Source organism: Giraffa tippelskirchi, chromosome 7 (assembly GCF_054371585.1).
Source record: "Giraffa tippelskirchi isolate mGirTip1 chromosome 7, T2T-mGirTip1v1.2.pri, whole genome shotgun sequence".
NCBI lineage: Eukaryota > Metazoa > Chordata > Mammalia > Artiodactyla > Giraffidae > Giraffa > Giraffa tippelskirchi.
The window spans coordinates 62,851,739-62,918,262 of record NC_137281.1 but is presented as its reverse complement, the minus strand read 5'-3'; positions in this window follow the sequence as shown (position 1 = coordinate 62,918,262).

The window sequence follows — 66,524 nt, the reverse complement described above, 5'->3', positions numbered from 1 at the left end:
GTTAGGGTTAGGGTTACGGTGTCTGGTGTCGGGATAGGGTTAGGGTTAGGGACAGGGATAGGGATAGGTTTAGGGTTAGGGTTAGGGTTAGGGTTAGGGATAGGGTTAGGTTTAGGGTTAGGGTTAAGGTTAGGTATAGGGTTAGTGTTTAGGTGTTGTTTTAGGGTTAGGGTGTCTCATGGCGTGTTGTGGTTAGGGTTAGGGTGTCAGATTAGGGTGTCGGATTAGGGCCAGGGTTAGGGGTAGGGTGTCCGGTTAGTGTTAAGGTTAGTGTTAGGGTTAGGGTTAAGTTTAGGGTTAGTGTTACAAATTGGGATAGGGTTAGGGTTAGGGTTACGGTGTCTGGATAGGGTTAGGGTTAGTGTGTCACGTTAGGGTTAGGGTAAGGGTTAGGGTTAGTGTTACGGATAGAGATAGGGTTACGGTTAGTTTTGGGGTTTCGGTTAGGGTGTCGGTTTAGGGCTTGGGTTAGGGTTAGGGTGTCGGGTTAGTTTGTTGGGTTTGGGTGTCGGATTAGGGGTTAGCGTGTCTGGTTTTGGGTTAGGGTTTGGGTTAGGGTTAGGGTTAGGGTTACAAATAGGGATAGGGCTAGGGTTAGGGATAGGGTTTTGATTAGGGTTAGGATTAGGGTTAGTGTTCGGTTAGGGTTAGGTTGTCGCGTTATTGTTATGGTTAGGGTGTCGTGTTATGATGTCCTGTTATCGTTAGCGTTAGGGTTACTGTTAGGATATTGGGTTAGGCTTAGGGGTAGGGTTAGGGTGTCGGATTATGGTTAGGGTTACGCTTAGGGTGTCGGGTTAGGTTTAAGTTTTGGTTGTCGTTTTAGGGTTAGGGTTAGTGTTCGGTGTAGGGTTTGGTGTCATGTTAGTTTTGTTGTAGGTGTGTCTGGTGTCGGGGTAGAGTTAGGGTTAGTGTGTCGGGTTAGGGTTAGGGTTAGAGTGTCGGGTTAAGTTTAGGGTGTCTGGTTAGGGCTTGTTTTAGGGTTAGGGTTAGGGTGCCGTGTTAGGTTTAGTGTTAGGGTTAGTGTTAGGATATCGGGCTAGGGTTAGGGTTAGGGTTACTGTGTCTGGTGTCGGGATAGGGTTAGGGTTAGGGATAGGGATAGGGATAGGTTTAGGGTTAGGGTTAGGGTTACGGTTAGGGATAGGGTTAGGTTTAGGGTTAGGGTTAAGGTTAGGTATAGGGTTAGTGTTTAGGTGTTGTTTTAGGGTTAGGGTGTCTCATGGCGTGTTGGGGTTAGGGTTAGGGTGTCAGATTAGGGTGTCGGATTAGGGCCAGGGTTAGGGGTAGGGTGTCCGGTTAGTGTTAAGGTTAGTGTTAGGGTTAGGGTTAAGTTTAGGGTTAGTGTTACAAATTGGGATAGGGTTAGGGTTACGGTGTCTGGTGTCTGGATAGGGTTAGGGTTAGTGTGTCACGTTAGGGTTAGGGTAAGGGTTAGGGTTAGTGTTACGGATAGAGATAGGGTTACGGTTAGTTTTGGGGTTTCGGTTAGGGTGTCGGTTTAGGGCTTGGGTTAGGGTTAGGGTGTCGGGTTAGTTTGTCGGGTTTGGGTGTCGGGTTAGGGGTTAGGGTGTCTGGTTTCGGGTTAGGGTTAGGGTTAGGTTTAGGGTTAGGGCGTCTGCTGTCAGGTTAGGGTTAGGGTTTCGGGTAAGTGTTAGGGTTAGGTTTTGGGTGTTGGGTTAGGTTTAGGGTTAGGGTTAGGGTTACGGTTAGGCTTAACATGTTGGGTTAGGTTTAGGTTTATTGTGTCGTGTTAGGGTTAGGGTTAGGGTTAGTGTTAGTGTTTCGGAAAGGGATAGCATTAGGGTTAGGGTTAGGGTTAGGTTAGGGTTAGGCTTAGGCTTAGGCTTAGGCTTAGGCTTAGTATTTGAGTGTCGGGTTAGCGTTAGGATTACGGTTAGGGTTAGGTTTAGGGATAGGGTTAGGGTAGGGATAGTTTTAGGGTTAGGGTTAGGGTTAGAGTGTCGGGTTAGGGTTAGGGATAGGGTTAGGGTTAGGGTTATGGTTAAGTTAGGATTAGGGTTAGGGTTAGGGTTAGAGTGTCGGGTTAGCGTTAGGGTTAGGATTTGAGTTAGGGTTACGTTTAGGGACAGGTTTAGGGTTAGCGTTAGGGTTAGGGTTAGTGTTAGGTTTAGGGTTAGGGTTAGGGTTAGGGTTCGGGATAGTTTTAGGGTTAGCGTTAGGGTTAGGTTTAGCGTTAGGTTTAGGGTTAGGGTTAGGGTTAGGGTTCGGGATAGGGTTAGGGTAAGGGTTACAGTGATGTTAGGGTTAGGTTTAGGGTTAGGGTTAGGGAAGGGTTAGTGTTAGGGATAGGTTTAGGGTTGGTTTTAGGGCTAGGGTTAGGGTTACATTTAGGGTTAGGGTTCGGGTGGTGGGATAGGGCTTGTGTCAGCCTTAGGGATTCGGGTTAAGGTGTCGGGATAGCGTGTCATGTTAAGGTTAGGGTGACAGGTAAGGCTTAGGGTGAAGGCTGGGTTAGGATTTGGGTGTCGAGTTAGGATTAGGGTTAGGTTGACTGGTGTCGGGTTAGGGTTAGCTTTAGGGTGTCAGGTTATGGTGTCGGGTTAGGGGTAGGGTGTCGCGTGAGTGTTAGGGTGTCAAGTTACGGTTACGGCTAGGGTTTGGGTTACGGTGGGGTTAGGGTTATGGTTAAGCTTAGGGTTTGGGTGTCAGGTCCGGGTGTCAGGTAAGGGTCAGGGTTAGGTTTAGTCTGTCGGGTTAAGGTGTCGGGTTAGGGCTTGGGTTAGCGTTAGGGTGTCGTGTTAGGGTTAGGGTATCGCGTTAGGGATAGGGTTTGGGTTAGGCTTACAGTTAGGGTTAGGGTTAAGGTTAGGATACCGGGTTAGAGTTAGAGTTAGGGTTAGGGTTATGGTTAGGGTGTCTGGTTTCGGTTTAGTGTTAGGGTGTCGTTTTAGGGTTAGGGTTAAGCTTAGGGTTTGGGTGTCAGGTCAGGGTGTCAGGTAAGGGTCAGGGTTAGGTTTAGGCTGTCGGGTTAAGGTGTCGGGTTAGGGCTTGGGTTAGCGTTAGGGTGTCGTGTTAGGGTTAGGGTATCGCGTTAAGGATAGGGTTTGGGTTAGGCTTACAGTTAGGGTTAGGGTTAAGGTTAGGATACCGGGTTAGAGTTAGAGTTAGGGTTAGGGTTATGGTTAGGGTGTCTGGTTTCGGTTTAGTGTTAGGGTGTCGTTTTAGGGTTAGGGTTACGGTTAGGGATAGGGTGTCAGGTTAGGGTTTGGGTTAGGGTTAGGTTGTCGTGTTAGGGTTAGGGTTAGGTTTAGGGTGTCACGTTAGGGTTAGGGTAAGGGTGTCGTGTTAGGTTTAGCGTGTCGGGTTAGGGTGTCGGGTTAGGGTGTTGAATTAACATGTCGTGTTATGTATGGTGTCGGGTTACCGTTAGGGTGTTGGGTTAGGCTTAGGCTTAGGGTGTCGGGTTAGGGTTAGGGTGTCAGATTAGGGTGTAGAGTTGGGGTCAGTGTTAGGGTTAGGGTGTCTGGTTTGTGTTAGGGTCATGGTTATGGTTATGGTTATGGTGAGGGTTACAGCTTGGGTTAGGTTTAGGATGTCCGGTTAGCGTGTCGGGTTAGGGTTAGGGTGTCAGGTAAGGGTTGGGGTTAGGGTTTAGGTGTCGGTTATGTTTTCGGGGTGTCAGGTTAGCATGTCAGATTAGCGTTAGTGTGTCGTGTAAGGCTCAGGGTGAGGGTTAGGGTTTCGGGTTTCTCTGTCGGGTTAGGGTTAATGTTAGGGTGTCTGGTGTCGTGTTAGGGTTAGGGTTAGGGTTTGGGTGTCAGGTTATTGTTAGGGATAGAGTGTCTGGTGTTCGGTTAGGGTTAAGGTTAGGGATATGGTTAGGGTAAGGGTTAGGGTTAGGGTGTCGTGTAAGTCTTAGTGTGAGGGTTAGAGTTAGGGATGCCTATCGGGTTAAGTTTAGCGATAGAGTGTCTGGTGTCTTGTTAGGGTTAGGGTTAGGATTAGGGTGTCACGTTAGCATTAGGATTTGGATAAGTGTGTCGGTTTAGGGATAGGTGTCGAGTTAGGCTTAGGGTTAGGGTTAGGGTTAGGGTTTGGTTGTCAGGTTAGGGTTAGGGATAGGGTGTCTGGTGTCAGGTTAGGGTTAGGGTTAGGGTTAGGGTTACAAATAGGGATAGGGTTAGGGTTAGGGATAGGGTTTTGATTAGGGTTAGGATTAGGGTTAGTGTTCGGTTAGGGTTAAGTTGTCGCGTTATTGTTATGGTTAGGGTGTCGCGTTATGATGTCGTGTTATCATTAGCGTTAGGGTCACTGTTAGGATATTGGGTTAGGCTTAGGGGTAGGGTTAGGGTGTCGGATTATGGTTAGGGTTACGCTTAGGGTGTCGGGTTAGATTTAAGTCTTGGGTGTCGTTTTAGGGTTAGGGTTAGTGTTCGGTGTAGGGTTTGGGTGTCATGTTAGATTTGTTGTTAGTGTGTCTGGTGTCGGGGTAGAGTTAGGGTTAGTGTGTCGGGTTAGGGTTAGGGTTAGAGTGTCGGGTTAGGTATAGGGTGTCTGGTTAGGGCTTGTTTTAGGGTTAGGGTTAGGGTGCCGTGTTAGATTTAGGGTTAGGGTTAGGGTTAGGGTGTTGGGTTAGTTTGTCGGGTTAGTGTGTCGGGTTAGCGTGTCGGGTTAGGGTTAGGGTTTCGTGTAAGGCTTAGGTTGAAGGTTAGGATTAGGGTTATGGTGTTGCGTTAGGGGTAGGGTTACGTTGAGGGTGTCGGTTTAGGATTATGGTGTCGAGTTAGGGTTTAGGTTAGGGTTAGGTTAAAGATAGGGATAGGTTTAGGGTTAGATTTAGGGTTAGGGTTAGAGTGTCACGTTAGTGTTAGGGTTAGGGATAGGTTTAGCGTTAGGTTTAGGGTTAGGGTTAGGGTTTGAGTGTTTTGTTAGGGTTAGGGATAGGGTGTCTGGTTCAGGTTAGGGTTAGGGTGTCTATTGTGTGTTAGGGTGTCAAGTTATGGTTAGGGCTAGGGTTAGGGTTACGGTTAGGTTTAGGGATAGGTTTAGGGTTAGGGTTAGGGTTTGGGTGTCTGGTTAGTGTTAGTGTTAGGGTTAGGGTTAAGTTAAGGAATAGTGTGTCAGTTTAGGGTGTCATGTAAGGGTTAGGGTTAGGGTTAGGGTGTGGTGTTAGGGTGTCGGGTTAGGGCTTGGGTTAGGGTTAGAGTGTCGTGTTACAGTTAGATATAGTGTTAGGGTGTCACGTTAGGGTTAGGGTTAGGGTGTCGTGTTAGGTTTAGTGTTAGGGTTAGTGTTAGGATATCGGGCTAGGGTTAGGGTTAGGGTTACGGTGTCTGGTGTCCGGATAGGGTTAGGGTTAGGGATAGGGATAGGTTTAGGGTTAGGGTTAGGGTTAGGGTAAGGGATAGGGTTAGGTTTAGGGTTAGGGTTAAGGTTAGGTATAGGGTTAGTGTTTAGGTGTTGTTTTAGGGTTAGGGTGTCTCATGGCGTGTTGGGGTTAGGGTTAGGGTGTCAGATTAGGGTGTCGGATTAGGGCCAGGGTTAGGGGTAGGGTGTCCGGTTAGTGTTAAGGTTAGTGTTAGGGTTAGGGTTAAGTTTAGGGTTAGTGTTACAAATTGGGATAGGGTTAGGGTTACGGTGTCTGGTGTCTGGATAGGGTTAGGGTTAGTGTGTCACGTTAGGTTTAGGGTAAGGGTTAGGGTTAGTGTTACGGATAGAGATAGGGTTACGGTTAGTTTTGGGGTTTCGGTTAGGGTGTCGGTTTAGGTCTTGGGTTAGGGTTAGGGTGTCGGGTTAGTTTGTCGGGTTAGGGTGTCGGGTTAGGGGTTAGCGTGTCTGGTTTTGGGTTAGGGTTTGGGTTAGGGTTAGGGTTAGGGTTACAAATAGGGATAGGGCTAGGGTTAGGGATAGGGTTTTGATTAGGGTTAGGATTAGGGTTAGTGTTCGGTTAGGGTTAGGTTGTCGCGTTATTGTTATGGTTAGGGTGTCGTGTTATGATGTCCTGTTATCGTTAGCGTTAGGGTTACTGTTAGGATATTGGGTTAGGCTTAGGGGTAGGGTTAGGGTGTCGGATTATGGTTAGGGTTACGCTTAGGGTGTCGGGTTAGGTTTAAGTCTTGGTTGTCGTTTTAGGGTTAGGGTTAGTGTTCAGTGTAGGGTTTGGGTGTCATGTTAGTTTTGTTGTAGGTGTGTCTGGTGTCGGGGTAGAGTTAGGGTTAGTGTGTCGGGTTAGGGTTAGGGTTAGAGTGTCGGGTTAGGTTTAGGGTGTCTGGTTAGGGCTTGTTTTAGGGTTAGGGTTAGGGTGCCGTGTTAGGTTTAGTGTTAGGGTTAGTGTTAGGATATCGGGCTAGGTTTAGGGTTAGGGTTACGGTGTCTGGTGTCGGGATAGGGTTAGGGTTAGGGATAGGGATAGGGATAGGTTTAGGGTTAGGGTTAGGGTTAGGGTTAGGGATAGGGTTAGGTTTAGGGTTAGGGTTAAGGTTAGGTATAGGGTTAGTGTTTAGCTGTTGTTTTAGGGTTAGGGTGTCTCATGGCGTGTTGGGGTTAGGGTTAGGGTGTCAGATTAGGGTGTCGGATTAGGGCCAGGGTTAGGGGTAGGGTGTCCGGTTAGTGTTAAGGTTAGTGTTAGGGTTAGGGTTAAGTTTAGGGTTAGTGTTACAAATTGGGATAGGGTTAGGGTTACGGTGTCTGGTGTCTGGATAGGGTTAGGGTTAGTGTGTCACGTTAGGGTTAGGGTAAGGGTTAGGGTTAGTGTTACGGATAGAGATAGGGTTACGGTTAGTTTTGGGGTTTCGGTTAGGGTGTCGGTTTAGGGCTTGGGTTAGGGTTAGGGTGTCGGGTTAGTTTGTCGGGTTTGGGTGTCGGGTTAGGGGTTAGGGTGTCTGGTTTCGGGTTAGGGTTAGGGTTAGGGTTAGGGTTAGGGCGTCTGCTGTCAGGTTAGGGTTAGGGTTTCGGGTAAGTGTTAGGGTTAGGTTTTGGGTGTTGGGTTAGGGTTAGGGTTAGGGTTAGGGTTACGGTTAGGCTTAACATGTTGGGTTAGGTTTAGGTTTATTGTGTCGTGTTAGGGTTAGGGTTAGGGTTAGTGTTAGTGTTTCGGAAAGGGATAGCATTAGGGTTAGGGTTAGGGTTAGTGTTAGGTTTAGGGTGTTACCGTTAGGGTTAGGGTTAGGGTTAGGTTAGGGTTAGGGTTAGGCTTAGGCTTAGGCTTAGGCTTAGGCTTAGGCTTAGTATTTGAGTGTCGGGTTAGCGTTAGGATTACGGTTAGGGTTAGGTTTAGGGATAGGGTTAGGGTAGGGATAGTTTTAGGGTTAGGGTTAGGGTTAGAGTGTCGGGTTAGGGTTAGGGTTAGGGATAGGGTTAGGGTTAGGGTTATGGTTAAGTTAGGATTAGGGTTAGGGTTAGGGTTAGAGTGTCGGGTTAGCGTTAGGGTTAGGGTTTGAGTTAGGGTTACGTTTAGGGACAGGTTTAGGGTTAGCGTTAGGGTTAGGGTTACCGTTAGGTTTTGGGTTAGGGTTAGGGTTAGGTTTCGGGATAGTTTTAGGGTTAGCGTTAGGGTTAGGTTTAGCGTTAGGTTTAGGGTTAGGGTTAGGGTTAGGGTTCGGGATAGGGTTAGGGTAAGGGTTACAGTGATGTTAGGGTTAGGTTTAGGGTTAGGGTTAGGGTTAGGGAAGGGTTAGTGTTAGGGATAGGGTTAGGGTTGGTTTTAGGGCTGGGTTAGGGTTACAGTTAGGGTTAGGGTTCGGGTGGTGGGATAGGGCTTGTGTCAGCCTTAGGGATTCGGGTTAGGGTGTCGGGATAGCGTGTCGTGTTAAGGTTAGGGTGACAGGTAAGGCTTAGGGTGAGGGCTGGGTTAGGATTTGGGTGTCAAGTTAGGATTAGGGTTAGGTTGACTGGTGTCGGGTTAGGGTTAGCTTTAGGGTGTCAGGTTATGGTGTCGGGTTAGGGGTAGGATGTCGCGTGAGTGTTAGGGTGTCAAGTTACGGTTACGGCTAGGGTTTGGGTTACGGTGGGGTTAGGGTTATGGTTAAGCTTAGGGTTTGGGTGTCAGGTCAGGGTGTCAGGTAAGGGTCAGGGTTAGGTTTAGGCTGTCGGGTTAAGGTGTCGGGTTAGGGCTTGGGTTAGCGTTAGGGTGTCGTGTTAGGGTTAGGGTATCGCGTTAGGGATAGGGTTTGGGTTAGGCTTACAGTTAGGGGTAGGGTTAAGGTTAGGATACCGGGTTAGAGTTAGAGTTAGGGTTAGGGTTATGGTTAGGGTGTCTGGTTTCGGTGTAGTGTTAGGGTGTCGTTTTAGGGTTAGGGTTACGGTTAGGGAGAGGGTGTCAGGTTAGAGTTTGGGTTAGGGTTAGGTTGTCGTGTTAGGGTTAGGGTTAGGTTTAGGGTGTCACGTTAGGGTTAGGGTAAGGGTGTCGTGTTAGGTTTAGCGTGTTGGGTTAGGGTGTCGGGTTAGGGTGTTGAATTAGCATGTCGTGTTATGTATGGTGTCGGGTTGCGGTTAGGGTGTTGGGTTAGGGTTAGGCTTAGGGTGTCGGGTTAGGGTTAGGGTGTCAGATTAGGGTGTCGGGTTGGGGTCAGTGTTAGGGTTAGGGTATCTGGTTATTGTTAGGGTCATGGTTATGGTTATGGTTATGGTGAGGGTTACAGCTTGGGTTAGGGTTAGGATGTCCGGTTAGCGTGTCGGGTTAGGGTTAGGGTGTCAGGTAAGGGTTGGGGTTAGGGTTTAGGTGTCGGGTTATTTTCGGGGTGTCAGGTTAGCATGTCAGATTAGCGTTAGTGTGTCGTGTAAGGCTCAGGGTGAGGGTTAGGGTTTCGGGTTTCTCTGTCGGGTTAGGGTTAATGTTAGGGTGTCTGGTGTCGCGTTAGGGTTAGGGTTAGGGTTTGGGTGTCAGGTTATTGTTAGGGATAGAGTGTCTGGTGTTCGGTTAGGGTTAAGGTTAGGGATATGGTTAGGGTAAGGGTTAGGGTTAGGGTGTCGTGTAAGTCTTAGGGTGAGGGTTAGAGTTAGGGATGCCTGTCGGGTTAAGTTTAGCGATAGAGTGTCTGGTGTCTTGTTAGGGTTAGGGTTAGGATTAGGGTGTCACGTTAGCATTAGGATTTGGATAAGTGTGTCGGTTTAGGGATAGGTGTCGAGTTAGGCTTAGGGTTAGGGTTAGGGTTTGGTTGTCAGGTTAGGGTTAGGGATAGGGTGTCTGGTGTCAGGTTAGGGTTAGGGTTAGGGTTAGGGTTACAAATAGGGATAGGGTTAGGGTTAGGGATAGGGTTTTGATTAGGGTTAGGATTAGGGTTAGTGTTCGGTTAGGGTTAGGTTGTCGCGTTATTGTTATGGTTAGGGTGTCGTGTTATGATGTCGTGTTAGCGTTAGCGTTAGGGTTACTGTTAGGATATTGGGTTAGGCTTAGGGGTAGGGTTAGGGTGTCAGATTATGGTTAGGGTTACGCTGAGGGTGTCGGGTTAGATTTAAGTCTTGGGTGTCGTTTTAGGGTTAGGGTTAGTGTTCGGTGTAGGGTTTGGGTGTCATGTTAGATTTGTTGTTAGTGTGTCTGGTGTCGGAGTAGAGTTAGGGTTAGTGTGTCGGGTGAGGGTTAGGGTTAGAGTGTCGGGTTAGGTTTCGGGTGTCTGGTTAGGGCTTGGTTTAGGGTTAGGGTTAGGGTGCCGTGTTAGATTTAGGGTTAGGGTTAGGGTTAGGGTGTTGGGTTAGTTTGTCGGGTTAGTGTGTCGGGTTAGCGTGTCGGGTTAGGGTTAGGGTTTCGTGTAAGGCTTAGGTTGAAGGTTAGGATTAGGGTTATGGTGTTGCGTTAGGGGTAGGGTTACGTTGAGGGTGTCGGTTTAGGGTTATGGTGTCGAGTTAGGGTTTAGGTTAGGGTTAGGTTAAAGATAGGGATAGGTTTAGGGTTATATTTAGGGTTAGGGTTAGAGTGTCACGTTAGTGTTAGTGTTAGGGATAGGTTTAGCGTTAGGTTTAGGGTTAGGGTTAGGGTTTGAGTGTTTTGTTAGGGTTAGGGATAGGGTGTCTGGTGTCAGGTTAGGGTTAGGGTGTCTATTGAGTGTTAGGGTGTCAAGTTACGGTTAGGGCTAGGGTTAGGGTTACGTTTAGGTTTAGGGTTAGGTTTAGGGTTAGGGTTAGGGTTTGGGTGTCTGGTTAGGGTTAGTGTTAGTGTTAGGGTTAAGTTTAGGAATAGTGTGTCAGTTTAGGGTGTCATGTAAGGGTTAGGGTTAGGGTTAGGGTGTGGTGTTAGGGTGTCGGGTTAGGGCTTGGGTTAGGGTTAGAGTGTCGTGTTACAGTTAGATATAGTGTTAGGGTGTCACGTTAGGGTTAGGGTTAGGGTGTCGTGTTAGGTTTAGTGTTAGGGTTAGTGTTAGGATATCGGGCTAGGGTTAGGGTTAGGGTTACGGTGTCTGGTGTCGGGATAGGGTTAGGGTTAGGGATAGGGATAGGGATAGGTTTAGGGTTAGGGTTAGGGTTACGGTTAGGGATAGGGTTAGGTTTAGGGTTAGGGTTAAGGTTAGGTATAGGGTTAGTGTTTAGGTGTTGTTTTAGGATTAGGGTGTCTCATGGCGTGTTGGGGTTAGGGTTTGGGTGTCAGATTATGGTGTCGGATTAGGGCCAGGGTTAGGGGTAGGGTGTCCGGTTAGTGTTAATGTTAGTGTTAGGGTTAGGGTTAAGTTTAGGGTTAGTGTTACAAATTGGGATAGGGTTAGGGTTACGGTGTCTGGTGTCTGGATAGGGTTAGGGTTAGTGTGTCACGTTAGGGTTAGGGTAAGGGTTAGGGTTAGTGTTACGGATAGAGATAGGGTTACGGTTAGTTTGGGGGTTTCGGTTAGGGTGTCGGTTTAGGTCTTGGGTTAGGGTTAGGGTGTCGGGTTAGTTTGTCGGGTTTGGGTGTCGGGTTAGGGGTTAGCGTGTCTGGTTTTGGGTTAGGGTTTGGGTTAGGGTTAGGGTTAGGGTTACAAATAGGGATAGGGTTAGGGTTAGGGATAGGGTTTTGATTAGGGTTAGGATTAGGGTTAGTGTTCGGTTAGGGTTAGGTTGTCGTGTTATTGTTATGGTTAGGGTGTCGTGTTATGATGTCCTGTTATCGTTAGCGTTAGGGTTACTGTTAGGATATTGGGTTAGGCTTAGGGGTAGGGTTAGGGTGTCGGATTATGGTTAGGGTTACGCTTAGGGTGTCGGGTTAGGTTTAAGTCTTGGTTGTCGTTTTAGGGTTAGGGTTAGTGTTCGGTGTAGGGTTTGGGTGTCATGTTAGTTTTGTTGTAGGTGTGTCTGGTGTCGGGGTAGAGTTAGGGTTAGTGTGTCGGGTTAGGGTTAGGGTTAGAGTGTCGGGTTAGGTTTAGGGTGTCTGGTTAGGGCTTGTTTTAGGGTTAGGGTTAGGGTGCCGTGTTAGGTTTAGTGTTAGGGTTAGTGTTAGGATATCGGGCTAGGGTTAGGGTTAGGGTTACGGTGTCTGGTGTCGGGATAGGGTTAGGGTTAGGGATAGGGATAGGGATAGGTTTAGGGTTAGGGTTAGGGTTAGGGTTAGGGATAGGGTTAGGTTTAGCGTTAGGGTTAAGGTTAGGTATAGGGTTAGTGTTTAGGTGTTGTTTTAGGGTTAGGGTGTCTCATGGCGTGTTGGGGTTAGGGTTAGGGTGTCAGATTAGGGTGTCGGATTAGGGCCAGGGTTAGGGGTAGGGTGTCCGGTTAGTGTTAAGGTTAGTGTTAGGGTTAGGGTTAAGTTTAGGGTTAGTGTTACAAATTGGGATAGGGTTAGGGTTAGGGTTACGGTGTCTGGATAGGGTTAGGGTTAGTGTGTCACGTTAGGGTTAGGGTAAGGGTTAGGGTTAGTGTTACAGATAGAGATAGGGTTACGGTTAGTTTTGGGGTTTCGGTTAGGGTGTCGGTTTAGGGCTTGGGTTAGGGTTAGGGTGTCGGGTTAGTTTGTCGGGTTTGGGTGTCGGGTTAGGGGTTAGGGTGTCTGGTTTCGGGTTAGGGTTAGGGTTAGGTTTAGGGTTAGGGCGTCTGCTGTCAGGTTAGGGTTAGGGTTTCGGGTAAGTGTTAGGGTTAGGTTTTGGGTGTTGGGTTAGGGTTAGGGTTAGGGTTAGGGTTACGGTTAGGCTTAACATGTTGGGTTAGGTTTAGGTTTATTGTGTCGTGTTATGGTTAGGGTTAGGGTTAGTGTTAGTGTTTCGGAAAGGGATAGCGTTAGGGTTAGGGTTAGGGTTAGTGTTAGGTTTAGGGTGTTACCGTTAGGGTTAGGGTTAGGGTTAGGTTAGGGTTAGGCTTAGGCTTAGGCTTAGGCTTAGGCTTAGGCTTAGGCTTAGTATTTGAGTGTCGGGTTAGCGTTAGGATTACGGTTAGGGTTAGGTTTAGGGATAGGGTTAGGGTAGGGATAGTTTTAGGGTTAGGGTTATGGTTAGGGATAGGGTTAGGGTTAGGGTTATGGTTAAGTTAGGATTAGGGTTAGGGTTAGGGTTAGAGTGTCGGGTTAGCGTTAGGGTTAGGGTTTGAGTTAGGGTTACGTTTAGGGACAGGTTTAGGGTTAGCGTTAGGGTTAGGGTTAGCGTTAGGTTTAGGGTTAGGGTTAGGGTTAGGGTTCGGGATAGTTTTAGGGTTAGCGTTAGGGTTAGGTTTAGCGTTAGGTTTAGGGTTAGGGTTAGGGTTAGGGTTCGGGATAGGGTTAGGGTAAGGGTTACAGTGATGTTAGGGTTAGGTTTAGGGTTAGGGTTAGGGAAGGGTTAGTGTTAGGGATAGGTTTAGGGTTGGTTTTAGGGCTAGGGTTAGGGTTACAGTTAGGGTTAGGGTTCGGGTGGTGGGATAGGGCTTGTGTCAGCCTTAGGAATTCGGGTTAAGGTGTCGGGATAGCGTGTCGTGTTAAGGTTAGGGTGACAGGTAAGGCTTAGGGTGAAGGCTGGGTTAGGATTTGGGTGTCGAGTTAGGATTAGGGTTAGGTTGACTGGTGTCGGGTTAGGGTTAGCTTTAGGGTGTCAGGTTATGGTGTCGGGTTAGGGGTAGGGTGTGGCGTGAGTGTTAGGGTGTCAAGTTACGGTTACGGCTAGGGTTTGGGTTACGGTGGGGTTAGGGTTATGGTTAAGCTTAGGGTTTGGGTGTCAGGTCCGGGTGTCAGGTAAGGGTCAGGGTTAGGTTTAGGCTGTCGGGTTAAGGTGTCGGGTTAGGGCTTGGGTTAGCGTTAGGGTGTCGTGTTAGGGTTAGGGTATCGCGTTAGGGATAGGGTTTGGGTTAGGCTTACATTTAGGGTTAGGGATAAGGTTAGGATACCGGGTTAGAGTTAGAGTTAGGGTTAGGGTTATGGTTAGGGTGTCTGGTTTCGGTTTAGTGTTAGGGTGTCGTTTTAGGGTTAGGGTTACGGCTAGGGATAGGGTGTCAGGTTAGGGTTTGGGTTAGGGTTAGGTTTAGGGTGTCACGTTCGGGTTAGGGTAAGGGTGTCGTGTTAGGTTTAGCGTGTCGGGTTAGGGTGTCGGGTTAGGGTGTTGAATTAGCATGTCGTGTTATGTATGGTGTCGGGTTGCGGTTAGGGTGTTGGGTTAGGGTTAGGCTTAGGGTGTCGGGTTAGGGTTAGGGTGTCAGATTAGGGTGTCGGGTTGGGGTCAGTGTTAGGGTTAGGGTATCTGGTTAGTGTTAGGGTCATGGTTATGGTTATGGTTATGGTGAGGGTTACAGCTTGGGTTAGGGTTAGGATGTCCGGTTAGCGTGTCGGGTTAGGGTTAGGGTGTCAGGTAAGGGTTGGGGTTAGGGTTTAGGTGTCGGTTTATTTTCGGGGTGTCAGGTTAGCATGTCAGATTAGCGTTAGTGTGTCGTGTAAGGCTCAGGGTGAGGGTTAGGGTTTCGGGTTTCTCTGTCGGGTTAGGGTTAATGTTAGGGTGTCTGGTGTCGCGTTAGGGTTAGGGTTAGGGTTTGGGTGTCAGGTTATTGTTAGGGATAGAGTGTCTGGTGTTCGGTTAGGGTTAAGGTTAGGGATATGGTTAGGGTAAGGGTTAGGGTTAGGGTGTCGTGTAAGTCTTAGGGTGAGGGTTAGAGTTAGGGATGCCTGTCGGGTTAAGTTTAGCGATAGAGTGTCTGGTGTCTTGTTAGGGTTAGGGTTAGGATTAGGGTGTCACGTTAGCATTAGGATTTGGATAAGTGTGTCGGTTTAGGGATAGGTGTCGAGTTAGGCTTAGGGTTAGGGTTAGGGTTTGGTTGTCAGGTTAGGGTTAGGGATAGGGTGTCTGGTGTCAGGTTAGGGTTAGGGTTAGGGTTAGGGTTACAAATAGGGATAGGGTTAGGGTTAGGGATAGGGTTTTGATTAGGGTTAGGATTAGGGTTAGTGTTCGGTTAGGGTTAGGTTGTCGCGTTATTGTTATGGTTAGGGTGTCGTGTTATGATGTCGTGTTAGCGTTAGCGTTAGGGTTACTGTTAGGATATTGGGTTAGGCTTAGGGGTAGGGTTAGGGTGTCGGATTATGGTTAGGGTTATGCTGAGGGTGTCGGGTTAGATTTAAGTCTTGGGTGTCGTTTTAGGGTTAGGGTTAGTGTTCGGTGTAGGGTTTGGGTGTCATGTTAGATTTGTTGTTAGTGTGTCTGGTGTCGGGGTAGAGTTAGGGTTAGTGTGTCGGGTTAGGGTTAGGGTTAGAGTGTCGGGTTAGGTTTAGGGTGTCTGGTTAGGGCTTGGTTTAGGGTTAGGGTTAGGGTGCCGTGTTAGATTTAGGGTTAGGGTTAGGGTTAGGGTGTTGGGTTAGTTTGTCGGGTTAGTGTGTCGGGTTAGCGTGTCGGGTTAGGGTTAGGGTTTCGTGTAAGGCTTAGGTTGAAGGTTAGGATTAGGGTTATGGTGTTGCGTTAGGGGTAGGGTTACGTTGAGGGTGTCGGTTTAGGGTTATGGTGTCGAGTTAGGGTTTAGGTTAGGGTTAGGTTAAAAATAGGGATAGGTTTAGGGTTAGATTTAGGGTTAGGGTTAGAGTGTCACGTTAGTGTTAGGGTTAGGGATAGGTTTAGCGTTAGGTTTAGGGTTAGGGTTAGGGTTTGAGTGTTTTGTTAGGGTTAGGGATAGGGTGTCTGGTGTCAGGTTAGGGTTAGGGTGTCTATTGAGTGTTAGGGTGTCAAGTTACGGTTAGGGCTAGGGTTAGGGTTACGGTTAGGTTTAGGGTTAGGTTTAGGTTTAGGGTTAGGGTTTGGGTGTCTGGTTAGGGTTAGTGTTAGGGTTAGGGTTAAGTTTAGGAATAGTGTGTCAGTTTAGGGTGTCATGTAAGGGTTAGGGTTAGGGTTAGGGTGTGGTGTTAGGGTGTCGGGTTAGGGCTTGGGTTAGGGTTAGAGTGTCGTGTTACAGTTAGATATAGTGTTAGGGTGTCACGTTAGGGTTAGGGTTAGGGTGTCGTGTTAGGTTTAGTGTTAGGGTTAGTGTTAGGATATCGGGCTAGGGTTAGGGTTAGGGTTACGGTGTCTGGTGTCGGGATAGGGTTAGGGTTAGGGACAGGGATAGGGATAGGTTTAGGGTTAGGGTTAGGGTTAGGGTTAGGGATAGGGTTAGGTTTAGGGTTAGGGTTAAGGTTAGGTATAGGGTTAGTGTTTAGGTGTTGTTTTAGGGTTAGGGTGTCTCATGGCGTGTTGTGGTTAGGGTTAGGGTGTCAGATTAGGGTGTCGGATTAGGGCCAGGGTTAGGGGTAGGGTGTCCGGTTAGTGTTAAGGTTAGTGTTAGGGTTAGGGTTAAGTTTAGGGTTAGTGTTACAAATTGGGATAGGGTTAGGGTTAGGGTTACGGTGTCTGGATAGGGTTAGGGTTAGTGTGTCACGTTAGGGTTAGGGTAAGGGTTAGGGTTAGTGTTACGGATAGAGATAGGGTTACGGTTAGTTTTGGGGTTTCGGTTAGGGTGTCGGTTTAGGGCTTGGGTTAGGGTTAGGGTGTCGGGTTAGTTTGTTGGGTTTGGGTGTCGGATTAGGGGTTAGCGTGTCTGGTTTTGGGTTAGGGTTTGGGTTAGGGTTAGGGTTAGGGTTACAAATAGGGATAGGGCTAGGGTTAGGGATAGGGTTTTGATTAGGGTTAGGATTAGGGTTAGTGTTCGGTTAGGGTTAGGTTGTCGCGTTATTGTTATGGTTAGGGTGTCGTGTTATGATGTCCTGTTATCGTTAGCGTTAGGGTTACTGTTAGGATATTGGGTTAGGCTTAGGGGTAGGGTTAGGGTGTCGGATTATGGTTAGGGTTACGCTTAGGGTGTCGGGTTAGGTTTAAGTTTTGGTTGTCGTTTTAGGGTTAGGGTTAGTGTTCGGTGTAGGGTTTGGTGTCATGTTAGTTTTGTTGTAGGTGTGTCTGGTGTCGGGGTAGAGTTAGGGTTAGTGTGTCGGGTTAGGGTTAGGGTTAGAGTGTCGGGTTAAGTTTAGGGTGTCTGGTTAGGGCTTGTTTTAGGGTTAGGGTTAGGGTGCCGTGTTAGGTTTAGTGTTAGGGTTAGTGTTAGGATATCGGGCTAGGGTTAGGGTTAGGGTTACTGTGTCTGGTGTCGGGATAGGGTTAGGGTTAGGGATAGGGATAGGGATAGGTTTAGGGTTAGGGTTAGGGTTACGGTTAGGGATAGGGTTAGGTTTAGGGTTAGGGTTAAGGTTAGGTATAGGGTTAGTGTTTAGGTGTTGTTTTAGGGTTAGGGTGTCTCATGGCGTGTTGGGGTTAGGGTTAGGGTGTCAGATTAGGGTGTCGGATTAGGGCCAGGGTTAGGGGTAGGGTGTCCGGTTAGTGTTAAGGTTAGTGTTAGGGTTAGGGTTAAGTTTAGGGTTAGTGTTACAAATTGGGATAGGGTTAGGGTTACGGTGTCTGGTGTCTGGATAGGGTTAGGGTTAGTGTGTCACGTTAGGGTTAGGGTAAGGGTTAGGGTTAGTGTTACGGATAGAGATAGGGTTACGGTTAGTTTTGGGCTTTCGGTTAGGGTGTCGGTTTAAGGCTTGGGTTAGGGTTAGGGTGTCGGGTTAGTTTGTCGGGTTTGGGTGTCGGGTTAGGGGTTAGGGTGTCTGGTTTCGGGTTAGGGTTAGGGTTAGGGTTAGGTTTAGGGTTAGGGCGTCTGCTGTCAGGTTAGGGTTAGGGTTTCGGGTAAGTGTTAGGGTTAGGTTTTGGGTGTTGGGTTAGGTTTAGGGTTAGGGTTAGGGTTACGGTTAGGCTTAACATGTTGGGTTAGGTTTAGGTTTATTGTGTTGTGTTAGGGTTAGGGTTAGGGTTAGTGTTAGTGTTTCGGAAAGGGATAGCGTTAGGGTTAGGGTTAGGGTTAGTGTTAGGTTTAGGGTGTTACCGTTAGGGTTAAGGTTAGGGTTAGGTTAGGGTTAGGCTTAGGCTTAGGCTTAGGCTTAGGCTTAGGCTTAGGCTTAGTATTTGAGTGTCGGGTTAGCGTTAGGATTACGGTTAGGGTTAGGTTTAGGGATAGGGTTAGGGTAGGGATAGTTTTAGGGTTAGGGTTAGGGTTAGAGTGTCGGGTTAGGGTTAGGGTTAGGGATAGGGTTAGGGTTAGGGTTATGGTTAAGTTAGGATTAGGGTTAGGGTTAGGGTTAGAGTGTCGGGTTAGCGTTAGGGTTAGGGTTTGAGTTAGGGTTACGTTTAGGGACAGGTTTAGGGTTAGCGTTAGGGTTAGGGTTAGCGTTAGGTTTAGGGTTAGGGTTAGGGTTAGGGTTCGGGATAGTTTTAGGGTTAGCGTTAGGGTTAGGTTTAGCGTTAGGTTTAGGGTTAGGGTTAGGGTTAGGGTTCGGGATAGGGTTAGGGTAAGGGTTACAGTGATGTTAGGGTTAGGTTTAGGGTTAGGGTTAGGGAAGGGTTAGTGTTAGGGATAGGTTTAGGGTTGGTTTTAGGGCTAGGGTTAGGGTTACAGTTAGGGTTAGGGTTCGGGTGGTGGGATAGGGCTTGTGTCAGCCTTAGGAATTCGGGTTAAGGTGTCGGGATAGCGTGTCGTGTTAAGGTTAGGGTGACAGGTAAGGCTTAGGGTGAAGGCTGGGTTAGGATTTGGGTGTCGAGTTAGGATTAGGGTTAGGTTGACTGGTGTCGGGTTAGGGTTAGCTTTAGGGTGTCAGGTTATGGTGTCGGGTTAGGGGTAGGGTGTGGCGTGAGTGTTAGGGTGTCAAGTTACGGTTACGGCTAGGGTTTGGGTTACGGTGGGGTTAGGGTTATGGTTAAGCTTAGGGTTTGGGTGTCAGGTCCGGGTGTCAGGTAAGGGTCAGGGTTAGGTTTAGGCTGTCGGGTTAAGGTGTCGGGTTAGGGCTTGGGTTAGCGTTAGGGTGTCGTGTTAGGGTTAGGGTATCGCGTTAGGGATAGGGTTTGGGTTAGGCTTACAGTTAGGGTTAGGGATAAGGTTAGGATACCGGGTTAGAGTTAGAGTTAGGGTTAGGGTTATGGTTAGGGTGTCTGGTTTCGGTTTAGTGTTAGGGTGTCGTTTTAGGGTTAGGGTTACGGCTAGGGATAGGGTGTCAGGTTAGGGTTTGGGTTAGGGTTAGGTTTAGGGTGTCACGTTCGGGTTAGGGTAAGGGTGTCGTGTTAGGTTTAGCGTGTCGGGTTAGGGTGTCGGGTTAGGGTGTTGAATTAGCATGTCGTGTTATGTATGGTGTCGGGTTGCGGTTAGGGTGTTGGGTTAGGGTTAGGCTTAGGGTGTCGGGTTAGGGTTAGGGTGTCAGATTAGGGTGTCGGGTTGGGGTCAGTGTTAGGGTTAGGGTATCTGGTTAGAGTTAGGGTCATGGTTATGGTTATGGTTATGGTGAGGGTTACAGCTTGGGTTAGGGTTAGGATGTCCGGTTAGCGTGTCGGGTTAGGGTTAGGGTGTCAGGTAAGGGTTGGGGTTAGGGTTTAGGTGTCGGTTTATTTTCGGGGTGTCAGGTTAGCATGTCAGATTAGCGTTAGTGTGTCGTGTAAGGCTCAGGGTGAGGGTTAGGGTTTCGGGTTTCTCTGTCGGGTTAGGGTTAATGTTAGGGTGTCTGGTGTCGCGTTAGGGTTAGGGTTAGGGTTTGGGTGTCAGGTTATTGTTAGGGATAGAGTGTCTGGTGTTCGGTTAGGGTTAAGGTTAGGGATATGGTTAGGGTAAGGGTTAGGGTTAGGGTGTCGTGTAAGTCTTAGGGTGAGGGTTAGAGTTAGGGATGCCTGTCGGGTTAAGTTTAGCGATAGAGTGTCTGGTGTCTTGTTAGGGTTAGGGTTAGGATTAGGGTGTCACGTTAGTATTAGGATTTGGATAAGTGTGTCGGTTTAGGGATAGGTGTCGAGTTAGGCTTAGGGTTAGGGTTAGGGTTTGGTTGTCAGGTTAGGGTTAGGGATAGGGTGTCTGGTGTCAGGTTAGGGTTAGGGTTAGGGTTAGGGTTACAAATAGGGATAGGGTTAGGGTTAGGGATAGGGTTTTGATTAGGGTTAGGATTAGGGTTAGTGTTCGGTTAGGGTTAGGTTGTCGCGTTATTGTTATGGTTAGGGTGTCGTGTTATGATGTCGTGTTAGCGTTAGCGTTAGGGTTACTGTTAGGATATTGGGTTAGGCTTAGGGGTAGGGTTAGGGTGTCGGATTATGGTTAGGGTTACGCTGAGGGTGTCGGGTTAGATTTAAGTCTTGGGTGTCGTTTTAGGGTTAGGGTTAGTGTTCGGTGTAGGGTTTGGGTGTCATGTTAGATTTGTTGTTAGTGTGTCTGGTGTCGGGGTAGAGTTAGGGTTAGTGTGTCGGGTTAGGGTTAGGGTTAGAGTGTCGGGTTAGGTTTAGGGTGTCTGGTTAGGGCTTGGTTTACGGTTAGGGTTAGGGTGCCGTGTTAGATTTAGGGTTAGGGTTAGGGTTAGGGTGTTGGGTTAGTTTGTCGGGTTAGTGTGTCGGGTTAGCGTGTCGGGTTAGGGTTAGGGTTTCGTGTAAGGCTTAGGTTGAAGGTTAGGATTAGGGTTATGGTGTTGCGTTAGGGGTAGGGTTACGTTGAGGGTGTCGGTTTAGGGTTATGGTGTCGAGTTAGGGTTTAGGTTAGGGTTAGGTTAAAAATAGGGATAGGTTTAGGGTTAGATTTAGGGTTAGGGTTAGAGTGTCACGTTAGTGTTAGGGTTAGGGATAGGTTTAGCGTTAGGTTTAGGGTTAGGGTTAGGGTTTGAGTGTTTTGTTAGGGTTAGGGATAGGGTGTCTGGTGTCAGGTTAGGGTTAGGGTGTCTATTGAGTGTTAGGGTGTCAAGTTACGGTTAGGGCTAGGGTTAGGGTTACGGTTAGGTTTAGGGTTAGGTTTAGGTTTAGGGTTAGGGTTTGGGTGTCTGGTTAGGGTTAGTGTTAGGGTTAGGGTTAAGTTTAGGAATAGTGTGTCAGTTTAGGGTGTCATGTAAGGGTTAGGGTTAGGGTTAGGGTGTGGTGTTAGGGTGTCGGGTTAGGGCTTGGGTTAGGGTTAGAGTGTCGTGTTACAGTTAGATATAGTGTTAGGGTGTCACGTTAGGGTTAGGGTTAGGGTGTCGTGTTAGGTTTAGTGTTAGGGTTAGTGTTAGGATATCGGGCTAGGGTTAGGGTTAGGGTTACGGTGTCTGGTGTCGGGATAGGGTTAGGGTTAGGGACAGGGATAGGGATAGGTTTAGGGTTAGGGTTAGGGTTAGGGTTAGGGATAGGGTTAGGTTTAGGGTTAGGGTTAAGGTTAGGTATAGGGTTAGTGTTTAGGTGTTGTTTTAGGGTTAGGGTGTCTCATGGCGTGTTGTGGTTAGGGTTAGGGTGTCAGATTAGGGTGTCGGATTAGGGCCAGGGTTAGGGTTAGGGTTAGGGTTAGGGTTACGGTTACGGTTAGGCTTAACATGTTGGGTTAGGTTTAGGGTTATTGTGTCGTGTTAGGGTTAGGGTTAGGGTTAGTGTTAGTGTTTCGAAAAGGGATAGCGTTAGGGTTAGGGTTAGGCTTAGTGTTAGGTTTAGGGTGTTACCGTTAGGGTTAGGGTTAGGGTTAGGTTAGGGTTAGGCTTAGGCTTAGGCTTAGGCTTAGGCTTAGTATTTGAGTGTCGGGTTAGCGTTAGGATTACGGTTAGGGTTAGGTTTAGGGATAGGGTTAGGGTAGGGATAGTTTTAGGGTTAGGGTTAGGGTTAGAGTGTCGGGTTAGGGTTAGGGTTAGGGATAGGGTTAGGGTTAGGGTTATGGTTAAGTTAGGATTAGGGTTAGGGTTAGGGTTAGAGTGTCGGGTTAGCGTTAGGGTTAGGGTTTGAGTTAGGGTTAGGTTTAGGGACAGGTTTAGGGTTAGCGTTAGGGTTAGGGTTAGCGTTAGGTTTAGGGTTAGGGTTAGGGTTAGGGTTCGGGATAGTTTTAGGGTTAGCGTTAGGGTTACGTTTAGCGTTAGGTTTAGGGTTAGGGTTAGGGTTAGGGTTCGGGATAGGGTTAGGGTAAGGGTTACAGTGATGTTAGGGTTAGGTTTAGGGTTAGGGTTAGGGTTAGGGAAGGGTTAGTGTTAGGGATAGGGTTAGGGTTGGTTTTAGGGCTAGGGTTAGGGTTACAGTTAGGGTTAGGGTTCGGGTGGTGGGATAGGGCTTGTGTCAGCCTTAGGGATTCGGGTTAGGGTGTCGGGATAGCGTGTCGTGTTAAGGTTAGGGTGACAGGTAAGGCTTAGGGTGAGGGCTGGGTTAGGATTTGGGTGTCGAGTTAGGATTCGGGTTAGGTTGACTGGTGTCGGGTTAGGGTTAGCTTTAGGGTGTGAGGTTATGGTGTCGGGTTAGGGGTAGGGTGTCACGTGAGTGTTAGGGTGTCAAGTTACGGTTACGGCTAGGGTTTGGGTTACGGTGGGGTTAGGGTTATGGTTAAGCTTAGGGTTTGGGTGTCAGGTCCGGGTGTCAGGTAAGGGTCAGGGTTAGGTTTAGGCTGTCGGGTTAAGGTGTCGGGTTAGGGCTTGGGTTAGCGTTAGGGTGTCGTGTTAGGGTTAGGGTATCGCGTTAGGGATAGGGTTTGGGTTAGGCTTACAGTTAGGGTTAGGGTTAAGGTTAGGATACCGGGTTAGAGTTAGAGTTAGGGTTAGGGTTATGGTTAGGGTGTCTGGTTTCGGTTTAGTGTTAGGGTGTCGTTTTAGGGTTAGGGTTACGGCTAGGGATAGGGTGTCAGGTTAGGGTTTGGGTTAGGGTTAGGTTTAGGGTGTCACGTTCGGGTTAGGGTAAGGGTGTCGTGTTAGGTTTAGCGTGTCGGGTTAGGGTGTCGGGTTAGGGTGTTGAATTAGCATGTCGTGTTATGTATGGTGTCGGGTTGCGGTTAGGGTGTTGGGTTAGGGTTAGGCTTAGGGTGTCGGGTTAGGGTTAGGGTGTCAGATTAGGGTGTCGGGTTGGGGTCAGTGTTAGGGTTAGGGTATCTGGTTAGAGTTAGGGTCATGGTTATGGTTATGGTTATGGTGAGGGTTACAGCTTGGGTTAGGGTTAGGATGTCCGGTTAGCGTGTCGGGTTAGGGTTAGGGTGTCAGGTAAGGGTTGGGGTTAGGGTTTAGGTGTCGGTTTATTTTCGGGGTGTCAGGTTAGCATGTCAGATTAGCGTTAGTGTGTCGTGTAAGGCTCAGGGTGAGGGTTAGGGTTTCGGGTTTCTCTGTCGGGTTAGGGTTAATGTTAGGGTGTCTGGTGTCGCGTTAGGGTTAGGGTTAGGGTTTGGGTGTCAGGTTATTGTTAGGGATAGAGTGTCTGGTGTTCGGTTAGGGTTAAGGTTAGGGATATGGTTAGGGTAAGGGTTAGGGTTAGGGTGTCGTGTAAGTCTTAGGGTGAGGGTTAGAGTTAGGGATGCCTGTCGGGTTAAGTTTAGCGATAGAGTGTCTGGTGTCTTGTTAGGGTTAGGGTTAGGATTAGGGTGTCACGTTAGCATTAGGATTTGGATAAGTGTGTCGGTTTAGGGATAGGTGTCGAGTTAGGCTTAGGGTTAGGGTTAGGGTTTGGTTGTCAGGTTAGGGTTAGGGATAGGGTGTCTGGTGTCAGGTTAGGGTTAGGGTTAGGGTTAGGGTTACAAATAGGGATAGGGTTAGGGTTAGGGATAGGGTTTTGATTAGGGTTAGGATTAGGGTTAGTGTTCGGTTAGGGTTAGGTTGTCGCGTTATTGTTATGGTTAGGGTGTCGTGTTATGATGTCGTGTTAGCGTTAGCGTTAGGGTTACTGTTAGGATATTGGGTTAGGCTTAGGGGTAGGGTTAGGGTGTCGGATTATGGTTAGGGTTACGCTGAGGGTGTCGGGTTAGATTTAAGTCTTGGGTGTCGTTTTAGGGTTAGGGTTAGTGTTCGGTGTAGGGTTTGGGTGTCATGTTAGATTTGTTGTTAGTGTGTCTGGTGTCGGGGTAGAGTTAGGGTTAGTGTGTCGGGTTAGGGTTAGGGTTAGAGTGTCGGGTTAGGTTTAGGGTGTCTGGTTAGGGCTTGGTTTAGGGTTAGGGTTAGGGTGCCGTGTTAGATTTAGGGTTAGGGTTAGGGTTAGGGTGTTGGGTTAGTTTGTCGGGTTAGTGTGTCGGGTTAGCGTGTCGGGTTAGGGTTAGGGTTTCGTGTAAGGCTTAGGTTGAAGGTTAGGATTAGGGTTATGGTGTTGCGTTAGGGGTAGGGTTACGTTGAGGGTGTCGGTTTAGGGTTATGGTGTCGAGTTAGGGTTTAGGTTAGGGTTAGGTTAAAAATAGGGATAGGTTTAGGGTTAGATTTAGGGTTAGGGTTAGAGTGTCACGTTAGTGTTAGGGTTAGGGATAGGTTTAGCGTTAGGTTTAGGGTTAGGGTTAGGGTTTGAGTGTTTTGTTAGGGTTAGGGATAGGGTGTCTGGTGTCAGGTTAGGGTTAGGGTGTCTATTGAGTGTTAGGGTGTCAAGTTACGGTTAGGGCTAGGGTTAGGGTTACGGTTAGGTTTAGGGTTAGGTTTAGGTTTAGGGTTAGGGTTTGGGTGTCTGGTTAGGGTTAGTGTTAGGGTTAGGGTTAAGTTTAGGAATAGTGTGTCAGTTTAGGGTGTCATGTAAGGGTTAGGGTTAGGGTTAGGGTGTGGTGTTAGGGTGTCGGGTTAGGGCTTGGGTTAGGGTTAGAGTGTCGTGTTACAGTTAGATATAGTGTTAGGGTGTCACGTTAGGGTTAGGGTTAGGGTGTCGTGTTAGGTTTAGTGTTAGGGTTAGTGTTAGGATATCGGGCTAGGGTTAGGGTTAGGGTTACGGTGTCTGGTGTCGGGATAGGGTTAGGGTTAGGGACAGGGATAGGGATAGGTTTAGGGTTAGGGTTAGGGTTAGGGTTAGGGATAGGGTTAGGTTTAGGGTTAGGGTTAAGGTTAGGTATAGGGTTAGTGTTTAGGTGTTGTTTTAGGGTTAGGGTGTCTCATGGCGTGTTGTGGTTAGGGTTAGGGTGTCAGATTAGGGTGTCGGATTAGGGCCAGGGGTAGGGGTAGGGTGTCCGGTTAGTGTTAAGGTTAGTGTTAGGGTTAGGGTTAAGTTTAGGGTTAGTGTTACAAATTGGGATAGGGTTAGGGTTAGGGTTACGGTGTCTGGATAGGGTTAGGGTTAGTGTGTCACGTTAGGGTTAGGGTAAGGGTTAGGGTTAGTGTTACGGATAGAGATAGGGTTACGGTTAGTTTTGGGCTTTCGGTTAGGGTGTCGGTTTAAGGCTTGGGTTAGGGTTAGGGTGTCGGGTTAGTTTGTCGGGTTTGGGTGTCGGGTTAGGGGTTAGGGTGTCTGGTTTCGGGTTAGGGTTAGGGTTAGGGTTAGGGTTAGGGCGTCTGCTGTCAGGTTAGGGTTAGGGTTTCGGGTAAGTGTTAGGGTTAGGTTTTGGGTGTTGGGTTAGGGTTAGGGTTAGGGTTACGGTTACGGTTAGGCTTAACATGTTGGGTTAGGTTTAGGGTTATTGTGTCGTGTTAGGGTTAGGGTTAGGGTTAGTGTTAGTGTTTCGAAAAGGGATAGCGTTAGGGTTAGGGTTAGGGTTAGTGTTAGGTTTAGGGTGTTACCGTTAGGGTTAGGGTTAGGGTTAGGTTAGGGTTAGGCTTAGGCTTAGGCTTAGGCTTAGGCTTAGTATTTGAGTGTCGGGTTAGCGTTAGGATTACGGTTAGGGTTAGGTTTAGGGATAGGGTTAGGGTAGGGATAGTTTTAGGGTTAGGGTTAGGGTTAGAGTGTCGGGTTAGGGTTAGGGTTAGGGATAGGGTTAGGGTTAGGGTTATGGTTAAGTTAGGATTAGGGTTAGGGTTAGGGTTAGAGTGTCGGGTTAGCGTTAGGGTTAGGGTTTGAGTTAGGGTTAGGTTTAGGGACAGGTTTAGGGTTAGCGTTAGGGTTAGGGTTAGCGTTAGGTTTAGGGTTAGGGTTAGGGTTAGGGTTCGGGATAGTTTTAGGGTTAGCGTTAGGGTTACGTTTAGCGTTAGGTTTAGGGTTAGGGTTAGGGTTAGGGTTCGGGATAGGGTTAGGGTAAGGGTTACAGTGATGTTAGGGTTAGGTTTAGGGTTAGGGTTAGGGTTAGGGAAGGGTTAGTGTTAGGGATAGGGTTAGGGTTGGTTTTAGGGCTAGGGTTAGGGTTACAGTTAGGGTTAGGGTTCGGGTGGTGGGATAGGGCTTGTGTCAGCCTTAGGGATTCGGGTTAGGGTGTCGGGATAGCGTGTCGTGTTAAGGTTAGGGTGACAGGTAAGGCTTAGGGTGAGGGCTGGGTTAGGATTTGGGTGTCGAGTTAGGATTCGGGTTAGGTTGACTGGTGTCGGGTTAGGGTTAGCTTTAGGGTGTGAGGTTATGGTGTCGGGTTAGGGGTAGGGTGTCACGTGAGTGTTAGGGTGTCAAGTTACGGTTACGGCTAGGGTTTGGGTTACGGTGGGGTTAGGGTTATGGTTAAGCTTAGGGTTTGGGTGTCAGGTCCGGGTGTCAGGTAAGGGTCAGGGTTAGGTTTAGGCTGTCGGGTTAAGGTGTCGGGTTAGGGCTTGGGTTAGCGTTAGGGTGTCGTGTTAGGGTTAGGGTATCGCGTTAGGGATAGGGTTTGGGTTAGGCTTACAGTTAGGGTTAGGGTTAAGGTTAGGATACCGGGTTAGAGTTAGAGTTAGGGTTAGGGTTATGGTTAGGGTGTCTGGTTTCGGTTTAGTGTTAGGGTGTCGTTTTAGGGTTAGGGTTACGGCTAGGGATAGGGTGTCAGGTTAGGGTTTGGGTTAGGGTTAGGTTTAGGGTGTCACGTTCGGGTTAGGGTAAGGGTGTCGTGTTAGGTTTAGCGTGTCGGGTTAGGGTGTCGGGTTAGGGTGTTGAATTAGCATGTCGTGTTATGTATGGTGTCGGGTTGCGGTTAGGGTGTTGGGTTAGGGTTAGGCTTAGGGTGTCGGGTTAGGGTTAGGGTGTCAGATTAGGGTGTCGGGTTGGGGTCAGTGTTAGGGTTAGGGTATCTGGTTAGAGTTAGGGTCATGGTTATGGTTATGGTTATGGTGAGGGTTACAGCTTGGGTTAGGGTTAGGATGTCCGGTTAGCGTGTCGGGTTAGGGTTAGGGTGTCAGGTAAGGGTTGGGGTTAGGGTTTAGGTGTCGGTTTATTTTCGGGGTGTCAGGTTAGCATGTCAGATTAGCGTTAGTGTGTCGTGTAAGGCTCAGGGTGAGGGTTAGGGTTTCGGGTTTCTCTGTCGGGTTAGGGTTAATGTTAGGGTGTCTGGTGTCGCGTTAGGGTTAGGGTTAGGGTTTGGGTGTCAGGTTATTGTTAGGGATAGAGTGTCTGGTGTTCGGTTAGGGTTAAGGTTAGGGATATGGTTAGGGTAAGGGTTAGGGTTAGGGTGTCGTGTAAGTCTTAGGGTGAGGGTTAGAGTTAGGGATGCCTGTCGGGTTAAGTTTAGCGATAGAGTGTCTGGTGTCTTGTTAGGGTTAGGGTTAGGATTAGGGTGTCACGTTAGCATTAGGATTTGGATAAGTGTGTCGGTTTAGGGATAGGTGTCGAGTTAGGCTTAGGGTTAGGGTTAGGGTTTGGTTGTCAGGTTAGGGTTAGGGATAGGGTGTCTGGTGTCAGGTTAGGGTTAGGGTTAGGGTTAGGGTTACAAATAGGGATAGGGTTAGGGTTAGGGATAGGGTTTTGATTAGGGTTAGGATTAGGGTTAGTGTTCGGTTAGGGTTAGGTTGTCGCGTTATTGTTATGGTTAGGGTGTCGTGTTATGATGTCGTGTTAGCGTTAGCGTTAGGGTTACTGTTAGGATATTGGGTTAGGCTTAGGGGTAGGGTTAGGGTGTCGGATTATGGTTAGGGTTACGCTGAGGGTGTCGGGTTAGATTTAAGTCTTGGGTGTCGTTTTAGGGTTAGGGTTAGTGTTCGGTGTAGGGTTTGGGTGTCATGTTAGATTTGTTGTTAGTGTGTCTGGTGTCGGGGTAGAGTTAGGGTTAGTGTGTCGGGTTAGGGTTAGGGTTAGAGTGTCGGGTTAGGTTTAGGGTGTCTGGTTAGGGCTTGGTTTACGGTTAGGGTTAGGGTGCCGTGTTAGATTTAGGGTTAGGGTTAGGGTTAGGGTGTTGGGTTAGTTTGTCGGGTTAGTGTGTCGGGTTAGCGTGTCGGGTTAGGGTTAGGGTTTCGTGTAAGGCTTAGGTTGAAGGTTAGGATTAGGGTTATGGTGTTGCGTTAGGGGTAGGGTTACGTTGAGGGTGTCGGTTTAGGGTTATGGTGTCGAGTTAGGGTTTAGGTTAGGGTTAGGTTAAAAATAGGGATAGGTTTAGGGTTAGATTTAGGGTTAGGGTTAGAGTGTCACGTTAGTGTTAGGGTTAGGGATAGGTTTAGCGTTAGGTTTAGGGTTAGGGTTAGGGTTTGAGTGTTTTGTTAGGGTTAGGGATAGGGTGTCTGGTGTCAGGTTAGGGTTAGGGTGTCTATTGAGTGTTAGGGTGTCAAGTTACGGTTAGGGCTAGGGTTAGGGTTACGGTTAGGTTTAGGGTTAGGTTTAGGTTTAGGGTTAGGGTTTGGGTGTCTGGTTAGGGTTAGTGTTAGGGTTAGGGTTAAGTTTAGGAATAGTGTGTCAGTTTAGGGTGTCATGTAAGGGTTAGGGTTAGGGTTAGGGTGTGGTGTTAGGGTGTCGGGTTAGGGCTTGGGTTAGGGTTAGAGTGTCGTGTTACAGTTAGATATAGTGTTAGGGTGTCACGTTAGGGTTAGGGTTAGGGTGTCGTGTTAGGTTTAGTGTTAGGGTTAGTGTTAGGATATCGGGCTAGGGTTAGGGTTAGGGTTACGGTGTCTGGTGTCGGGATAGGGTTAGGGTTAGGGACAGGGATAGGGATAGGTTTAGGGTTAGGGTTAGGGTTAGGGTTAGGGATAGGGTTAGGTTTAGGGTTAGGGTTAAGGTTAGGTATAGGGTTAGTGTTTAGGTGTTGTTTTAGGGTTAGGGTGTCTCATGGCGTGTTGTGGTTAGGGTTAGGGTGTCAGATTAGGGTGTCGGATTAGGGCCAGGGGTAGGGGTAGGGTGTCCGGTTAGTGTTAAGGTTAGTGTTAGGGTTAGGGTTAAGTTTAGGGTTAGTGTTACAAATTGGGATAGGGTTAGGGTTAGGGTTACGGTGTCTGGATAGGGTTAGGGTTAGTGTGTCACGTTAGGGTTAGGGTAAGGGTTAGGGTTAGTGTTACGGATAGAGATAGGGTTACGGTTAGTTTTGGGCTTTCGGTTAGGGTGTCGGTTTAAGGCTTGGGTTAGGGTTAGGGTGTCGGGTTAGTTTGTCGGGTTTGGGTGTCGGGTTAGGGGTTAGGGTGTCTGGTTTCGGGTTAGGGTTAGGGTTAGGGTTAGGGTTAGGGCGTCTGCTGTCAGGTTAGGGTTAGGGTTTCGGGTAAGTGTTAGGGTTAGGTTTTGGGTGTTGGGTTAGGGTTAGGGTTAGGGTTACGGTTACGGTTAGGCTTAACATGTTGGGTTAGGTTTAGGGTTATTGTGTCGTGTTAGGGTTAGGGTTAGGGTTAGTGTTAGTGTTTCGAAAAGGGATAGCGTTAGGGTTAGGGTTAGGGTTAGTGTTAGGTTTAGGGTGTTACCGTTAGGGTTAGGGTTAGGGTTAGGTTAGGGTTAGGCTTAGGCTTAGGCTTAGGCTTAGGCTTAGTATTTGAGTGTCGGGTTAGCGTTAGGATTACGGTTAGGGTTAGGTTTAGGGATAGGGTTAGGGTAGGGATAGTTTTAGGGTTAGGGTTAGGGTTAGAGTGTCGGGTTAGGGTTAGGGTTAGGGATAGGGTTAGGGTTAGGGTTATGGTTAAGTTAGGATTAGGGTTAGGGTTAGGGTTAGAGTGTCGGGTTAGCGTTAGGGTTAGGGTTTGAGTTAGGGTTAGGTTTAGGGACAGGTTTAGGGTTAGCGTTAGGGTTAGGGTTAGCGTTAGGTTTAGGGTTAGGGTTAGGGTTAGGGTTCGGGATAGTTTTAGGGTTAGCGTTAGGGTTACGTTTAGCGTTAGGTTTAGGGTTAGGGTTAGGGTTAGGGTTCGGGATAGGGTTAGGGTAAGGGTTACAGTGATGTTAGGGTTAGGTTTAGGGTTAGGGTTAGGGTTAGGGAAGGGTTAGTGTTAGGGATAGGGTTAGGGTTGGTTTTAGGGCTAGGGTTAGGGTTACAGTTAGGGTTAGGGTTCGGGTGGTGGGATAGGGCTTGTGTCAGCCTTAGGGATTCGGGTTAGGGTGTCGGGATAGCGTGTCGTGTTAAGGTTAGGGTGACAGGTAAGGCTTAGGGTGAGGGCTGGGTTAGGATTTGGGTGTCGAGTTAGGATTCGGGTTAGGTTGACTGGTGTCGGGTTAGGGTTAGCTTTAGGGTGTGAGGTTATGGTGTCGGGTTAGGGGTAGGGTGTCACGTGAGTGTTAGGGTGTCAAGTTACGGTTACGGCTAGGGTTTGGGTTACGTTGGGGTTAGGGTTATGGTTAAGCTTAGGGTTTGGGTGTCAGGTCCGGGTGTCAGGTAAGGGTCAGGGTTAGGTTTAGGCTGTCGGGTTAAGGTGTCGGGTTAGGGCTTGGGTTAGCGTTAGGGTGTCGTGTTAGGGTTAGGGTATCGCGTTAGGGATAGGGTTTGGGTTAGGCTTACAGTTAGGGTTAGGGTTAAGGTTAGGATACCGGGTTAGAGTTAGAGTTAGGGTTAGGGTTATGGTTAGGGTGTCTGGTTTCGGTTTAGTGTTAGGGTGTCGTTTTAGGGTTAGGGTTACGGCTAGGGATAGGGTGTCAGGTTAGGGTTTGGGTTAGGGTTAGGTTTAGGGTGTCACGTTCGGGTTAGGGTAAGGGTGTCGTGTTAGGTTTAGCGTGTCGGGTTAGGGTGTCGGGTTAGGGTGTTGAATTAGCATGTCGTGTTATGTATGGTGTCGGGTTGCGGTTAGGGTGTTGGGTTAGGGTTAGGCTTAGGGTGTCGGGTTAGGGTTAGGGTGTCAGATTAGGGTGTCGGGTTGGGGTCAGTGTTAGGGTTAGGGTATCTGGTTAGAGTTAGGGTCATGGTTATGGTTATGGTTATGGTGAGGGTTACAGCTTGGGTTAGGGTTAGGATGTCCGGTTAGCGTGTCGGGTTAGGGTTAGGGTGTCAGGTAAGGGTTGGGGTTAGGGTTTAGGTGTCGGTTTATTTTCGGGGTGTCAGGTTAGCATGTCAGATTAGCGTTAGTGTGTCGTGTAAGGCTCAGGGTGAGGGTTAGGGTTTCGGGTTTCTCTGTCGGGTTAGGGTTAATGTTAGGGTGTCTGGTGTCGCGTTAGGGTTAGGGTTAGGGTTTGGGTGTCAGGTTATTGTTAGGGATAGAGTGTCTGGTGTTCGGTTAGGGTTAAGGTTAGGGATATGGTTAGGGTAAGGGTTAGGGTTAGGGTGTCGTGTAAGTCTTAGGGTGAGGGTTAGAGTTAGGGATGCCTGTCGGGTTAAGTTTAGCGATAGAGTGTCTGGTGTCTTGTTAGGGTTAGGGTTAGGATTAGAGTGTCACGTTAGCATTAGGATTTGGATAAGTGTGTCGGTTTAGGGATAGGTGTCGAGTTAGGCTTAGGGTTAGGGTTAGGGTTTGGTTGTCAGGTTAGGGTTAGGGATAGGGTGTCTGGTGTCAGGTTAGGGTTAGGGTTAGGGTTAGGGTTACAAATAGGGATAGGGTTAGGGTTAGGGATAGGGTTTTGATTAGGGTTAGGATTAGGGTTAGTGTTCGGTTAGGGTTAGGTTGTCGCGTTATTGTTATGGTTAGGGTGTCGTGTTATGATGTCGTGTTAGCGTTAGCGTTAGGGTTACTGTTAGGATATTGGGTTAGGCTTAGGGGTAGGGTTAGGGTGTCGGATTATGGTTAGGGTTACGCTGAGGGTGTCGGGTTAGATTTAAGTCTTGGGTGTCGTTTTAGGGTTAGGGTTAGTGTTCGGTGTAGGGTTTGGGTGTCATGTTAGATTTGTTGTTAGTGTGTCTGGTGTCGGGGTAGAGTTAGGGTTAGTGTGTCGGGTTAGGGTTAGGGTTAGAGTGTCGGGTTAGGTTTAGGGTGTCTGGTTAGGGCTTGGTTTACGGTTAGGGTTAGGGTGCCGTGTTAGATTTAGGGTTAGGGTTAGGGTTAGGGTGTTGGGTTAGTTTGTCGGGTTAGTGTGTCGGGTTAGCGTGTCGGGTTAGGGTTAGGGTTTCGTGTAAGGCTTAGGTTGAAGGTTAGGATTAGGGTTATGGTGTTGCGTTAGGGGTAGGGTTACGTTGAGGGTGTCGGTTTAGGGTTATGGTGTCAAGTTAGGGTTTAGGTTAGGGTTAGGTTAAAAATAGGGATAGGTTTAGGGTTAGATTTAGGGTTAGGGTTAGAGTGTCACGTTAGTGTTAGGGTTAGGGATAGGTTTAGCGTTAGGTTTAGGGTTAGGGTTAGGGTTTGAGTGTTTTGTTAGGGTTAGGGATAGGGTGTCTGGTGTCAGGTTAGGGTTAGGGTGTCTATTGAGTGTTAGGGTGTCAAGTTACGGTTAGGGCTAGGGTTAGGGTTACGGTTAGGTTTAGGGTTAGGTTTAGGTTTAGGGTTAGGGTTTGGGTGTCTGGTTAGGGTTAGTGTTAGGGTTAGGGTTAAGTTTAGGAATAGTGTGTCAGTTTAGGGTGTCATGTAAGGGTTAGGGTTAGGGTTAGGGTGTGGTGTTAGGGTGTCGGGTTAGGGCTTGGGTTAGGGTTAGAGTGTCGTGTTACAGTTAGATATAGTGTTAGGGTGTCACGTTAGGGTTAGGGTTAGGGTGTCGTGTTAGGTTTAGTGTTAGGGTTAGTGTTAGGATATCGGGCTAGGGTTAGGGTTAGGGTTACGGTGTCTGGTGTCGGGATAGGGTTAGGGTTAGGGACAGGGATAGGGATAGGTTTAGGGTTAGGGTTAGGGTTAGGGTTAGGGATAGGGTTAGGTTTAGGGTTAGGGTTAAGGTTAGGTATAGGGTTAGTGTTTAGGTGTTGTTTTAGGGTTAGGGTGTCTCATGGCGTGTTGTGGTTAGGGTTAGGGTGTCAGATTAGGGTGTCGGATTAGGGCCAGGGGTAGGGGTAGGGTGTCCGGTTAGTGTTAAGGTTAGTGTTAGGGTTAGGGTTAAGTTTAGGGTTAGTGTTACAAATTGGGATAGGGTTAGGGTTAGGGTTACGGTGTCTGGATAGGGTTAGGGTTAGTGTGTCACGTTAGGGTTAGGGTAAGGGTTAGGGTTAGTGTTACGGATAGAGATAGGGTTACGGTTAGTTTTGGGCTTTCGGTTAGGGTGTCGGTTTAAGGCTTGGGTTAGGGTTAGGGTGTCGGGTTAGTTTGTCGGGTTTGGGTGTCGGGTTAGGGGTTAGGGTGTCTGGTTTCGGGTTAGGGTTAGGGTTAGGGTTAGGGTTAGGGCGTCTGCTGTCAGGTTAGGGTTAGGGTTTCGGGTAAGTGTTAGGGTTAGGTTTTGGGTGTTGGGTTAGGGTTAGGGTTAGGGTTACGGTTACGGTTAGGCTTAACATGTTGGGTTAGGTTTAGGGTTATTGTGTCGTGTTAGGGTTAGGGTTAGGGTTAGGGTTAGTGTTTCGAAAAGGGATAGCGTTAGGGTTAGGGTTAGGGTTAGTGTTAGGTTTAGGGTGTTACCGTTAGGGTTAGGGTTAGGGTTAGGTTAGGGTTAGGCTTAGGCTTAGGCTTAGGCTTAGGCTTAGTATTTGAGTGTCGGGTTAGCGTTAGGATTACGGTTAGGGTTAGGTTTAGGGATAGGGTTAGGGTAGGGATAGTTTTAGGGTTAGGGTTAGGGTTAGAGTGTCGGGTTAGGGTTAGGGTTAGGGATAGGGTTAGGGTTAGGGTTATGGTTAAGTTAGGATTAGGGTTAGGGTTAGGGTTAGAGTGTCGGGTTAGCGTTAGGGTTAGGGTTTGAGTTAGGGTTAGGTTTAGGGACAGGTTTAGGGTTAGCGTTAGGGTTAGGGTTAGCGTTAGGTTTAGGGTTAGGGTTAGGGTTAGGGTTCGGGATAGTTTTAGGGTTAGCGTTAGGGTTACGTTTAGCGTTAGGTTTAGGGTTAGGGTTAGGGTTAGGGTTCGGGATAGGGTTAGGGTAAGGGTTACAGTGATGTTAGGGTTAGGTTTAGGGTTAGGGTTAGGGTTAGGGAAGGGTTAGTGTTAGGGATAGGGTTAGGGTTGGTTTTAGGGCTAGGGTTAGGGTTACAGTTAGGGTTAGGGTTCGGGTGGTGGGATAGGGCTTGTGTCAGCCTTAGGGATTCGGGTTAGGGTGTCGGGATAGCGTGTCGTGTTAAGGTTAGGGTGACAGGTAAGGCTTAGGGTGAGGGCTGGGTTAGGATTTGGGTGTCGAGTTAGGATTCGGGTTAGGTTGACTGGTGTCGGGTTAGGGTTAGCTTTAGGGTGTGAGGTTATGGTGTCGGGTTAGGGGTAGGGTGTCACGTGAGTGTTAGGGTGTCAAGTTACGGTTACGGCTAGGGTTTGGGTTACGGTGGGGTTAGGGTTATGGTTAAGCTTAGGGTTTGGGTGTCAGGTCCGGGTGTCAGGTAAGGGTCAGGGTTAGGTTTAGGCTGTCGGGTTAAGGTGTCGGGTTAGGGCTTGGGTTAGCGTTAGGGTGTCGTGTTAGGGTTAGGGTATCGCGTTAGGGATAGGGTTTGGGTTAGGCTTACAGTTAGGGTTAGGGTTAAGGTTAGGATACCGGGTTAGAGTTAGAGTTAGGGTTAGGGTTATGGTTAGGGTGTCTGGTTTCGGTTTAGTGTTAGGGTGTCGTTTTAGGGTTAGGGTTACGGCTAGGGATAGGGTGTCAGGTTAGGGTTTGGGTTAGGGTTAGGTTTAGGGTGTCACGTTCGGGTTAGGGTAAGGGTGTCGTGTTAGGTTTAGCGTGTCGGGTTAGGGTGTCGGGTTAGGGTGTTGAATTAGCATGTCGTGTTATGTATGGTGTCGGGTTGCGGTTAGGGTGTTGGGTTAGGGTTAGGCTTAGGGTGTCGGGTTAGGGTTAGGGTGTCAGATTAGGGTGTCGGGTTGGGGTCAGTGTTAGGGTTAGGGTATCTGGTTAGAGTTAGGGTCATGGTTATGGTTATGGTTATGGTGAGGGTTACAGCTTGGGTTAGGGTTAGGATGTCCGGTTAGCGTGTCGGGTTAGGGTTAGGGTGTCAGGTAAGGGTTGGGGTTAGGGTTTAGGTGTCGGTTTATTTTCGGGGTGTCAGGTTAGCATGTCAGATTAGCGTTAGTGTGTCGTGTAAGGCTCAGGGTGAGGGTTAGGGTTTCGGGTTTCTCTGTCGGGTTAGGGTTAATGTTAGGGTGTCTGGTGTCGCGTTAGGGTTAGGGTTAGGGTTTGGGTGTCAGGTTATTGTTAGGGATAGAGTGTCTGGTGTTCGGTTAGGGTTAAGGTTAGGGATATGGTTAGGGTAAGGGTTAGGGTTAGGGTGTCGTGTAAGTCTTAGGGTGAGGGTTAGAGTTAGGGATGCCTGTCGGGTTAAGTTTAGCGATAGAGTGTCTGGTGTCTTGTTAGGGTTAGGGTTAGGATTAGGGTGTCACGTTAGCATTAGGATTTGGATAAGTGTGTCGGTTTAGGGATAGGTGTCGAGTTAGGCTTAGGGTTAGGGTTAGGGTTTGGTTGTCAGGTTAGGGTTAGGGATAGGGTGTCTGGTGTCAGGTTAGGGTTAGGGTTAGGGTTAGGGTTACAAATAGGGATAGGGTTAGGGTTAGGGATAGGGTTTTGATTAGGGTTAGGATTAGGGTTAGTGTTCGGTTAGGGTTAGGTTGTCGCGTTATTGTTATGGTTAGGGTGTCGTGTTATGATGTCGTGTTAGCGTTAGCGTTAGGGTTACTGTTAGGATACTGGGTTAGGCTTAGGGGTAGGGTTAGGGTGTCGGATTATGGTTAGGGTTATGCTGAGGGTGTCGGGTTAGATTTAAGTCTTGGGTGTCGTTTTAGGGTTAGGGTTAGTGTTCGGTGTAGGGTTTGGGTGTCATGTTAGATTTGTTGTTAGTGTGTCTGGTGTCGGGGTAGAGTTAGGGTTAGTGTGTCGGGTTAGGGTTAGGGTTAGAGTGTCGGGTTAGGTTTAGGGTGTCTGGTTAGGGCTTGGTTTACGGTTAGGGTTAGGGTGCCGTGTTAGATTTAGGGTTAGGGTTAGGGTTAGGGTGTTGGGTTAGTTTGTCGGGTTAGTGTGTCGGGTTAGCGTGTCGGGTTAGGGTTAGGGTTTCGTGTAAGGCTTAGGTTGAAGGTTAGGATTAGGGTTATGGTGTTGCGTTAGGGGTAGGGTTACGTTGAGGGTGTCGGTTTAGGGTTATGGTGTCGAGTTAGGGTTTAGGTTAGGGTTAGGTTAAAGATAGGGATAGGTTTAGGGTTATATTTAGGGTTAGGGTTAGAGTGTCACGTTAGTGTTAGGGTTAGGGATAGGTTTAGCGTTAGGTTTAGGGTTTGAGTGTTTTGTTAAAGTTAGGGATAGGGTGTCTGGTGTCAGGTTAGGGTTAGGGTGTCTATTGAGTGTTAGGGTGTCAAGTTACGGTTAGGGCTAGGGTTAGGGTTACGGTTAGGTTTAGGGTTAGGTTTAGGGTTAGGGTTAGGGTTTGGGTGTCTGGGTAGGGTTAGTGTTAGGGTTAGGGTTAAGTTTAGGAATAGTGTGTCAGTTTAGGGTGTCATGTAAGGGTTAGGGTTATGGTTAGGGTGTGGTGTTAGGGTGTCGGGTTAGGGCTTGGGTTAGGGTTAGAGTGTCGTGTTACAGTTAGATATAGTGTTAGGGTGTCGCGTTAGGATTAGGGTTAGGGTGTCGTCTTAGGTTTAGTGTTAGGGTTAGTGTTAGGATATCGGGCTAGGGTTAGGATTAGGGTTACGGTGTCTGGTGTCGGGATAGGCTTAGGGTTAGGGATAGGGATACGGATAGGTTTAGGGTTAGGGTTAGGGTTAGGGTTAGGGATAGGGTTAGGTTTAGGGTTAGGGTTAAGGTTAGGTATAGGGTTAGTGTTTAGGTGTTGTTTTAGGGTTAGGGTGTCTCATGGCGTGTTGGGGTTAGGGTTAGGGTGTCAGATTAGGGTGTCGGATTAGGGCCAGGGTTAGGGGTAGGGTGTCCGGTTAGTGTTAAGGTTAGTGTTAGGGTTAGGGTTAAGTTTAGGGTTAGTGTTACAAATTGGGATAGGGTTAGGGTTAGGGTTACGGTGTCTGGATAGGGTTAGGGTTAGTGTGTCACGTTAGGGTTAGGGTAAGGGTTAGGGTTAGTGTTACGGATAGAGATAGGGTTACGGTTAGTTTTGGGGTTTCGGTTAGGGTGTCGGTTTAAGGCTTGGGTTAGGGTTAGGGTGTCGGGTTAGTTTGTTGGGTTTGGGTGTCGGGTTAGGGGTTAGGGTGTCTGGTTTCGGGTTAGGGTTAGGGTTAGGTTTAGGGTTAGGCATCTGCTGTCAGGTTAGGGTTAGGGTTTCGGGTAAGTGTTAGGGTTAGGTTTTGGGTGTTGGGTTAGGGTTAGGGTTAGGGTTACAGTTACGGTTAGGCTTAACATGTTGGGTTAGGTTTAGGGTTATTGTGTCGTGTTAGGGTTAAGGTTAGGGTTAGTGTTAGTGTTTCGAAAAGGGATAGCGTTAGGGTTAGGGTTAGGGTTAGTGTTAGGTTTAGGGTGTTACCGTTAGGGTTAGGGTTAGGGTTAGGTTAGGGTTAGGCTTAGGCTTAGGCTTAGGCTTAGGCTTAGTATTTGAGTGTCGGGTTAGCGTTAGGATTACGGTTAGGGTTAGGTTTAGGGATAGGGTTAGGGTAGGGATAGTTTTAGGGTTAGGGTTAGGGTTAGAGTGTTGGGTTAGGGTTAGGGTTAGGGATAGGGTTAGGGTTAGGGTTAGGGTTAAGTTAGGATTAGGGTTAGGGTTAGGGTTAGAGTGTCGGGTTAGCATTAGGGTTAGGGTTTGAGTTAGGGTTAGGTTTAGGGACAGGTTTAGGGTTAGCGTTAGGGTTAGGGTTAGCGTTAGGTTTAGGGTTAGCGTTAGGGTTAGGGTTCGGGATAGTTTTAGGGTTAGCGTTAGGGTTAGGTTTAGCGTTAGGTTTAGGGTTAGGGTTAGGGTTAGGGTTCGGGATAGGGTTAGGGTAAGGGTTACGGTTAGGTTAGGGTTAGGTTTAGGGTTAGGGTTAGGGTTAGGGAAGGGTTAGTGTTAGGGATAGGGTTAGTGTTGGTTTTAGGGCTAGGGTTAGGGTTCCAGTTAGGGTTAGGGTTCGGGTGGTGGGATAGGGCTTGTGTCAGCCTTAGGGATTCGGGTTAGGGTGTCGGGATAGCGTGTCGTGTTAAGGTTAGCGTGACAGGTAAGGCTTAGGGTGAGGGCTGCGTTAGGATTTGGGTGTCGAGTTAGGATTAGGGTTAGGTTGACTGGTGTCGGGTTAGGGTTAGCTTTAGGGTGTCAGGTTATGGTGTCGGGTTAGGGGTAGGGTGTCACGTGAGTGTTAGGGTGTCAAGTTACGGTTACGGCTAGGGTTTGGGTTACGGTGGGGTTAGGGTTATGGTTAAGCTTAGGGTTTGGGTGTCAGGTCAGGGTGTCAGGTAAGGGTCAGGGTTAGGTTTAGGCTGTCGGGTTAAGGTGTCGGGTTAGGGCTTGGGTTAGCGTTAGGGTGTCGTGTTAGGGTTAGGGTATCGCGTTAGGGATAGGGTTTGGGTTCGGCTTACATTTAGGGTTAGGGTTAAGGTTAGGATACCGGGTTAGAGTTAGAGTTAGGGTTAGGGTTATGGTTAGGGTGTCTGGTTTCGGTTTAGTGTTAGGGTGTCGTTTTAGGGTTAGGGTTACGGTTAGGGATAGGGTGTCAGGTTAGGGTTTGGGTTAGGGTTAGGTTGTCGTGTTAGGGTTAGGGTTAGGTTTAGGGTGTCACGTTAGGGTTAGGGTAAGGGTGTCGTGTTAGGTTTAGCGTGTCGGGTTAGGGTGTCGGGTTAGGGTGTTGAATTAGCATGTCGTGTTATGTATGGTGTCGGGTTACCGTTAGGGTGTTGGGTTAGGCTTAGGCTTAGGGTGTCGGGTTAGGGTTAGGGTGTCAGATTAGGGTGTCGGGTTGGGGTCAGTGTTAGGGTTAGGGTGTCTGGTTAGTGTTAGGGTCATGGTTATGGTTATGGTTATGGTGAGGGTTACAGCTTGGGTTAGGGTTAGGATGTCCGGTTAGCGTGTCGGGTTAGGGTTAGGGTGTCAGGTAAGGGTTGGGGTTAGGGTTTAGGTGTCGGTTATGTTTTCGGGGTGTCAGGTTAGCATGTCAGATTAGCGTTAGTGTGTCGTGTAAGGCTCAGGGTGAGGGTTAGGGTTTCGGGTTTCTCTGTCGGGTTAGGGTTAATGTTAGGGTGTCTGGTGTCGTGTTAGGGTTAGGGTTAGGGTTTGGGTGTCAGGTTATTGTTAGGGATAGAGTGTCTGGTGTTCGGTTAGGGTTAAGGTTAGGGATATGGTTAGGGTAAGGGTTAGGGTTAGGTTGTCGTGTAAGTCTTAGGGTGAGGGTTAGAGTTAGGGATGCCTGTCGGGTTAAGTTTAGCGATAGAGTGTCTGGTGTCTTGATAGGGTTAGGGTTAGGATTAGGGTGTCACGTTAGCATTAGGATTTGGATAAGTGTGTCGGTTTAGGGATAGGTGTCGAGTTAGGCTTAGGGTTAGGGTTAGGGTTAGGGTTTGGTTGTCAGGTTAGGGTTAGGGATAGGGTGTCTGGTGTCAGGTTAGGGTTAGGGTTAGGGTTAGGGTTACAAATAGGGATAGGGTTAGGTTTAGGGATAGGGTTTTGATTAGGGTTAGGATTAGGGTTAGTGTTCGGTTAGGGTTAGGTTGTCGCGTTATTGTTATGGTTAGGGTGTCGTGTTATGATGTCGTGTTATCGTTAGCGTTAGGGTTACTGTTAGGATATTGGGTTAGGCTTAGGGGTAGGGTTAGGGTGTCGGATTATGGTTAGGGTTACGCTTAGGGTGTCGGGTTAGATTTAAGTCTTGGGTGTCGTTTTAGGGTTAGGGTTAGTGTTCGGTGTAGGGTTTGGGTGTCATGTTAGATTTGTTGTTAGTGTGTCTGGTGTCGGGGTAGAGTTAGGGTTAGTGTGTCGGGTTAGGGTTAGGGTTAGAGTGTCGGGTTAGGTTTAGGGTGTCTGGTTAGGGCTTGTTTTAGGGTTAGGGTTAGGGTGCCGTGTTAGATTTAGGGTTAGGGTTAGGGTTAGGGTGTCGGGTTAGGGTTAGGGTTTCGTGTAAGGCTTAGGTTGAAGGTTAGGATTAGGGTTATGGTGTTGCGTTAGGGGTAGGGTTACGTTGAGGGTGTCGGTTTAGGGTTATGGTGTCGAGTTAGGGTTTAGGTTAGGGTTAGGTTAAAGATAGGGATAGGTTTAGGGTTATATTTAGGGTTAGGGTTAGAGTGTCACGTTAGTGTTAGGGTTAGGGATAGGTTTAGCGTTAGGTTTAGGGTTAGGGTTAGGGTTTGAGTGTTTTGTTAAAGTTAGGGATAGGGTGTCTGGTGTCAGGTTAGGGTTAGGGTGTCTATTGAGTGTTAGGGTGTCAAGTTACGGTTAGGGCTAGGGTTAGGGTTACGGTTAGGTTTAGGGTTAGGTTTAGGGTTAGGGTTAGGGTTTGGGTGTCTGGTTAGGGTTAGTGTTAGGGTTAGGGTTAAGTTTAGGAATAGTGTGTCAGTTTAGGGTGTCATGTAAGGGTTAGGGTTAGGGTTAGGGTGTGGTGTTAGGGTGTCGAGTTAGGGCTTGGGTTAGGGTTAGAGTGTCGTGTTACAGTTAGATATAGTGTTAGGGTGTCGCGTTAGGATTAGGGTTAGGGTGTCGTCTTAGGTTTAGTGTTAGGGTTAGTGTTAGGATATCGGGCTAGGGTTAGGATTAGGGTTACGGTGTCTGGTGTCGGGATAGGGTTAGGGTTAGGGATAGGGATACGGATAGGTTTAGGGTTAGGGTTAGGGTTAGGGTTAGGGATAGGGTTAGGTTTAGGGTTAGGGTTAAGGTTAGGTATAGGGTTAGTGTTTAGGTGTTGTTTTAGGGTTAGGGTGTCTCATGGCGTGTTGGGGTTAGGGTTAGGGTGTCAGATTAGGGTGTCGGATTAGGGCCAGGGTTAGGGGTAGGGTGTCCGGTTAGTGTTAAGGTTAGTGTTAGGGTTAGGGTTAAGTTTAGGGTTAGTGTTACAAATTGGGATAGGGTTAGGGTTAGGGTTACGGTGTCTGGATAGGGTTAGGGTTAGTGTGTCACGTTAGGGTTAGGGTAAGGGTTAGGGTTAGTGTTACGGATAGAGATAGGGTTACGGTTAGTTTTGGGGTTTCGGTAAGGGTGTCGGTTTAAGGCTTGGGTTAGGGTTAGGGTGTCGGGTTAGTTTGTTGGGTTTGGGTGTCGGGTTAGGGGTTAGGGTGTCTGGTTTCGGGTTAGGGTTAGGGTTAGGGTTAGGGTTAGGCGTCTGCTGTCAGGTTAGGGTTAGGGTTTCGGGTAAGTGTTAGGGTTAGGTTTTGGGTGTTGGGTTAGGGTTAGGGTTACGGTTACGGTTAGGCTTAACATGTTGGGTTAGGTTTAGGGTTATTGTGTCGTGTTAGGGTTAGGGTTAGGGTTAGTGTTAGTGTTTCGAAAAGGGATAGCGTTAGGGTTAGGGTTAGGGTTAGTGTTAGGTTTAGGGTGTTACCGTTAGGGTTAGGGTTAGGGTTAGGTTAGGGTTAGGCTTAGGCTTAGGCTTAGGCTTAGGCTTAGTATTTGAGTGTCGGGTTAGCGTTAGGATTACGGTTAGGGTTAGGTTTAGGGATAGGGTTAGGGTAGGGATAGTTTTAGGGTTAGGGTTAGGGTTAGAGTGTCGGGTTAGGGTTAGGGTTAGGGATAGGGTTAGGGTTAGGGTTATGGTTAAGTTAGGATTAGGGTTAGGGTTAGGGTTAGAGTGTCGGGTTAGCATTAGGGTTAGGGTTTGAGTTAGGGTTAGGTTTAGGGACAGGTTTAGGGTTAGCATTAGGGTTAGGGTTAGCGTTAGGTTTAGGGTTAGCGTTAGGGTTAGGGTTCGGGATAGTTTTAGGGTTAGCGTTAGGTTTAGGTTTAGCGTTAGGTATAGGGTTAGGGTTAGGGTTAGGGTTCGGGATAGGGTTAGGGTAAGGGTTACGGTTAGGTTAGGGTTAGGTTTAGGGTTAGGGTTAGGGTTAGGGAAGGGTTAGTGTTAGGGATAGGGTTAGGGTTGGTTTTAGGGCTAGGGTTAGGGTTACAGTTAGGGTTAGGGTTCGGGTGGTGGGATAGGGCTTGTGTCAGCCTTAGGGATTCGGGTTAGGGTGTCGGGATAGCGTGTCGTGTTAAGGTTAGGGTGACAGGTAAGGCTTAGGGTGAGGGCTGGGTTAGGATTTGGGTGTCGAGTTAGGATTAGGGTTAGGTTGACTGGTGTCGGGTTAGGGTTAGCTTTAGGGTGTCAGGTTATGGTGTCGGGTTAGGGGTAGGGTGTCACGTGAGTGTTAGGGTGTCAAGTTACGGTTACGGCTAGGGTTTGGGTTACGGTGGGGTTAGGTTTATGGTTAAGCTTAGGGTTTGGGTGTCAGGTCAGGGTGTCAGGTAAGGGTCAGGGTTAGGTTTAGGCTGTCGGGTTAAGGTGTCGGGTTAGGGCTTGGGTTAGCGTTAGGGTGTCGTGTTAGGGTTAGGGTATCGCGTTAGGGATAGGGTTTGGGTTAGGCTTACATTTAGGGTTAGGGTTAAGGTTAGGATACCGGGTTAGAGTTAGAGTTAGGGTTAGGGTTATGGTTAGGGTGTCTGGTTTCGGTTTAGTGTTAGGGTGTCGTTTTAGGGTTAGGGTTAAGCTTAGGGTTTGGGTGTCAGGTCAGGGTGTCAGGTAAGGGTCACGGTTAGGTTTAGGCTGTCGGGTTAAGGTGTCGGGTTAGGGCTTGGGTTAGCGTTAGGGTGTCATGTTAGGGTTAGGGTATCGCGTTAGGGATAGGGTTTGGGTTAGGCTTACAGTTAGGGTTAGGGTTAAGGTTAGGATACCGGGTTAGAGTTAGAGTTAGGGTTAGGGTTATGGTTAGGGTGTCTGGTTTCGGTTTAGTGTTAGGGTGTCGTTTTAGGGTTAGGGTTACGGTTAGGGATAGGGTGTCAGGTTAGGGTTTGGGTTAGGGTTAGGTTGTCGTGTTAGGGTTAGGGTTAGGTTTAGGGTGTCACGTTAGGGTTAGGGTAAGGGTGTCGTGTTAGGTTTAGCGTGTCGGGTTAGGGTGTCGGGTTAGGGTGTTGAATTAGCATGTCGTGTTATGTATGGTGTCGGGTTACCGTTAGGGTGTTGGGTTAGGCTTAGGCTTAGGGTGTCGGGTTAGGGTTAGGGTGTCAGATTAGGGTGTCGGGTTGGGGTCAGTGTTAGGGTTAGGGTGTCTGGTTAGTGTTAGGGTCATGGTTATGGTTATGGTTATGGTGAGGGTTACAGCTTGGGTTAGGGTTTGGATGTCCGGTTAGCGTGTCGGGTTATGGTTAGGGTGTCAGGTAAGGGTTGGGGTTAGGGTTTAGGTGTCGGTTTATTTTCGGGGTGTCAGGTTAGCATGTCAGATTAGCGTTAGTGTGTCGTGTAAGGCTCAGGGTGAGGGTTAGGGTTTCGGGTTTCTCTGTCGGGTTAGGGTTAATGTTAGGGTGTCTGGTGTCGCGTTAGGGTTAGGGTTAGGGTTTGGGTGTCAGGTTATTGTTAGGGATAGAGTGTCTGGTGTTCGGTTAGGGTTAAAGTTAGGGATATGGTTAGGGTAAGGGTTAGGGTTAGGGTGTCGTGTAAGTCTTAGGGTGAGGGTTAGAGTTAGGGATGCCTGTCGGGTTAAGTTTAGCGATAGAGTGTCTGGTGTCTTGTTAGGGTTAGGGTTAGGATTAGGGTGTCACGTTAGCATTAGGATTTGGATAAGTGTGTCGGTTTAGGGATAGGTGTCGAGTTAGGCTTAGGGTTAGGGTTAGGGTTTGGTTGTCAGGTTAGGGTTAGGGATAGGGTGTCTGGTGTCAGGTTAGGGTTAGGGTTAGGGTTAGGGTTACAAATAGGGATAGGGTTAGGTTTAGGGATAGGGTTTTGATTAGGGTTAGGATTAGGGTTAGTGTTCGGTTAGGGTTAGGTTGTCGCGTTATTGTTATGGTTAGGGTGTCGTGTTATGATGTCGTGTTAGCGTTAGCGTTAGGGTTACTGTTAGGATATTGGGTTAGGCTGAGGGGTAGGGTTAGGGTGTCGGATTATGGTTAGGGTTACGCTGAGGGTGTCGGGTTAGATTTAAGTCTTGGGTGTCGTTTTAGGGTTAGGGTTAGTGTTCGGTGTAGGGTTTGGGTGTCATGTTAGATTTGTTGTTAGTGTGTCTGGTGTCGGGGTAGAGTTAGGGTTAGTGTGTCGGGTTAGGGTTAGGGTTAGAGTGTCGGGTTAGGTTTAGGGTGTCTGGTTAGGGCTTGGTTTAGGGTTAGGGTTAGGGTGCCGTGTTAGATTTAGGGTTAGGGTTAGGGTTAGGGTGTTGGGTTAGTTTGTCGGGTTAGTGTGTCGGGTTAGCGTGTCGGGTTAGGGTTAGGGTTTCGTGTAAGGCTTAGGTTGAAGGTTAGGATTAGGGTTATGGTGTTGCGTTAGGGGTAGGGTTACGTTGAGGGTGTCGGTTTAGGGTTATGGTGTCGAGTTAGGGTTTAGGTTAGGGTTAGGTTAAAGATAGGGATAGGTTTAGGGTTATATTTAGGGTTAGGGTTAGAGTGTCACGTTAGTGTTAGGGTTAGGGATAGGTTTAGCGTTAGGTTTAGGGTTAGGGTTAGGGTTTGAGTGTTTTGTTAAAGTTAGGGATAGGGTGTCTGGTGTCAGGTTAGGGTTAGGGTGTCTATTGAGTGTTAGGGTGTCAAGTTACGGTTAGGGCTAGGGTTAGGGTTACGGTTAGGTTTAGGGTTAGGTTTAGGGTTAGGGTTAGGGTTTGGGTGTCTGGTTAGGGTTAGTGTTAGGGTTAGGGTTAAGTTTAGGAATAGTGTGTCAGTTTAGGGTGTCATGTAAGGGTTAGGGTTAGGGTTAGGGTGTGGTGTTAGGGTGTCGGGTTAGGGCTTGGGTTAGGGTTAGAGTGTCGTGTTACAGTTTGATATAGTGTTAGGGTGTCACGTTAGGATTAGGGTTAGGGTGTCGTCTTAGGTTTAGTGTTAGGGTTAGTGTTAGGATATCGGGCTAGGGTTAGGATTAGGGTTACGGTGTCTGGTGTCGGGATAGGGTTAGGGTTAGGGATAGGGATACGGATAGGTTTAGGGTTAGGGTTAGGGTTAGGGTTAGGGATAGGGTTAGGTTTAGGGTTAGGGTTAAGGTTAGGTATAGGGTTAGTGTTTAGGTGTTGTTTTAGGGTTAGGGTGTCTCATGGCGTGTTGGGGTTAGGGTTAGGGTGTCAGATTAGGGTGTCGGATTAGGGCCAGGGTTAGGGGTAGGGTGTCCGGTTAGTGTTAAGGTTAGTGTTAGGGTTAGGGTTAAGTTTAGGGTTAGTGTTACAAATTGGGATAGGGTTAGGGTTAGGGTTACGGTGTCTGGATAGGGTTAGGGTTAGTGTGTCACGTTAGGGTTAGGGTAAGGGTTAGGGTTAGTGTTACGGATAGAGATAGGGTTACGGTTAGTTTTGGGGTTTCGGTTAGGGTGTCGGTTTAAGGCTTGGGTTAGGGTTAGGGTGTCGGGTTAGTTTGTTGGGTTTGGGTGTCGGGTTAGGGGTTAGGGTGTCTGGTTTCGGGTTAGGGTTAGGGTTAGGGTTAGGGTTAGGCGTCTGCTGTCAGGTTAGGGTTAGGGTTTCGGGTAAGTGTTAGGGTTAGGTTTTGGGTGTTGGGTTAGGGTTAGGGTTACGGTTACGGTTAGGCTTAACATGTTGGGTTAGGTTTAGGGTTATTGTGTCGTGTTAGGGTTAGGGTTAGGGTTAGTGTTAGTGTTTCGAAAAGGGATAGCGTTAGGGTTAGGGTTAGGGTTAGTGTTAGGTTTAGGGTGTTACCGTTAGGGTTAGGGTTAGGGTTAGGTTAGGGTTAGGCTTAGGCTTAGGCTTAGGCTTAGGCTTAGTATTTGAGTGTCGGGTTAGCGTTAGGATTACGCTTAGGGTTAGGTTTAGGGATAGGTTTAGGGTAGGGATAGTTTTAGGGTTAGGGTTAGGGTTAGAGTGTCGGGTTAGGGTTAGGGTTAGGGATAGGGTTAGGGTTAGGGTTATGGTTAAGTTAGGATTAGGGTTAGGGTTAGGGTTAGAGTGTCGGGTTAGCATTAGGGTTAGGGTTTGAGTTAGGGTTAGGTTTAGGGACAGGTTTAGGGTTAGCATTAGGGTTAGGGTTAGCGTTAGGTTTAGGGTTAGCGTTAGGGTTAGGGTTCGGGATAGTTTTAGGGTTAGCGTTAGGTTTAGGTTTAGCGTTAGGTATAGGGTTAGGGTTAGGGTTAGGGTTCGGGATAGGGTTAGGGTAAGGGTTACGGTTAGGTTAGGGTTAGGTTTAGGGTTAGGGTTAGGGTTAGGGAAGGGTTAGTGTTAGGGATAGGGTTAGGGTTGGTTTTAGGGCTAGGGTTAGGGTTACAGTTAGGGTTAGGGTTCGGGTGGTGGGATAGGGCTTGTGTCAGCCTTAGGGATTCGGGTTAGGGTGTCGGGATAGCGTGTCGTGTTAAGGTTAGGGTGACAGGTAAGGCTTAGGGTGAGGGCTGGGTTAGGATTTGGGTGTCGAGTTAGGATTAGGGTTAGGTTGACTGGTGTCGGGTTAGGGTTAGCTTTAGGGTGTCAGGTTATGGTGTCGGGTTAGGGGTAGGGTGTCACGTGAGTGTTAGGGTGTCAAGTTACGGTTACGGCTAGGGTTTGGGTTACGGTGGGGTTAGGTTTATGGTTAAGCTTAGGGTTTGGGTGTCAGGTCAGGGTGTCAGGTAAGGGTCAGGGTTAGGTTTAGGCTGTCGGGTTAAGGTGTCGGGTTAGGGCTTGGGTTAGCGTTAGGGTGTCGTGTTAGGGTTAGGGTATCGCGTTAGGGATAGGGTTTGGGTTAGGCTTACATTTAGGGTTAGGGTTAAGGTTAGGATACCGGGTTAGAGTTAGAGTTAGGGTTAGGGTTATGGTTAGGGTGTCTGGTTTCGGTTTAGTGTTAGGGTGTCGTTTTAGGGTTAGGGTTAAGCTTAGGGTTTGGGTGTCAGGTCAGGGTGTCAGGTAAGGGTCACGGTTAGGTTTAGGCTGTCGGGTTAAGGTGTCGGGTTAGGGCTTGGGTTAGCGTTAGGGTGTCATGTTAGGGTTAGGGTATCGCGTTAGGGATAGGGTTTGGGTTAGGCTTACAGTTAGGGTTAGGGTTAAGGTTAGGATACCGGGTTAGAGTTAGAGTTAGGGTTAGGGTTATGGTTAGGGTGTCTGGTTTCGGTTTAGTGTTAGGGTGTCGTTTTAGGGTTAGGGTTACGGTTAGGGATAGGGTGTCAGGTTAGGGTTTGGGTTAGGGTTAGGTTGTCGTGTTAGGGTTAGGGTTAGGTTTAGGGTGTCACGTTAGGGTTAGGGTAAGGGTGTCGTGTTAGGTTTAGCGTGTCGGGTTAGGGTGTCGGGTTAGGGTGTTGAATTAGCATGTCGTGTTATGTATGGTGTCGGGTTACCGTTAGGGTGTTGGGTTAGGCTTAGGCTTAGGGTGTCGGGTTAGGGTTAGGGTGTCAGATTAGGGTGTCGGGTTGGGGTCAGTGTTAGGGTTAGGGTGTCTGGTTAGTGTTAGGGTCATGGTTATGGTTATGGTTATGGTGAGGGTTACAGCTTGGGTTAGGGTTTGGATGTCCGGTTAGCGTGTCGGGTTATGGTTAGGGTGTCAGTTAAGGGTTGGGGTTAGGGTTTAGGTGTCGGTTTATTTTCGGGGTGTCAGGTTAGCATGTCAGATTAGCGTTAGTGTGTCGTGTAAGGCTCAGGGTGAGGGTTAGGGTTTCGGGTTTCTCTGTCGGGTTAGGGTTAATGTTAGGGTGTCTGGTGTCGCGTTAGGGTTAGGGTTAGGGTTTGGGTGTCAGGTTATTGTTAGGGATAGAGTGTCTGGTGTTCGGTTAGGGTTAAAGTTAGGGATATGGTTAGGGTAAGGGTTAGGGTTAGGGTGTCGTGTAAGTCTTAGGGTGAGGGTTAGAGTTAGGGATGCCTGTCGGGTTAAGTTTAGCGATAGAGTGTCTGGTGTCTTGTTAGGGTTAGGGTTAGGATTAGGGTGTCACGTTAGCATTAGGATTTGGATAAGTGTGTCGGTTTAGGGATAGGTGTCGAGTTAGGCTTAGGGTTAGGGTTAGGGTTTGGTTGTCAGGTTAGGGTTAGGGATAGGGTGTCTGGTGTCAGGTTAGGGTTAGGGTTAGGGTTAGGGTTACAAATAGGGATAGGGTTAGGGTTAGGGATAGGGTTTTGATTAGGGTTAGGATTAGGGTTAGTGTTCGGTTAGGGTTAGGTTGTCGCGTTATTGTTATGGTTAGGGTGTCGTGTTATGATGTCGTGTTAGCGTTAGCGTTAGGGTTACTGTTAGGATATTGGGTTAGGCTGAGGGGTAGGGTTAGGGTGTCGGATTATGGTTAGGGTTACGCTGAGGGTGTCGGGTTAGATTTAAGTCTTGGGTGTCGTTTTAGGGTTAGGGTTAGTGTTCGGTGTAGGGTTTGGGTGTCATGTTAGATTTGTTGTTAGTGTGTCTGGTGTCGGGGTAGAGTTAGGGTTAGTGTGTCGGGTTAGGGTTAGGGTTAGAGTGTCGGGTTAGGTTTAGGGTGTCTGGTTAGGGCTTGGTTTAGGGTTAGGGTTAGGGTGCCGTGTTAGATTTAGGGTTAGGGTTAGGGTTAGGGTGTTGGGTTAGTTTGTCGGGTTAGTGTGTCGGGTTAGCGTGTCGGGTTAGGGTTAGGGTTTCGTGTAAGGCTTAGGTTGAAGGTTAGGATTAGGGTTATGGTGTTGCGTTAGGGGTAGGGTTACGTTGAGGGTGTCGGTTTAGGGTTATGGTGTCGAGTTAGGGTTTAGGTTAGGGTTAGGTTAAAGATAGGGATAGGTTTAGGGTTATATTTAGGGTTAGGGTTAGAGTGTCACGTTAGTGTTAGGGTTAGGGATAGGTTTAGCGTTAGGTTTAGGGTTAGGGTTAGGGTTTGAGTGTTTTGTTAAAGTTAGGGATAGGGTGTCTGGTGTCAGGTTAGGGTTAGGGTGTCTATTGAGTGTTAGGGTGTCAAGTTACGGTTAGGGCTAGGGTTAGGGTTACGGTTAGGTTTAGGGTTAGGTTTAGGGTTAGGGTTAGGGTTTGGGTGTCTGGTTAGGGTTAGTGTTAGGGTTAGGGTTAAGTTTAGGAATAGTGTGTCAGTTTAGGGTGTCATGTAAGGGTTAGGGTTAGGGTTAGGGTGTGGTGTTAGGGTGTCGGGTTAGGGCTTGGGTTAGGGTTAGAGTGTCGTGTTACAGTTTGATATAGTGTTAGGGTGTCACGTTAGGATTAGGGTTAGGGTGTCGTCTTAGGTTTAGTGTTAGGGTTAGTGTTAGGATATCGGGCTAGGGTTAGGATTAGGGTTACGGTGTCTGGTGTCGGGATAGGGTTAGGGTTAGGGATAGGGATACGGATAGGTTTAGGGTTAGGGTTAGGGTTAGGGTTAGGGATAGGGTTAGGTTTAGGGTTAGGGTTAAGGTTAGGTATAGGGTTAGTGTTTAGGTGTTGTTTTAGGGTTAGGGTGTCTCATGGCGTGTTGGGGTTAGGGTTAGGGTGTCAGATTAGGGTGTCGGATTAGGGCCAGGGTTAGGGGTAGGGTGTCCGGTTAGTGTTAAGGTTAGTGTTAGGGTTAGGGTTAAGTTTAGGGTTAGTGTTACAAATTGGGATAGGGTTAGGGTTAGGGTTACGGTGTCTGGATAGGGTTAGGGTTAGTGTGTCACGTTAGGGTTAGGGTAAGGGTTAGGGTTAGTGTTACGGATAGAGATAGGGTTACGGTTAGTTTTGGGGTTTCGGTAAGGGTGTCGGTTTAAGGCTTGGGTTAGGGTTAGGGTGTCGGGTTAGTTTGTTGGGTTTGGGTGTCGGGTTAGGGGTTAGGGTGTCTGGTTTCGGGTTAGGGTTAGGGTTAGGGTTAGGGTTAGGCGTCTGCTGTCAGGTTAGGGTTAGGGTTTCGGGTAAGTGTTAGGGTTAGGTTTTGGGTGTTGGGTTAGGGTTAGGGTTACGGTTACGGTTAGGCTTAACATGTTGGGTTAGGTTTAGGGTTATTGTGTCGTGTTAGGGTTAGGGTTAGGGTTAGTGTTAGTGTTTCGAAAAGGGATAGCGTTAGGGTTAGGGTTAGGGTTAGTGTTAGGTTTAGGGTGTTACCGTTAGGGTTAGGGTTAGGGTTAGGTTAGGGTTAGGCTTAGGCTTAGGCTTAGGCTTAGGCTTAGTATTTGAGTGTCGGGTTAGCGTTAGGATTACGGTTAGGGTTAGGTTTAGGGATAGGGTTAGGGTAGGGATAGTTTTAGGGTTAGGGTTAGGGTTAGAGTGTCGGGTTAGGGTTAGGGTTAGGGATAGGGTTAGGGTTAGGGTTATGGTTAAGTTAGGATTAGGGTTAGGGTTAGGGTTAGAGTGTCGGGTTAGCATTAGGGTTAGGGTTTGAGTTAGGGTTAGGTTTAGGGACAGGTTTAGGGTTAGCATTAGGGTTAGGGTTAGCGTTAGGTTTAGGGTTAGCGTTAGGGTTAGGGTTCGGGATAGTTTTAGGGTTAGCGTTAGGTTTAGGTTTAGCGTTAGGTATAGGGTTAGGGTTAGGGTTAGGGTTCGGGATAGGGTTAGGGTAAGGGTTACGGTTAGGTTAGGGTTAGGTTTAGGGTTAGGGTTAGGGTTAGGGAAGGGTTAGTGTTAGGGATAGGGTTAGGGTTGGTTTTAGGGCTAGGGTTAGGGTTACAGTTAGGGTTAGGGTTCGGGTGGTGGGATAGGGCTTGTGTCAGCCTTAGGGATTCGGGTTAGGGTGTCGGGATAGTGTGTCGTGTTAAGGTTAGGGTGACAGGTAAGGCTTAGGGTGAGGGCTGGGTTAGGATTTGGGTGTCGAGTTAGGATTAGGGTTAGGTTGACTGGTGTCGGGTTAGGGTTAGCTTTAGGGTGTCAGGTTATGGTGTCGGGTTAGGGGTAGGGTGTCACGTGAGTGTTAGGGTGTCAAGTTACGGTTACGGCTAGGGTTTGGGTTACGGTGGGGTTAGGTTTATGGTTAAGCTTAGGGTTTGGGTGTCAGGTCAGGGTGTCAGGTAAGGGTCAGGGTTAGGTTTAGGCTGTCGGGTTAAGGTGTCGGGTTAGGGCTTGGGTTAGCGTTAGGGTGTCGTGTTAGGGTTAGGGTATCGCGTTAGGGATAGGGTTTGGGTTAGGCTTACATTTAGGGTTAGGGTTAAGGTTAGGATACCGGGTTAGAGTTAGAGTTAGGGTTAGGGTTATGGTTAGGGTGTCTGGTTTCGGTTTAGTGTTAGGGTGTCGTTTTAGGGTTAGGGTTAAGCTTAGGGTTTGGGTGTCAGGTCAGGGTGTCAGGTAAGGGTCACGGTTAGGTTTAGGCTGTCGGGTTAAGGTGTCGGGTTAGGGCTTGGGTTAGCGTTAGGGTGTCATGTTAGGGTTAGGGTATCGCGTTAGGGATAGGGTTTGGGTTAGGCTTACAGTTAGGGTTAGGGTTAAGGTTAGGATACCGGGTTAGAGTTAGAGTTAGGGTTAGGGTTATGGTTAGGGTGTCTGGTTTCGGTTTAGTGTTAGGGTGTCGTTTTAGGGTTAGGGTTACGGTTAGGGATAGGGTGTCAGGTTAGGGTTTGGGTTAGGGTTAGGTTGTCGTGTTAGGGTTAGGGTTAGGTTTAGGGTGTCACGTTAGGGTTAGGGTAAGGGTGTCGTGTTAGGTTTAGCGTGTCGGGTTAGGGTGTCGGGTTAGGGTGTTGAATTAGCATGTCGTGTTATGTATGGTGTCGGGTTACCGTTAGGGTGTTGGGTTAGGCTTAGGCTTAGGGTGTCGGGTTAGGGTTAGGGTGTCAGATTAGGGTGTCGGGTTGGGGTCAGTGTTAGGGTTAGGGTGTCTGGTTAGTGTTAGGGTCATGGTTATGGTTATGGTTATGGTGAGGGTTACAGCTTGGGTTAGGGTTTGGATGTCCGGTTAGCGTGTCGGGTTATGGTTAGGGTGTCAGGTAAGGGTTGGGGTTAGGGTTTAGGTGTCGGTTTATTTTCGGGGTGTCAGGTTAGCATGTCAGATTAGCGTTAGTGTGTCGTGTAAGGCTCAGGGTGAGGGTTAGGGTTTCGGGTTTCTCTGTCGGGTTAGGGTTAATGTTAGGGTGTCTGGTGTCGCGTTAGGGTTAGGGTTAGGGTTTGGGTGTCAGGTTATTGTTAGGGATAGAGTGTCTGGTGTTCGGTTAGGGTTAAAGTTAGGGATATGGTTAGGGTAAGGGTTAGGGTTAGGGTGTCGTGTAAGTCTTAGGGTGAGGGTTAGAGTTAGGGATGCCTGTCGGGTTAAGTTTAGCGATAGAGTGTCTGGTGTCTTGTTAGGGTTAGGGTTAGGATTAGGGTGTCACGTTAGCATTAGGATTTGGATAAGTGTGTCGGTTTAGGGATAGGTGTCGAGTTAGGCTTAGGGTTAGGGTTAGGGTTTGGTTGTCAGGTTAGGGTTAGGGATAGGGTGTCTGGTGTCAGGTTAGGGTTAGGGTTAGGGTTAGGGTTACAAATAGGGATAGGGTTAGGTTTAGGGATAGGGTTTTGATTAGGGTTAGGATTAGGGTTAGTGTTCGGTTAGGGTTAGGTTGTCGCGTTATTGTTATGGTTAGGGTGTCGTGTTATGATGTCGTGTTAGCGTTAGCGTTAGGGTTACTGTTAGGATATTGGGTTAGGCTGAGGGGTAGGGTTAGGGTGTCGGATTATGGTTAGGGTTACGCTGAGGGTGTCGGGTTAGATTTAAGTCTTGGGTGTCGTTTTAGGGTTAGGGTTAGTGTTCGGTGTAGGGTTTGGGTGTCATGTTAGATTTGTTGTTAGTGTGTCTGGTGTCGGGGTAGAGTTAGGGTTAGTGTGTCGGGTTAGGGTTAGGGTTAGAGTGTCGGGTTAGGTTTAGGGTGTCTGGTTAGGGCTTGGTTTAGGGTTAGGGTTAGGGTGCCGTGTTAGATTTAGGGTTAGGGTTAGGGTTAGGGTGTTGGGTTAGTTTGTCGGGTTAGTGTGTCGGGTTAGCGTGTCGGGTTAGGGTTAGGGTTTCGTGTAAGGCTTAGGTTGAAGGTTAGGATTAGGGTTATGGTGTTGCGTTAGGGGTAGGGTTACGTTGAGGGTGTCGGTTTAGGGTTATGGTGTCGAGTTAGGGTTTAGGTTAGGGTTAGGTTAAAGATAGGGATAGGTTTAGGGTTATATTTAGGGTTAGGGTTAGAGTGTCACGTTAGTGTTAGGGTTAGGGATAGGTTTAGCGTTAGGTTTAGGGTTAGGGTTAGGGTTTGAGTGTTTTGTTAAAGTTAGGGATAGGGTGTCTGGTGTCAGGTTAGGGTTAGGGTGTCTATTGAGTGTTAGGGTGTCAAGTTACGGTTAGGGCTAGGGTTAGGGTTACGGTTAGGTTTAGGGTTAGGTTTAGGGTTAGGGTTAGGGTTTGGGTGTCTGGTTAGGGTTAGTGTTAGGGTTAGGGTTAAGTTTAGGAATAGTGTGTCAGTTTAGGGTGTCATGTAAGGGTTAGGGTTAGGGTTAGGGTGTGGTGTTAGGGTGTCGGGTTAGGGCTTGGGTTAGGGTTAGAGTGTCGTGTTACAGTTTGATATAGTGTTAGGGTGTCACGTTAGGATTAGGGTTAGGGTGTCGTCTTAGGTTTAGTGTTAGGGTTAGTGTTAGGATATCGGGCTAGGGTTAGGATTAGGGTTACGGTGTCTGGTGTCGGGATAGGGTTAGGGTTAGGGATAGGGATACGGATAGGTTTAGGGTTAGGGTTAGGGTTAGGGTTAGGGATAGGGTTAGGTTTAGGGTTAGGGTTAAGGTTAGGTATAGGGTTAGTGTTTAGGTGTTGTTTTAGGGTTAGGGTGTCTCATGGCGTGTTGGGGTTAGGGTTAGGGTGTCAGATTAGGGTGTCGGATTAGGGCCAGGGTTAGGGGTAGGGTGTCCGGTTAGTGTTAAGGTTAGTGTTAGGGTTAGGGTTAAGTTTAGGGTTAGTGTTACAAATTGGGATAGGGTTAGGGTTAGGGTTACGGTGTCTGGATAGGGTTAGGGTTAGTGTGTCACGTTAGGGTTAGGGTAAGGGTTAGGGTTAGTGTTACGGATAGAGATAGGGTTACGGTTAGTTTTGGGGTTTCGGTTAGGGTGTCGGTTTAAGGCTTGGGTTAGGGTTAGGGTGTCGGGTTAGTTTGTTGGGTTTGGGTGTCGGGTTAGGGGTTAGGGTGTCTGGTTTCGGGTTAGGGTTAGGGTTAGGGTTAGGGTTAGGCGTCTGCTGTCAGGTTAGGGTTAGGGTTTCGGGTAAGTGTTAGGGTTAGGTTTTGGGTGTTGGGTTAGGGTTAGGGTTACGGTTACGGTTAGGCTTAACATGTTGGGTTAGGTTTAGGGTTATTGTGTCGTGTTAGGGTTAGGGTTAGGGTTAGTGTTAGTGTTTCGAAAAGGGATAGCGTTAGGGTTAGGGTTAGGGTTAGTGTTAGGTTTAGGGTGTTACCGTTAGGGTTAGGGTTAGGGTTAGGTTAGGGTTAGGCTTAGGCTTAGGCTTAGGCTTAGGCTTAGTATTTGAGTGTCGGGTTAGCGTTAGGATTACGGTTAGGGTTAGGTTTAGGGATAGGGTTAGGGTAGGGATAGTTTTAGGGTTAGGGTTAGGGTTAGAGTGTCGGGTTAGGGTTAGGGTTAGGGATAGGGTTAGGGTTAGGGTTATGGTTAAGTTAGGATTAGGGTTAGGGTTAGGGTTAGAGTGTCGGGTTAGCATTAGGGTTAGGGTTTGAGTTAGGGTTAGGTTTAGGGACAGGTTTAGGGTTAGCATTAGGGTTAGGGTTAGCGTTAGGTTTAGGGTTAGCGTTAGGGTTAGGGTTCGGGATAGTTTTAGGGTTAGCGTTAGGTTTAGGTTTAGCGTTAGGTATAGGGTTAGGGTTAGGGTTAGGGTTCGGGATAGGGTTAGGGTAAGGGTTACGGTTAGGTTAGGGTTAGGTTTAGGGTTAGGGTTAGGGTTAGGGAAGGGTTAGTGTTAGGGATAGGGTTAGGGTTGGTTTTAGGGCTAGGGTTAGGGTTACAGTTAGGGTTAGGGTTCGGGTGGTGGGATAGGGCTTGTGTCAGCCTTAGGGATTCGGGTTAGGGTGTCGGGATAGCGTGTCGTGTTAAGGTTAGGGTGACAGGTAAGGCTTAGGGTGAGGGCTGGGTTAGGATTTGGGTGTCGAGTTAGGATTAGGGTTAGGTTGACTGGTGTCGGGTTAGGGTTAGCTTTAGGGTGTCAGGTTATGGTGTCGGGTTAGGGGTAGGGTGTCACGTGAGTGTTAGGGTGTCAAGTTACGGTTACGGCTAGGGTTTGGGTTACGGTGGGGTTAGGTTTATGGTTAAGCTTAGGGTTTGGGTGTCAGGTCAGGGTGTCAGGTAAGGGTCAGGGTTAGGTTTAGGCTGTCGGGTTAAGGTGTCGGGTTAGGGCTTGGGTTAGCGTTAGGGTGTCGTGTTAGGGTTAGGGTATCGCGTTAGGGATAGGGTTTGGGTTAGGCTTACATTTAGGGTTAGGGTTAAGGTTAGGATACCGGGTTAGAGTTAGAGTTAGGGTTAGGGTTATGGTTAGGGTGTCTGGTTTCGGTTTAGTGTTAGGGTGTCGTTTTAGGGTTAGGGTTAAGCTTAGGGTTTGGGTGTCAGGTCAGGGTGTCAGGTAAGGGTCACGGTTAGGTTTAGGCTGTCGGGTTAAGGTGTCGGGTTAGGGCTTGGGTTAGCGTTAGGGTGTCATGTTAGGGTTAGGGTATCGCGTTAGGGATAGGGTTTGGGTTAGGCTTACAGTTAGGGTTAGGGTTAAGGTTAGGATACCGGGTTAGAGTTAGAGTTAGGGTTAGGGTTATGGTTAGGGTGTCTGGTTTCGGTTTAGTGTTAGGGTGTCGTTTTAGGGTTAGGGTTACGGTTAGGGATAGGGTGTCAGGTTAGGGTTTGGGTTAGGGTTAGGTTGTCGTGTTAGGGTTAGGGTTAGGTTTAGGGTGTCACGTTAGGGTTAGGGTAAGGGTGTCATGTTAGGTTTAGCGTGTCGGGTTAGGGTGTCGGGTTAGGGTGTTGAATTAGCATGTCGTGTTATGTATGGTGTCGGGTTACCGTTAGGGTATTGGGTTAGGCTTAGGCTTAGGGTGTCGGGTTAGGGTTAGGGTGTCAGATTAGGGTGTCGGGTTGGGGTCAGTGTTAGGGTTAGGGTGTCTGGTTAGTGTTAGGGTCATGGTTATGGTTATGGTTATGGTGAGGGTTACAGCTTGGGTTAGGGTTTGGATGTCCGGTTAGCGTGTCGGGTTATGGTTAGGGTGTCAGGTAAGGGTTGGGGTTAGGGTTTAGGTGTCGGTTTATTTTCGGGGTGTCAGGTTAGCATGTCAGATTAGCGTTAGTGTGTCGTGTAAGGCTCAGGGTGAGGGTTAGGGTTTCGGGTTTCTCTGTCGGGTTAGGGTTAATGTTAGGGTGTCTGGTGTCGCGTTAGGGTTAGGGTTAGGGTTTGGGTGTCAGGTTATTGTTAGGGATAGAGTGTCTGGTGTTCGGTTAGGGTTAAAGTTAGGGATATGGTTAGGGTAAGGGTTAGGGTTAGGGTGTCGTGTAAGTCTTAGGGTGAGGGTTAGAGTTAGGGATGCCTGTCGGGTTAAGTTTAGCGATAGAGTGTCTGGTGTCTTGTTAGGGTTAGGGTTAGGATTAGGGTGTCACGTTAGCATTAGGATTTGGATAAGTGTGTCGGTTTAGGGATAGGTGTCGAGTTAGGCTTAGGGTTAGGGTTAGGGTTTGGTTGTCAGGTTAGGGTTAGGGATAGGGTGTCTGGTGTCAGGTTAGGGTTAGGGTTAGGGTTAGGGTTACAAATAGGGATAGGGTTAGGTTTAGGGATAGGGTTTTGATTAGGGTTAGGATTAGGGTTAGTGTTCGGTTAGGGTTAGGTTGTCGCGTTATTGTTATGGTTAGGGTGTCGTGTTATGATGTCGTGTTAGCGTTAGCGTTAGGGTTACTGTTAGGATATTGGGTTAGGCTTAGGGGTAGGGTTAGGGTGTCGGATTATGGTTAGGGTTACGCTGAGGGTGTCGGGTTAGATTTAAGTCTTGGGTGTCGTTTTAGGGTTAGGGTTAGTGTTCGGTGTAGGGTTTGGGTGTCATGTTAGATTTGTTGTTAGTGTGTCTGGTGTCGGGGTAGAGTTAGGGTTAGTGTGTCGGGTTAGGGTTAGGGTTAGAGTGTCGGGTTAGGTTTAGGGTGTCTGGTTAGGGCTTGGTTTAGGGTTAGGGTTAGGGTGCCGTGTTAGATTTAGGGTTAGGGTTAGGGTTAGGGTGTTGGGTTAGTTTGTCGGGTTAGTGTGTCGGGTTAGCGTGTCGGGTTAGGGTTAGGATTTCGTGTAAGGCTTAGGTTGAAGGTTAGGATTAGGGTTATGGTGTTGCGTTAGGGGTAGGGTTACGTTGAGGGTGTCGGTTTAGGGTTATGGTGTCGAGTTAGGGTTTAGGTTAGGGTTAGGTTAAAGATAGGGATAGGTTTAGGGTTATATTTAGGGTTAGGGTTAGAGTGTCACGTTAGTGTTAGGGTTAGGGATAGGTTTAGCGTTAGGTTTAGGGTTAGGGTTAGGGTTTGAGTGTTTTGTTAAAGTTAGGGATAGGGTGTCTGGTGTCAGGTTAGGGTTAGGGTGTCTATTGAGTGTTAGGGTGTCAAGTTACGGTTAGGGCTAGGGTTAGGGTTACGGTTAGGTTTAGGGTTAGGTTTAGGGTTAGGGTTAGGGTTTGGGTGTCTGGTTAGGGTTAGTGTTAGGGTTAGGGTTAAGTTTAGGAATAGTGTGTCAGTTTAGGGTGTCATGTAAGGGTTAGGGTTAGGGTTAGGGTGTGGTGTTAGGGTGTCGGGTTAGGGCTTGGGTTAGGGTTAGAGTGTCGTGTTACAGTTTGATATAGTGTTAGGGTGTCACGTTAGGATTAGGGTTAGGGTGTCGTCTTAGGTTTAGTGTTAGGGTTAGTGTTAGGATATCGGGCTAGGGTTAGGATTAGGGTTACGGTGTCTGGTGTCGGGATAGGGTTAGGGTTAGGGATAGGGATACGGATAGGTTTAGGGTTAGGGTTAGGGTTAGGGTTAGGGATAGGGTTAGGTTTAGGGTTAGGGTTAAGGTTAGGTATAGGGTTAGTGTTTAGGTGTTGTTTTAGGGTTAGGGTGTCTCATGGCGTGTTGGGGTTAGGGTTAGGGTGTCAGATTAGGGTGTCGGATTAGGGCCAGGGTTAGGGGTAGGGTGTCCGGTTAGTGTTAAGGTTAGTGTTAGGGTTAGGGTTAAGTTTAGGGTTAGTGTTACAAATTGGGATAGGGTTAGGGTTACGGTGTCTGGTGTCTGGATAGGGTTAGGGTTAGTGTGTCACGTTAGGGTTAGGGTAAGGGTTAGGGTTAGTGTTACGGATAGAGATAGGGTTACGGTTAGTTTTGGGGTTTCGGTTAGGGTGTCGGTTTAGGGCTTGGGTTAGGGTTAGGGTGTCGGGTTAGTTTGTCGGGTTTGGGTGTCGGGTTAGGGGTTAGGGTGTCTGGTTTCGGGTTAGGGTTAGGGTTAGTTTTAGGGTTAGGGCGTCTGCTGTCAGGTTAGGGTTAGGGTTTCGTTTAAGTGTTAGGGTTAGGTTTTGGGTGTTGGGTTAGGGTTAGGGTTAGGGTTACGGTTACGGTTAGGCTTATCATGTTCGGTTAGGTTTAGGGTTATTGTGTCGTGTTAGGGTTAGGGTTAGGGTTAGTGTTAGTGTTTCGGAAAGGGATAGCGTTAGGGTTAGGGTTAGGGTTAGTGTTAGGTTTAGGGTGTTACCGTTAGGGTTAGGGTTAGGGTTAGGCTTAGGCTTAGGCTTAGGCTTAGGCTTAGGCTTAGGCTTAATGTTTGAGTGTCGGGTTAGTGTTAGGATTACGGTTAGGGTTAGGTTTAGGGATAGGGTTAGGGTAGGGATAGTTTTAGGGTTAGGGTTAGGGTTAGAGTGTCGAATTAGGTTTAGGGTTAGGGATAGGGTTAGGGTTAGGGTTATGGTTAAGTTAGGATTAGGGTTAGGGTTAGGGTTAGAGTGTCGGGTTAGCGTTAGGGTTAGGTATTGAGTTAGGGTTAGGTTTAGGGACAGGTTTAGGGTTAGCGTTAGGGTTAGGGTTAGCGTTAGGTTTAGGGTTAGGGTTAGGGTTCGGGATAGTTTTAGGGTTAGCGTTAGGGTTAGGTTTAGCGTTAGGTTTAGGGTTAGGGTTAGGGTTAGGGTTCGGGATAGGGTTAGGGTAAGGGTTACAGTGATGTTAGGGTTAGGTTTAGGGTTAGGGTTAGGGTTAGGGAAGGGTTAGTGTTAGGGATAGGGTTAGGGTTGGTTTTAGGACTAGGGTTAGGGTTACAGTTAGGGTTAGGGTTCGGGTGGTGGGATAGGGCTTGTGTCAGCCTTAGGGATTCGGGTTAGGGTGTCGGGATAGCGTGTCGTGCTAAGGTTAGGGTGACAGGTAAGGCTTAGGGTGAGGGCTGGGTTAGGATTTGGGTGTCGAGTTAGGATTAGGGTTAGGTTGACTGGTGTCGGGTTAGGGTTAGCTTTAGGGTGTCAGGTTATGGTGTCGGGTTAGGGGTAGGGTGTCGCGTGAGTGTTAGGGTGTCAAGTTACGGTTACGGCTAGGGTTTGGGTTACGGTGGGGTTAGGGTTATGGTTAAGCTTAGGGTTTGGGTGTCAGGTCAGGGTGTCAGGTAAGGGTCAGGGTTAGGTTTAGGCTGTCGGGTTAAGGTGTCGGGTTAGGGCTTGGGTTAGCGTTAGGGTGTCGTGTTAGGGTTAGGGTATCGCATTAGGGATAGGGTTTGGGTTAGGCTTACAGTTAGGGTTAGGGTTGAGGTTAGGATACCGGGTTACAGTTAGAGTTAGGGTTAGGGTTATGGTTTGGGTGTCTGGTTTCGGTTTAGTGTTAGGGTGTCGTTTTAGGGTTAGGGTTAAGCTTAGGGTTTGGGTGTCAGGTCAGGGTGTCAGGTAAGGGTCAGGGTTAGGTTTAGGCTGTCGGGTTAAGGTGTCGGGTTAGGGCTTGGGTTAGCGTTAGGGTGTCGTGTTCGGGTTAGGGTATCGCGTTAGGGATAGGGTTTGGGTTAGGCTTACAGTTAGTGTTAGGGTTAAGGTTAGGATACCGGGTTAGAGTTAGAGTTAGGGTTAGGGTTATGGTTAGGGTGTCTGGTTTCGGTTTAGTGTTAGGGTGTTGTTTTAGGGTGAGGGTTACGGTTAGGGATAGGGTGTCAGGTTAGGGTTTGGGTTAGGGTTAGGTTGTCGTGTTAGGGTTAGGGTTAGGTTTAGGGTGTCACGTTAGGGTTAGGGTAAGGGTGTCGTGTTAGGTTTAGCGTGTCGGGTTAGGGTGTCGGGTTAGGGTGTTGAATTAGCATGTCGTGTTATGTATGGTGTCGGGTTACTGTTAGGGTGTTGGGTTAGGCTTAGGCTTAGGGTGTCGGGTTAGGGTTAGGGTGTCAGATTAGGGTGTTGGGTTGGGGTCAGTGTTAGGGTTAGGGTGTCTGGTTAGTGTTAGGGTCATGGTTATGGTTATGGTTATGGTGAGGGTTACAGCTTGGGTTAGGGTTAGGATGTCCGGTTAGCGTGTCGGGTTAGGGTTAGGGTGTCAGGTAAGGGTTGGGGTTAGGGTTTAGGTGTCGGTTATATTTTCGGGGTGTCAGGTTAGCATGTCAGATTAGCGTTAGTGTGTCGTGTAAGGCTCAGGGTGAGGGTTAGGGTTTCGGGTTTCTCTGTCGGGTTAGGGTTAATGTTAGGGTGTCTGGTGTCGTGTTAGGGTTAGGGTTTGGGTTTGGGTGTCAGGTTATTGTTAGGGATAGAGTGTCTGGTGTTCGGTTAGGGTTAAGGTTAGGGATATGGTTAGGGTAAGGGTTAGGGTTAGGGTGTCGTGTAAGTCTTAGGGTGAGGGTTAGAGTTAGGGATGCCTGTCGGGTTAAGTTTAGTGATAGAGTGTCTGGTGTCTTGTTAGGGTTAGGGTTAGGATTAGGGTGTCACGTTAGCATTAGGATTTGGATAAGTGTGTCGGTTTAGGGATAGGTGTCGAGTTAGGCTTAGGGTTAGGGTTAGTGTTAGGGTTTGGTTGTCAGGTTAGGGTTAGGGATAGGGTGTCTGGTGTCAGGTTAGGGTTAGGGTTAGGGTTACAAATAGGGATAGGGTTAGGGTTAGGGATAGGGTTTTGATTAGGGTTAGGATTAGGGTTAGTGTTCGGTTAGGGTTAGGTTGTCGCGTTATTGTTATGGTTAGGGTGTCGTGTTATGATGTCGTGTTATCGTCAGCATTAGGGTTACTGTTAGGATATTGGGTTAGGCTTAGGGGTAGGGTTAGGGTGTCGGATTATGGTTAGGGTTACGCTGAGGGTGTCGGGTTAGATTTAAGTCTTGGGTGTCGTTTTAGGGTTAGGGTTAGTGTTCGGTGTAGGGTTTGGGTGTCATGTTAGATTTGTTGTTAGTGTGTCTGGTGTCGGGGTAGAGTTAGGGTTAGTGTGTCGGGTTAGGGTTAGGGTTAGGGTTAGAGTGTCGGGTTAGGTTTAGGGTGTCTGGTTAGGGCTTGTTTTAGGGTTAGGGTTAGGGTGCCGTGTTAGATTTAGGGTTAGGGTTAGGGTTAGGGTGTTGGGTTAGTTTGTCGGGTTAGTGTGTCGGGTTAGCGTGTCGGGTTAGGGTTAGGGTTTCGTGTAAGGCTTAGGTTGAAGGTTAGGTTTAGGGTTATGGTGTTGCGTTAGGGGTAGGGTTACGTTGAGGGTGTCGGTTTAGGGTTATGGTGTCGAGTTAGGGTTTAGGTTAGGGTTAGGTTAAAGATAGGGATAGGTTTAGGGTTATATTTAGGGTTAGGGTTAGAGTGTCACGTTAGTGTTAGGGTTAGGGATAGGTTTAGCGTTAGGTTTAGGGTTAGGGTTAGGGTTTGAGTGTTTTGTTAGGGTTAGGGATAGGGTGTCTGGTGTCAGGTTAGGGTTAGGGTGTCTATTGAGTGTTAGGGTGTCAAGTTACGGTTAGGGCTAGGGTTAGGGTTACGGTTAGGTTTAGGGTTAGGTTTAGGGTTAGGGTTAGGGTTTGGGTGTCTGGTTAGGGTTAGTGTTAGGGTTAGGGTTAAGTTTAGGAATAGTGTGTCAGTTTAGGGTGTCATGTAAGGGTTAGGGTTAGGGTTAGGGTGTGGTGTTAGGGTGTCGGGTTAGGGCTTGGGTTAGGGTTAGAGTGTCGTGTTACAGTTAGATATAGTGTTAGGGTGTCACGTTAGGGTTAGGGTTAGGATGTCGTGTTAGGTTTAGTGTTAGGGTTAGTGTTAGGATATCGGGCTAGGGTTAGGGTTAGGGTTACGGTGTCTGGTGTCGGGCTAGGGTTAGGGTTAGGGATAGGGATAGGGATAGGTTTAGGGTTAGGGTTAGGGTTAGGGTTAGGGATAGGGATAGGGTTAGGGTTAGGGTTAGGGTTAGGGTGTCGGGTTAGTTTGTCGGGTTTGGGTGTCGGGTTAGGGGTTAGCGTGTCTGGTTTTGGGTTAGGGTTTGGGTTAGGGTTAGGGTTAGGGTTACAAATAGGGATAGGGCTAGGGTTAGGGATAGGGTTTTGATTAGGGTTAGGATTAGGGTTAGTGTTCGGTTAGGGTTAGGTTGTCGCGTTATTGTTATGGTTAGGGTGTCGTGTTATGATGTCGTGTTATCGTTAGCGTTAGGGTTACTGTTAGGATATTGAGTTAGGCTTAGGGGTAGGGTTAGGGTGTTCGATTATGGTTAGGGTTACGCTTAGGGTGTCGGGTTGAGTTTAAGTCTTGTGTGTCGTTTTAGGGTTAGGGTTAGTGTTCGGTGTAGGGTTTGGGTGTCATGTTAGTTTTGTTGTAGGTGTGTCTGGTGTCGGGGTAGAGTTAGGGTTAGTGTGTCGGGTTAGGCTTAGGGTTAGAGTGTGGGGTTAGGTTTAGGGTGTCTGGTTAGGGCTTGTTTTAGGGTTAGGGTTAGGGTGCCGTGTTAGGTTTACTGTTAGGGTTAGTGTTAGGATATCGGGCTAGGGTTAGGATTAGGGTTACGGTGTCTGGTGTCGGGATAGGGTTAGGGTTAGGGATAGGGATAGGGATAGGTTTAGGGTTAGGGTTAGTGTTAGGGTTAGGGATAGGGTTAGGTTTAGGGTTAGGGTTAAGGTTAGGTATAGGGTTAGTGTTGTTTTAGGGTTAGGGTGTCTCATGGCGTGTTGTGGTTAGGGTTAGGGTGTCAGATTAGGGTGTCGGATTAGGGCCAGGGTTAGGGGTAGGGTGTCCGGTTAGTGTTAAGGTTAGTGTTAGGGTTAGGGTTAAGTTTAGGGTTAGTGTTACAAATTGGGATAGGGTTAGGGTTATGGTGTCTGGTGTCTGGATAGGGTTAGGGTTAGTGTGTCACGTTAGGGTTAGGGTAAGGGTTAGGGTTAGTGTTACGGATAGAGATAGGGTTACGGTTAGTTTTGGGGTTTCGGTTAGGGTGTCGGTTTAGGGCTTGGGTTAGGGTTAGGGTGTCGGGTTAGTTTGTCGGGTTTGGGTGTCGGGTTAGGGGTTAGGGTGTCTGGTTTCGGGTTAGGGTTAGGGTTAGGGTTAGGGTTAGGGCGTCTGCTGTCAGGTTATGGTTAGGGTTAGGGTTTCGTGTAAGTGTTAGGGTTAGGTTTTGGGTGTTGGGTTAGGGTTAGGGTTAGGGTTAGGGTTACGGTTACGGTTAGGCTTAACATGTTGGGTTAGGTTTAGGGTTATTGTGTCGTGTTAGGGTTAGGGTTAGGGTTAGTGTTAGTGTTTCGAAAAGGGATAGCGTTAGGGTTAGGGTTAGGGTTAGTGTTAGGTTTAGGGTGTTACCGTTAGGGTTAGGGTTAGGGTTAGGTTAGGGTTAGGCTTAGGCTTAGGCTTAGGCTTAGGCTTAGGCTTAGTATTTGAGTGTCGGGTTAGCGTTAGGATTACGGTTAGGGTTAGGTTTAGGGATAGGGTTAGGGTAGGGATAGTTTTAGGGTTAGGGTTAGGGTTAGAGTGTCGGGTTAGGGTTAGGGTTAGGGATAGGGTTAGGGTTAGGGTTATGGTTAAGTTAGGATTAGGGTTAGGGTTAGGGTTAGAGTGTCGGGTTAGCGTTAGGGTTAGGGTTTGAGTTAGGGTTACGTTTAGGGACAGGTTTAGGGTTAGCGTTAGGGTTAGGGTTAGCGTTAGGTTTAGGGTTAGCGTTAGGGTTCGGGATAGTTTTAGGGTTAGCGTTAGGGTTAGGTTTAGCGTTAGGTTTAGGGTTAGGGTTAGGGTTAGGGTTCGGGATAGGGTTAGGATAAGGGTTACAGTGATGTTAGGGTTAGGTTGAGGGTTAGGGTTAGGGTTAGGGAAGGGTTAGTGTTAGGGATAGGGTTAGGGTTGGTTTTAGGGCTAGGGTTAGGGTTACAGTTAGGGTTAGGGTTCGGGTGGTGGGATAGGGCTTGTGTCAGCCTTAGGGATTCGGGTTAGGGTGTCGGGATAGCGTGTCGTGTTAAGGTTAGGGTGACAGGTAAGGCTTAGGGTGAGGGCTGGGTTAGGATTTGGGTGTCGAGTTAGGATTAGGGTTAGGTTGACTGGTGTCGGGTTAGGGTTAGCTTTAGGGTGTCAGGTTATGGTGTCGGGTTAGGGGTAGGGTGTCGCGTGAGTGTTAGGTTGTCAAGTTACGGTTACGGCTAGGGTTTGGGTTACGGTGGGGTTAGGGTTATGGTTAAGCTTAGGGTTTGGGTGTCAGGTCAGGGTGTCAGGTAAGGGTCAGGGTTAGGTTTAGGCTATCGGGTTAAGGTGTCGGGTTAGGGCTTGGGTTAGCGTTAGGGTGTCGTGTTAGGGTTAGGGTATCGCGTTAGGGATAGGGTTTGGGTTAGGCTTACAGTTAGGGTTAGGGTTAAGGTTAGGATACCGGGTTAGAGTTAGAGTTAGGGTTAGGGTTATGGTTAGGGTGTCTGGTTTCGCTTTAGTGTTAGGGTGTCGTTTTAGGGTTAGGGTTACGGTTAGGGATAGGGTGTCAGGTTAGGGTCTGGGTTAGGGTTAGGTTGTCGTGTTAGGGTTAGGGTTAGGTTTAGGGTGTCACGTTAGGGTTAGGGTAAGGGTGTCGTGTTAGGTTTAGCGTGTCGGGTTAGGGTGTCGGGTTAGGGTGTTGAATTAGCATGTCGTGTTATGTATGGTGTCGGGTTACGGTTAGGGTGTTGGGTTAGGCTTAGGCTTAGGGTGTCGGGTTAGGGTTAGGGTGTCAGATTAGGGTGTCGGGTTGGGGTCAGTGTTAGGGTTAGGGTGTCTGGTTAGTGTTAGGGTCATGGTTATGGTTATGGTTATGGTGAGGGTTACAGCTTGGGTTAGGGTTAGGATGTCCGGTTAGCGTGTCGGGTTAGGGTTAGGGAGTCAGCTAAGGGTTGGGGTTAGGGTTTAGGTGTCGGTTATGTTTTCGGGGTGTCAGGTTAGCATGTCAGATTAGCGTTAGTGTGTCGTGTAAGGCTCAGGGTGAGGGTTAGGGTTTCGGGTTTCTCTGTCGGGTTAGGGTTAATGTTAGGGTGTCTGGTGTCGTGTTAGGGTTAGGGTTAGGGTTTGGGTGCCAGGTTATTGTTAGGGATAGAGTGTCTGGTGTTCGGTTAGGGTTAAGGTTAGGGATATGGTTAGGGTAAGGGTTAGGGTTAGGGTGTCGTGTAAGTCTTAGGGTGAGGGTTAGAGTTAGGGATGTCTGTCGGGTTAAGTTTAGCGATAGAGTGTCTGGTGTCTTGTTAGGGTTAGGGTTAGGATTAGGGTGTCACGTTAGCATTAGGATTTGGATAAGTGTGTCGGTTTAGGGATAGGTGTCGAGTTAGGCTTAGGGTTAGGGTTAGTGTTAGGGTTTGGTTGTCAGGTTAGGGTTAGGGATAGGGTGTCTGGTGTCAGGTTAGGGTTAGGGTTAGGGTTACAAATAGGGATAGGGTTAGGGTTAGGGATAGGGTTTTGATTAGGGTTAGGATTAGGGTTAGTGTTCGGTTAGGGTTAGGTTGTCGCGTTATTGTTATGGTTAGGGTGTCGTGTTATGATGTCGTGTTATCGTCAGCGTTAGGGTTACTGTTAGGATATTGGGTTAGGCTGAGGGGTAGGGTTAGGGTGTCGGATTATGGTTAGGGTTACGCTTAGGGTGTCGGGTTAGATTTAAGTCTTGGGTATCGTTTTAGGGTTAGGGTTAGGGTTACTGTTCGGTGTAGGGTTTGGGTGTCATGTTAGATTTGTTGTTAGTGTGTCTGGTGTCGGGGTAGAGTTAGGGTTATTGTGTCCGGTTAGGGTTAGGGTTAGAGTGACGGGTTAGGTTTAGGGTGTCTGGTTAGGGCTTGTTTTAGGGTTAGGGTTAGGGTGCCGTGTTAGATTTAGGGTTAGGGTTAGGGTTAGGGTGTTGGGTTAGTTTGTCGGGTTAGTGTGTCGGGTTAGCGTGTCGGGTTAGGGTTAGGGTTTCGTGTAAGGCTTAGGTTGAAGGTTAGGATTAGGGTTATGGTGTTGCGTTAGGGGTAGGGTTACGTTGAGGGTGTCGGTTTAGGGTTATGGTGTCGAGTTAGGGTTTAGGTTAGGGTTAGGTTAAAGATAGGGATAGGTTTAGGGTTATATTTAGGGTTAGGGTTAGAGTGTCACGTTAGTGTTAGGGTTAGGGATAGGTTTAGCGTTAGGTTTAGGGTTAGGGTTAGGGTTTGAGTGTTTTGTTAGGGTTAGGGATAGGGTGTCTGGTGTCAGGTTAGGGTTAGGGTGTCTATTGAGTGTTAGGGTGTCAAGTTACGGTTAGGGCTAGGGTTAGGGTTACGGTTAGGTTTAGGGTTATGTTTAGGGTTAGGGTTAGGATTTGGGTGTCTGGTTAGGGTTAGTGTTAGGGTTAGGGTTAAGTTTAGGAATAGTGTGTCAGTTTAGGGTGTCATGTAAGGGTTAGGGTTAGGGTTAGGGTGTGGTGTTAGGGTGTCGGGTTAGGGCTTGGGTTAGGGTTAGAGTGTCGTGTTACAGTTAGATATAGTGTTAGAGTGTCACGTTAGGGTTAGGGTTAGGGTGTCGTGTTAGGTTTAGTGTTAGGGTTAGTGTTAGGATATCGGGCTAGGGTTAGGGTTAGGGTTACGGTGTCTGGTGTCGGGCTAGGGTTAGGGTTAGGGATAGGGATAGGGATAGGTTTAGGGTTAGGGTTAGGGTTAGGGTTAGGGATAGGGTTAGGTTTAGGGTTAGGGTTAAGGTTAGGTATAGGGTTAGTGTTTAGGTGTTGTTTTAGGGTTAGGGTGTCTCATGGCGTGTTGGGGTTAGGGTTAGGGTGTCAGATTAGGGTGTCGGATTAGGGCCAGGGTTAGGGGTAGGGTGTCCGGTTAGTGTTAAGGTTAGTGTTAGGGTTAGGGTTAAGTTTAGGGTTAGTGTTACAAATTGGGATAGGGTTAGGGTTACGGTGTCTGGTGTCTGGATAGGGTTAGGGTTAGTGTGTCACGTTAGGGTTAGGGTAAGGGTTAGGGTTAGTGTTACGGATAGAGATAGGGTTACGGTTAGTTTTGGGGTTTCGGTTAGGGTGTCGGTTTAGGGCTTGGGTTAGGGTTAGGGTGTCGGGTTAGTTTGTCGGGTTTGGGTGTCGGGTTAGGGGTTAGGGTGTCTGGTTTCGGGTTAGGGTTAGGGTTAGTT